General features: G+C 41.7%; 3 protein-coding genes, 1 long non-coding RNA gene and 2 pseudogenes across 5 annotated transcripts; 3 read left to right on the top strand and 3 right to left on the bottom strand.

The window, feature by feature from the left end:
* Window positions 1-2,183, top strand: part of LOC135562800 (aerolysin-like protein) — a 9,086-nt pseudogene extending 6,903 nt beyond the window's left edge.
* Window positions 2,184-7,737: 5,554 nt separating this feature from the next.
* Window positions 7,738-12,932, top strand: LOC115125337 (aerolysin-like protein). Its single transcript, XM_029654844.2, has 4 exons — window positions 7,738-9,618; window positions 9,937-9,967; window positions 11,283-11,794; window positions 12,067-12,932. Exons 3-4 carry the CDS (start codon window positions 11,312-11,314, stop codon window positions 12,514-12,516), a joined length of 933 nt encoding a protein of 310 aa, XP_029510704.1. The 5' UTR covers window positions 7,738-9,618; window positions 9,937-9,967; window positions 11,283-11,311; the 3' UTR covers window positions 12,517-12,932.
* A 9,131-nt stretch (window positions 12,933-22,063) lies between these two features.
* Window positions 22,064-24,483, top strand: LOC135562762 (aerolysin-like protein; annotated as a pseudogene).
* Window positions 24,484-32,277: 7,794 nt separating this feature from the next.
* Window positions 32,278-33,964, bottom strand: LOC135563141 (uncharacterized). The gene is made up of 2 exons (XR_010460298.1): window positions 33,878-33,964; window positions 32,278-32,429 (listed from the first exon to the last, which is right to left on the bottom strand). It is a non-coding gene; the product is annotated as an uncharacterized LOC135563141 (long non-coding RNA).
* An 18,748-nt stretch (window positions 33,965-52,712) lies between these two features.
* On the bottom strand, window positions 52,713-54,687 carry LOC135562799 (aerolysin-like protein). Of its 2 annotated transcripts, none has more exons than XM_065005169.1 (4): window positions 54,622-54,687; window positions 54,299-54,329; window positions 53,518-54,020; window positions 52,713-53,207 (listed from the first exon to the last, which is right to left on the bottom strand). In XM_065005169.1, exons 3-4 carry the CDS (start codon window positions 53,998-54,000, stop codon window positions 52,758-52,760), a joined length of 933 nt encoding a protein of 310 aa, XP_064861241.1. In that variant the 5' UTR covers window positions 54,001-54,020; window positions 54,299-54,329; window positions 54,622-54,687; the 3' UTR covers window positions 52,713-52,757. The 2 variants fall into 2 exon arrangements, with proteins under 2 accessions (XP_064861241.1, XP_064861240.1); XM_065005168.1 differs by lacking the exon at window positions 54,622-54,687 and adding an exon at window positions 54,523-54,570.
* Window positions 54,688-62,444: 7,757 nt separating this feature from the next.
* Window positions 62,445-64,404, bottom strand: LOC135563140 (aerolysin-like protein). The gene is made up of 4 exons (XM_065006123.1): window positions 64,353-64,404; window positions 64,029-64,059; window positions 63,248-63,750; window positions 62,445-62,939 (listed from the first exon to the last, which is right to left on the bottom strand). Exons 3-4 carry the CDS (start codon window positions 63,728-63,730, stop codon window positions 62,490-62,492), a joined length of 933 nt encoding a protein of 310 aa, XP_064862195.1. The 5' UTR covers window positions 63,731-63,750; window positions 64,029-64,059; window positions 64,353-64,404; the 3' UTR covers window positions 62,445-62,489.
* Window positions 64,405-72,089: the final 7,685 nt, after the last annotated feature.

The raw sequence follows: 72,089 nt of genomic DNA, 5'->3' as shown, positions 1-72,089 counted from the left end.
ATTTGAATTCCACGGCATGGACAACGGTGCCACCCTCAAGAAGATTGGAGTCGCAGTGGAAGGCTCGCTGGTCAAAGCTGTGCGAGCTGACCAACGGGAAAGTAGCGACTTTTGGAGATGCGAACACTTTCAATGAGTTTGAGTTCAACCTCGGCGAGCGCATCACCAAGCTGTCGCTGTGGGATAACGGTTCACGACGAGTTCACGACGAGTGACAACAGGCAGTTCTTTGAAAAAATGACCAGCTGGCCATTGATTACTGAGTACACCATAGATGTGGGGTCTGGAATCTGCCTGGGGCTGGAGGGCAGGTTTTACTTGGCCGTTGACCGTATGGGCTGCCTCTTCATCAACCCCATCAAGTCGTCCGTGCTGGCCAACATGAAGTATCCCAACCTGTCCCTCTTCAAACCCCATGTGAGCTCTTTTATAGATGTGTGTAGACGGCTCAGGAAAACTCTACCGATGCTCCAACATTAACCAGACCCAGAGAGCTGGAGGTAGAGAGAGACATATCTGCACGCTGGCCAGTGGGGAGACAACTTCAACAATATAAAAAGCAAGAGCAGGAGAAGAACAGAGCACTAGAGGAGAGGACCAGACTGCTGGAGGAGAGGGTTAGGGGGATGTTGTGTGACAGAGATCAACTCACTGGAGAGGTATCCACCCTCGCAGAGAAGCCAGCAGAACAGTCCACCTCAGCTCCCGACAAAAGTCTCAACACCACAGCAGAACAGTCCACACCAGACCCTGACTATAGCGTCGACATCACAGCAAAACAGACAAATGAAGAACCCCAAGCCCAGGGGATCTCATCCCCTCTGAGCACCCCCCATGCCAGCCACCCTGCTAGCCCCCCTGACCCCCCCCTCCCCCCACACCCACTGAGGACATACACAAGACACAGATTGGACTCCTTATAGACTCAAATGGGAAATATATAAAAGAAAAAAACTTTTTCCCAAACATAGTGTGTCTAAACTCTGGTGTCCAAATACCCAGCGCGCCCTAGACCTTCTGTTTGAGGACCAACTAGGATCACCTAGCCACATAATAATACACACAGGCACAAACGACCTGAGAGCACAGCAGGAAAGGGTGGACACAGCACTGAAGGGAGTGATTGAAAATGCTTCTTCTTCTTTCCCCAATGCACAAGTGGTTATCTCCATCCTGCTACACGAAAAGACAGCGGGTAACCGCAAGTATTTCCCGTGACTGTATCTCCTGACCCACCACTCCACCCTGGACTTGAACAGGCAGCAGTGCCCACCTTCGCAAGGACTCTAAAAACATGGCTCTCAAACGCAGCCCCAACACACAGGAGCAACAGATTAATTGACACCCTGCCCAGACCAGCGAGACACTCTCCCAGACCTGCGGGATCCCCCCCTGGACCTACACATAGAGGACCCAAGCCGAGAGGACCTACATCCAGACCACCACACCACCAGCCACATACACACCCCACCCCAACCAATCAACACACCCCCAAGTCAATCATGCCCACACCCCATTTAGGCCCCCTCAGATCAGACCTATGCCACTCCTGCCCGCCCCATGGACCCCACCCCCCCAAAGAGGGCCTCAACATGGAAGTCACACATACGCCCAGGCCGTGAGTAGGAAAACAGGCACAACACCCACTCTTACACTAGCCCAAGCCAATGGCCTGTACCAGATGCACAGCAGGCTCTGCTCACACTTACTGGCCTGAGGACAAAACACATGACCAACAACATTGGACACTTTGTGGAACACAAAGCCTTAGCTATCTCATCCTGGAATATCCAAGGCCGGAAGTCATCTGCCTTTGGCAGGAACCTGTACTTCATCAAAGAAATCAGAAATACAGACATTGTCATCCTACAAGAAACCTGCTATAGTGGAGATGGACCCACTAGTTGCCTTCTAGATTACAGAGAGCTGGTAGTCCCATCCATCAAACTACCAGGTGTGAAATAGGGAATTGGCTCAGGGGGTATGCTAATTTGGTGTGGAGCAGACCTAACTCACTCCATTAAATTAATCAAAACAGGAACATTTTACATTTGGCTAGAAATTCAAAAGGAAATTATCTGAACAGAGACAAATTTCCTCCTGTTTGCTATCTATATCCCTCCACTAGAATCCCCATACTTTAATGAAGACAGCTTCTCCATCCTGGAGGGGGAAATCAATCATTTCCAGGCCCAGGGACATGTACAAGTCTGTGGCGACATAAATGCCAGAACCGGACAAGAACCTGACACCCTCAGCACACAGGGGGACAAACACCTGCCTGGAGGTGACAGCATTCACCCCCCCATATTCCCCCCTAGGCACAACTATGACAACATAACCAACAAAAACGGGTCACAATCCTGCAGCTCTGTCGCACGCTGGGTATGTACATAGTCAATGGTAGGCTTCGTGGGGCTCCTTATGGTAGGTACACCTATATCTCATCTATTGGCAGTAGTACTGTAGACTACTTTCTCACTGACCTCAACCCAGAGTCTCTCAGAGCGTTCACAGTCAGCCCACTGACACCCCTATCAGACCACAGCAAAATCACACTCTACTTGAACAGAGCAATACTCAATCATTAGGCATCAAAGCCTAATAAACTGAGTAATATTAAGAAATGCTATAAATGCCAAAAACAATTGGGCAACAACAAATTCAACCCTTTCTAGAACATTTCCTGGACAAAATGTTTCACTGTAATAGTGAAAGTGTAAACCTGGCAGTAGAAAATCTAAACATTATATTTGGCCTCTCAGCTTCCTTATCAAATATAAAAAAGCTCAAATAGAAAACCCAAGAAAATTAACAACAATGACAAATGGTTTGATGAAGAATGCAAAATCCTAAGAAATAAATGGAGAAACCTGTCCAACCAAAAACATAGATACCCAGAAAGGACTAAGTCTAAGAGTCTAAGCCTTCACTATGGTGAATCACTAAAACAATACAGAAATACACTACGGAAAAAGAAGGCACAGCATGTCAGAAATCAGCTCAACGTAATTGAAGAAACTATAGACTCAAACCACTTCTGGGAAAATTGGAAAACACTAAACAAACAACAACATTAAGAATTATCTATCCAGAATTGAGATGCATGGTTAAACCACTTCTCCAATCTTTTTGGGTCTATAACAAAAAGCAAACAGCAAAAACATATATATGATCAAATACAGATCTTAGAATTAACTATTAAAGACTACCAGAACCCACTGGATTCTCCAATTACCTTGAATGAACTACCGGATAAAATAAAAATCCTTCAACCCAAAAAGGCCTGTGGTCTTGATGGTATCCTCAATGATATCATAAAATATACAGACAACAAATTCCAATTGGCTGTACTAAAACTCTTTAACTTCATCCTTAGCTCTGGCATCTTCCCCAATATTTGGAACCAAGGACTGATCACCCCAATCCACAAAAGTGGAGACAAATGTGACTTCAATAACTACCGTGGGATATGCGTCAACAGCAACCTTGGGAAAATACTCTGCATTATCATTAACAACAGTGAAAACAATGTACTGAGTAAATGTCAAATTAGCTTTTTACCAAATTATCATATGGCAGACCACATTCACCCTGCACACCCTAATTGACAAACAAACAAACAGACAAAGGCAAAGGCAAAGCTGTCGCATGCATTGTTGATTTCAAAAAAGCCTTCGACCCAATTTGGCATGAGGGTCTGCTATACAAACTGATGGAAAGTGGTTTTGGGGGAAGAACATATGACATGATAAAATCCATGTACACAAACAACAAGTGCATGGTTAAAATAGGCAAAAAACACACACATTTCTTACCACAGGGCCGTTTGATGAGACAGGGATGCAGCTTAAGCTCCACCCTCTTCAACATATATATCAACGAATTGGCGAGGGCACTAGAACAGTCTGCAGCACCCAGCCTCACCCTACTAGAATCTGAAGTCAAATGTCTACTGTTTGCTGATGATCTGGTGATTCTGTCACCAACCAAGGAGGACCTACAGCAGCACCTAGATTTTCTGCACAGATTCTGCCAGACCTGAGTCCTGACAGTAAATCTCAGTAAGACAAAAATAATGGTATTCCAAAAATGGTTCAAGCGCCAGGAACACAAATACACATTCCTTCTAGACACCATTGCTCTAGAACACATAAAAAAGTATACATACCTTGGCCTAAACATCAGCGCCAAAGGTAACTTCCACAAAGCTGTGAACGATCTGAGAGACAAGGCAAGAAGGGAATTCTATGAAATCAAAAGGAACATAAAAATTGACATACTAATTAGGATCTGGCAAAAAACACTTGAATCAGTTATAGAACTCATTGCCCTTTAAGGTTGTGAGGTCTGGGGTCCGCTCACCCAGTTATAGAACACATTGCCCTTTAAGGTTGTGAGGTCTGGGGTCCGCTCACCCAGTTATAGAACACATTGCCCTTTAAGGTTGTGAGGTCTGGGGTCCGCTCACCCAGTTATAGAACACATTGCCCTTTAAGGTTGTGAGGTCTGGGGTCCGCTCACCCAGTTATAGAACCCATTGCCCTTTATGGTTGTGAGGTCTGGGGTCCGCTCATTATCCAAGAATTCACAAATTGGGACAAACACCAAAATGAGACTCTGTATTCACAATTCTGCAAAAATATCCTCTGTGTACAACGTAAAACATCAAATAATGCACGCAGAGCAGAATTAGGCCGATAGCCGCTAATGATCAAAATCCAGAGAACAGCTGTTAAGTTCTACAACCACCTAAAAGGAAGCGATTCCCAAACCTTCCATAACAAAGCCATCACCTACAGAGAGATGAACCTGGAGAAGAGTCCCCTACGCAAGCTGGTCCTGGGGCTCTGTTCACAAACAAAAAGATAATTACTTGACACATTGGAAAGAATTAACAAAAAAAAAAACAGAGCAAACTAGAGTGCTATTGGGCCCTAAACAGAGAGTACACAGTGGCAGAATACCTCACCACTGTGGCTGACCCAAACTTAAGGAAAGCTTTGACTATCTACAGACTCAGTGAGCATAGCCTTGCTATTGAGAAAGGCCGCTGTAGACAGACCTGGCTCTCAAGAGAAGACAGGCTATTGGAAACGCTGCCCACACGCTGCACTTCCTAACCTCCTGCCAAATGTATGACCATATTAGAGACACATATTTCCTTCAGAGAGAGAGAGAGAGAGAGATAGATAGATAGATAGATAGATAGATAGATAGATAGATAGATAGATAGATAGATAGATAGATAGATAGATAGATAGATAGATGGTGGTAGGAGAGAGAGAGTGAGAGGAAGAGAGAGAGGGAGAGTGGAGAGAGAGGGGGAGAGAGAGAGAGAGAGAGAGACAGAATCAGCAAAAATGGGAGACTGGGGCGTTGGCAAAATAACTCCTAGCTAGTTCCTCAGTGCATGTTCTAACTCGTCAAGCTGAGGCTACAGTCAGAGTAGAGGGTCACTGGGTAATTTAACATAACGTGGCATAGGAAGAATTACAACAGATTGGATGGTTGTAAATGCAAATGGTTGGGGCTGGTGATGACAGGCTAGATCTTATTTTCAGAGCCATCTGTTTCATGTAATGTCTCATCTCTGTCAATATTAGTTAGCTTACCACCGAGATGGAGGGAAGAGAGAGAGAGCAATGGAGAAGTTTAGCTACCTACCCACAGTTTTCGGCTGTTTACACTTCTCATACAAAGGTTTTCCTCTAGGATTTTGCCTGTGCTTACAGCTGTATTCCGTTTATTTTTATCCTAAAAAAACTCCCTAGTCCTTGCCCATGACAAGCATACACATAACATGACGCAGCAACCACCGTAATTGAAAATACGTAGAGGGATACTCAGTGATGTGTTGTGTTGGATTTGACCCAAACATAAGACTTTGTATTCAGGACAAAAAGTTCACTTCATTGCCACAATTGTTGCAGTATCACTTTAGTTTCTTGTTGCAAACATGATGCGTGTTTTGGAATCTTTGTATTCTGTACAGACTTCCTTCTTTTCACTCTTTCATTTATTTTGGTATTGTGGAGTAAATACAATGCTGTTGATCCATCCTCAGTTTTCACATATCACAACTATAAACTCTGTAACTATTTTAAAGTCATGATTGGCCTCATGGTGAAATCCCTGAGCAGTTTCCTTCCTCTCCAGAAAGTAAGTTAGGAAGGTCACCTGTTACTTTGTTGTGACTGGGTTTATTGATACACCATCCAACGCTTAATTAATAACTTCACCATGCTCAAAAGGATATTCAGCTTCTGCTTCTTTTGTATTTTTACACATCTACCAAACAATGCCATTCTTTGAGAGGCATTGGAAAACGTCCCTGGTCTTTATGGTTGAATCTGTGCTTGAAATTCACTACTCAACAGATAATTGTATGTGTGGGATACAGAGATGGGGTAGTAATTCAAAAATCATGTTAACCAGCATTGTTTAACACAGAATGAGTCAATGCAGCTTATTATGGTATTTCGTTCAGCACATTTTTGCTTTTAATTTTCTGTTCAATTCTGAAATGTTCTACAAACAAAATTCCACTTTGATATGATGGGGTATTGTGTGTAGATCAGTAACAAACATCTCAATTTTATCTATTTTAAATTCAGGCAATAACATAACCAAATGTGGAAAAAGTAATGGGGGTGTATATTGGCGCTGTACATCCTGTCAAGATGTTCTCTACAAGTTTAAAGCTGGGTGTTCACTAGACATTTTTTGGACCCGATTTAGCTGTTTTTGAGATTGTAGACAAAATCCCCATGTCGTTTCCTACTCGGGGCGTCAACTATCACCGACTCTCGTTAAATGTGAGCGGGTCAAAGACTGCAACGACAAGTTTTGAGAACTTGATCAGCAGTAGCCAATGAGAGCTCACCAGAAAAGAAGCAAGTGAGATGAGGAAGTTGTTCCGAAAATGTGTAGACTAGAGCAGCAGTGATTACTACGGGGGGGGGGCACTCAAGATGGTGGCATGAGAGGTTGTTAAATTTCTAGCTGAGGAACAATTTAAGGTTTTCTCACAAAGTTTATCATTTTAGGCTGCAGTTGCAACAAAAAAAAGATATTTAGCCACACAATGTAGCTATTTTGATGAATAAGGTAGCCATTTAATTATTTTTTCAGCATGTTTAGCTAACATTAGCTAGCTAATGTAACAGTATAACTTTAGACCGTCCCCTCGCCCATTCCCTGGCGCGAACCAGGGACCCTCTGCACACATCCACAACAGTCACCCACGAAGCATCGTTACCCATCGCTCCACAAAAGCCATGGCCCTTGCAGAGCAAGGGGAACTACTACTTCAAGGTCTCAGAGCAAGTGACGTTACCGATTGAAACGCTATTTAGCGTGCACCACCGCTAACTAAGCTAGCTGTTTCACATCCGTTACACTCACCCCCTTTTGACCTCCTCCTTTTCCGCAGCAACCAGTGATCCGGGTCAACAGCATCAATGTAACAGTATAACTTTAGACCGTCCCCTCGCCCATACCCGGGCGCCAACCAGGAACCCTCTGCACACATCAACAACAGTCACTAAGCTAGCTGTTTCACATCCGTTACACTAACATCTTCCTAAATAGCAGCATGGAGTCAGGACATATCCAAACTGTTGCTGAGATAATGGATGTTAAGACCACCAAGGAGAAAAGAGGCATTGCTGAAACTAGTTCATATGCTTTCAGTGTAGAAAAGGGGGGTGAATGTGGTGGGGGGGGGGCTAAAATCAAAGAGAGTGCAGATGACATCATGGACTTGGTGTAAAAGAACACTGTCTGCATCGTTAACCTGAAGAAAGCGATTGATTTCAATGCTGAAGAAGTAAATACACTGAAGGAGCAGAACGCAACATTGAATACTCAGGTTGCAAAGAGGAGAAGAAACTCACTGAAAATGGAGTCAAAGGTTAAAACGAGACTGACCGATACAGTTGAAGATGGACTCTTCGAATTGACGGAATCGCAGAAGGATTTGACGAGATCACAAAGCAAAAGTGAAGGACATTTGCAGGGCAATAGTCCCGGAGGACGAGCAGAATATTGTTGTAGGTTCTCTGGATGTGGTGCACCGCCTGGGTAGGCTGAGAGATGGGGAGAACAACCAAATCAAATCAAAGTTTATTTGTCACGTGCGCCAAATACAACAGGTGTAGATAGACCTTACAGTGCGAAAAAAAAATGGTTCCGTTTTTCTGTGCTCCGTTTTATTACTTAACAAATAAGGAATACTCAAAATGTGCACTTATAAATCATAACCATTTTAATCAAAATACAGCTGTAGACAGAAGTCAAAGATCAAACATCACACAAACAACTGATGTCTCTCCTGAGTTCTGCCCCATAGGAAAATAACTAGTTGCTTTTATCATGCTTGTAGTCAACCTCCTGTGATGCCATTACCTGCTACTCCTCAGACCAAGCACATGCATGCACAGCTATACAAACTTGCAAGAAATACAATAGTTCCAGTGTTTTCTAAGGCCTCAGGAGTAAAAGCCACTCCCCCAAGTTGACTTATAGAGGTATGTCTGACTAGCCTCTTATCTCTTCTACTCCCTGCAGGGCTCTTTGTTTATCTTTGAAATGCTTTTCCCACCATTTATTTATAAGAGGCACAGACTTAAAAAGACTGTGAAACAATTATAAATCTTTAGAATGAATATATATATATATATATATATTGTTAATCTGTAATCTAGGACCCTATAAATGTAGAGGAGGAGGGGTCCCATAGCCCCTCCCCTTCTATTAATACAACATATTATAATCAATTATTATAATACATCAGACATTTGGTGCAGCCCCTAACGTGACCCCAATTTGACCCCATCACTATATACAGACACGGGTTAGTCAGGCTTATTGAGGTAGTATGTGCATGCAGGTATGGTTAAAGTGACTATGCATATATGATGAACAGAGAGTAGCAGAAGCATAAAAAGAGGGGTTTGCGGGTGGTGGGACACAATGCAGATAGCCCGGTTAGCCAACTTTTAAATATTTATTTATTTATTTTTTATTTCACCTTTATTTAACCAGGTAGGCTAGTTGAGAACAAGTTCTCATTTGCAACTGCGACCTGGCCAAGATTAAGCGTAGCAATTCGACACATACAACAACACAGATTTACACTATGAACCATGCCCATGTCGATTCTTTAGTTTTTTTTGTATAGCAGTATATAAGAGAACTAAAGGGACCTCCCTGGCGGAGCTTGTGGCAGACTTGTACTTTGTACATGTTTGTTTTAACCTCTCCAGTTAAGTGACAATATAGAATGAATCATTTAATATGGACTTCAGGTGTCCCTGGTGTTGAATGTCCACCAAACACATCTGTCATGATGAGCACAATACAATGTTTATTCAGGGTGAAAGGTTCTGTGGAAATTCTGATATACATAATTTTATGGGCGTGGGAGGAGTTTGGCTGCTATATGAAAGAGTGCTTCTCCACTCCAGAGACACATATTCCGCTGTTGCATCTTTGAACTTCACTCAGAGTCTTGACTCTTAAACTCTTATTGCATATTGAATCAGACCAATCAGTTTTCTTTCATCAAGATCTTCTATAGTCATCTTTAACACTGAGGCCTGCTAATCATTCTATGTAAGTACACAATGTCTCTAAATAACTCATCTTGCTATATGAGGAAATATTTGAAAGCTATGTTTTTATTTTGACCAACAAATGAACAAATGCTTACTATATTCTGAAACCGTTGCTTAATCTAGTTAAACAAATATGGTAAGGGTTTGTTGTCCCCTACGATGAAATTGGGGAGGGGACTACAGATCAGTCTGTCCGTTCGTTCGTAAGTTTGTTTGTAAGTTATATTATAATATATTATTGAATACCTGTGAACAGTGCAGCCTGTTTTAAAGAATATTGTTAAATGTTAATTCAATTAAATCTTTACTCTTTCAGATATTTAAAAGAAGAAACTTTGTTTGGAGAGGTGAGTTTCAGCACCAAAAACACCTCATATTCCGACGTGGTATCTATTACATTACATTCATACTCATCATCATAGGGCAGGTTATCATATTCTGATGTAGTATCTATTACATTCATACTCAACATTATAGGGCAGGTTATCATATTCTGATGTAGCATCTATTACATTCATACTCATCATTATTCATGATAATTTGTAATTATAGCAACATCAGAATGAATTTTAAAATGCATAGAGACGTGCTCACTTACACAACAATATGTTTCCTTACACAAGTCACCAAGTTGATCAGGAAGAAACAGCAGGAGGTAGAGTGGGAGGTGCTGGGAGTAGGAGAGGGACTCCATGGTGTTGATCAGGAAGAAACAGCAGGAGGTAGAGTGGGGAGGTGCTGGGAGTAGGAGAGGGACTCCATGGTGTTGATCAGGAGAAACAGCAGGAGGTAGAGTGGGGAGGTGCTGGGAGTAGGAGGGGGACTCCATGGTGTTGATCAGGAAGAAACAGCAGGAGGTAGAGTGGGAGATGCTGGGAGTAGGAGAGGGACTCCATGGTGACTCTGAGGTTCCAAGCTGAGGAGGAAGGAATGGGTGTGATAGAATTCATACAAATAGAGATGTCAAAACCAGAGGAGGGTGGAGGACAAGGAGGAGTTAGGAGCAATTTAAGAATGTGTAATTCTCAGTGACCTGAGGATTGTGCAGCAATTTACTCACCCTAGACCAGAGCTACCGTCCTGTATTTTTTTATTCCAATCTCAATCTAGTCCACCTGATTCTAATAATGAACTGTTTGACAAGATGAATCAGGTTAGTTAATCCTGGGGTGTTAGTGAACCTACAGGAGGGTAGCTTTCCATGATCAGGGATGGAGAGCCTTGGTGTGAACCTACAGGAGGGTAGCTTTCCATGATCAGGGATGGAGAGCCCTGGTGTGAACCTACAGGAGGGTAGCTTTCCATGATCAGGGATGGAGAGCCTTGGTGTGAACCTACAGGAGGGTAGCTTTCCATGATCAGGGATGGAGAGCCCTGGTGTGAACCTACAGGAGGGTAGCTTTCCATGATCAGGGATGGAGAGCCTTGGTGTGAACCTACACGAGGGTAGCTCTCCAGGAACAAGGTTGATGAGCCCTGTATTAGACTGATACAGTATGTTGCTTGACCTCTAATTCCAACAATGAGTCATTATAAACCTTGGTTATCGTTTGATCCTAATATCTTGTTCTTTAATTTCCTTTTGGTGCTTTGAATGTCTGAATCAGATCTCCTTTGAGTTGGAGCTTAGAGTTACAGTGTGTACAAATGTGTATTTTTTAGGTTACTTGACGCACGCACACACACTCAACATGGCAACCACACTGGAACTAATAGGTGGTCAAGGAGGCAGTCCATTTGAATTCCACGGCATGAACAACGGTGCCACCCTCAAGAAGATTGGAGTGGCGGTGGGAGGCTGGCAGGTGAAAGCTGTGCGGGTGGAGCTGACCGACGGGAAAGTAGCGACTTTTGGAGATGCTAACACTTTCAATGAGTTTGAGTTCAAACTCGGCGAGCGCATCACCAAGCTGTCGCTGTGGGGTAACGGTGCCGGCACACGTCTGGGTGCCATCAAGTTCACGACGAGTGAGAACCGGGAGTTCTTTGAAAAAATGACCAGCTGGGGACTGAAGACTGAGTACACCATAAATGTGGGTTCTGGAATCTGCCTGGGGCTGCAGGGCAGGTATGGCTCAGACATCGACTGCATGGGCTTCCTCTTCATCAACACCATCAAGTCGTCCGTGCTGACAGACATGGAGTATCCCACCCTGTCCCTCTTCAAACCCCAGGTGTGTGTAGACGGCTCAGGAAAACTCTACCGATGCTCTAACATTAAGGGGCTGTCCACTTTAAAACATGTAATCCAATATGGGGGTCGACCTTCATCAGGGATCTCATTTCTAGGACAGTCAGACACACATACAGACACATTAGTTATTATTGTTGGCTTTCTAAAAATCAATGGATAAGTTCCTCAATGATGATTAGCTCTTAAATTTTCTTTGTCTTGTCTGAACAATTTGTATCTTTGTGTGTGTGTCTGTGTGTGTGTTGATTTTAGGTGACCCCAGAATATGTGAAATCCCTGTCTCACCACAACGACACCTCATTGGTTCAAGAAGAGTCCATTACATACAGCAAGACCCTGACCAAGACTTCCTCCTGGTCCGTCAGCAACAAGATAGAATCCACCTTGAATGTGTCGGTCAAAGCAGGGATCCCGGATCTGGTCGAGGTGACATCAGGGTTCAGCTTGACCGTAGGAGTGGAGCATTCCACCAGCCTGCAGAAGACAGAGACCATAACAGAATCAGATACCATCAACGTGAAGATCCCTCCAGGGAAGACCATGGATGTTGAGATCACAGTGGGGAAAGCAAATATCGACCTCGACTACAGAGCCACAGTGAAAGTCACCTGCATGAATGGCAGTCAGCTGGTCTTCCCATCCAATGGCGTCTACACTGGTGTGACTTACACTTCAGCTAGGGTATCCACAAAGGAGAGATAATAAGTACAGTGATAGAATGAACTAATTCTTTGTGTGCCTTTTCTGTTACTGTCACGCCTTGGTCTTAGTATTTTGTGTTTTCTTTAGTTATTTGGTCAGGCCAGGGTGTGACATGGGTTTATTGTGTTGTCGTATTGGGGTTTTAGTAGGCATTGGGATTGTGGCTGAGTAGGGGTGTATAGCATAGGCTTGGCTGCCTGAGGCGGTTCTCAATCAGAGTCAGGTGAATCTCGTTGTCTCTGATTGGGAACCATATTTAGGTAGCCTGGGTTTCACTGTGTGTTTGTGGGTGATTGTTCCTGTCTCAGTGTGTTTGTATTTCACCAGATAGGCCGTATAGGTTTTCACGTTCCGTTTCTTGTTTTTGTATTATTCGTGTTTTTTCTTATTAAAGATGTATCGAACTAACCACGCTGCATTTTGGTCCGACTCTCCTTCGACGGAAGAAAGCCGTTACAGTTACTATGATCATCTTTGAGTGATTCTAATTGAACCCAGTTGACTCAGCTCTTTCTGTTATTATGATAAACATTGAGTAATTCTAATTCAACCCAGTTGACTCAGCTCTTTCTTTCTGTCTCAGCAGAGGGTATAACAACAGGTGGGTCATTCCTACAATACGGTGCCTTTGTGTTCCATGACATGATAACACACACTACCGGTCAAAAGTTTTAGAACACCTACTCATTCAAGGGTTTTTCTTTATTTTGACTATTTTCTACATTGCAGAATAATAGTGAAGACATCAAAACTCTGAACTAACACATATGGAATCATGTAGAAACCCAAAAGGTGCTAAACAAATCAAAATAGATTTTAGATTCTTCAAATAGCCACCCTTTGCCTTGATGACAGCTGTGCACACTCTTGGCAATCTCTCAACCAGTTCCATGAGGTAGTCACCTGGAATGCATTTCAATTAACAGGTGTGCCTTTTTAAAAGTTAATTTGTGGAATTGATTTCCTTCTTAATGCGTTTGAGCCAATCAGTTGTGTTGTGACAAGGTAGAGGTGGTATACAGATGACAGCCCTATTTGGTAAAAGACCAAGTCCATTTTATGGAAAGAACAGCTAAAATAAGAAAAGAGAAACCAAAGTCCATCATTACTTTAAGACATGAAGGTCAGTCAATCTGGAAAATTTCAAGAACTTTGAAAGTTTCTTCAAGTGCAGTTGCATAAACCATCAAGCGCTATGATGATACTGGCTCTCATGAGGACCGCCACAGGAATGGAAGACCCATAGTTACCTTTGCTGCATGTCTAAGTTTATTAGAGTTACCAGCCTCAGAAATTGCAGCCCAAATAAATGCTTCACATAGTTCAAGTAAAAGACATATCTCAACATCAACTTTTCATAGGAGACTATGTGAATCAGGCCTTCAGGGTCGAAATAAACCCCTACTAAAAGAGACCAATAAGAAGAAAGAGACTTGCTTGGGCCAAGAAATCTGAGCAATGGACATTAGACTGGTGGAAATGTGTCATTTGGGCTGGAGTCCAAATTTGAGTTTTTGGATCCAAACCGCTGTGTCCAACCGCCGCATTGTGGACAAACGGATGAGCTCTGCATGTGTATTTCCCACCGTGAAGCATGGAGGAGGAGGCGTTTTGGTATGGGGGTGCTTTGCTGGTGACACTGTCTGTGATTTATTTACAATTAACCAGCATGGCTACCACAACATTCTGCAGCAATACACCATCCCTTCTGGTTTGAGCTTAGTGGGACTATCATTTGTTTTTCAACAAGACAATGACCCAACACACCTCCAGGCTGTGTAAGGGCTATTTCACCAAGAAGAAGAGTCCACCTCAACCATATGATTCCATATGTGTTACTTCATAGTGTTGGTGTCTTCACTATTATTCTACAATGTAGAAAATAGTCCAAATAAAGAAAAACCCTTGAATGAGTACTTATTGAACCACATTCTTTGCGAAATGTTTTAATATATGATTAGACCCAAATTTACCATAAAAACTTTACCATATCAAACTTCCATTTGATATAATATTAATGCAATTCACAAATATTCACAAATATTTTTCACAAATATTTTAATTATCATTTCGTTGAGTTCTCTTTCTAATCAAATTGTTTATCATGACAAATGTATTATTTAATATCAGAATCTTCCAATGTGTTTGTCAGCACACACACACACACACACACACACACACACACACACACACACACACACACACACACACACACACACACACACACACACACACACACACACACACACACACACACACACTCTCATGAACATCACAACTGCTGCTAACAGAATATTATGATTGCTAAATACTGCACAATTTAAACACTTGCCCCAATCCCCCCTTACCCCAAATAAGTTTAAATATTGGACTGTAAATTGTGCATCATCTCAGCTGCATATCAGTTTCAATTTAAGAGCATATTCTAGTAACTATCTGGCGGCAGGTAGCCTTGTGGTTAAAGCGTTGGGCCAGGAACCGAAAGGTTGCTAGATTGAATCCCCGAGCTGACAAGGTAAAAATCTGTCGATCTGCCCGTCAGTTCCTAGGCTGTCATTGTAAATAAGAATTTGTTCTCAGCTGACAACTTGCCTAGTTAAACAAAGGTTAAAACCATTTAAAAAAGAGAGAAAACATTTGACCTCTGTCATTGCCAACAAAGAGTATATTACAAAGTATTCAGATAAACTTTTGTTATTGACCAAATACTCATTTTCCACCAAGATTTTCAAATAAATTCATAAAAAAATCCTACAATGTGATTTTCTGGATTTTTTTTCTCATTTTGTCTGTCATAGTTGAAGTGTACCTATGATGAAAATTACAGGCCTCTCTCATCTTTTTAAGTGGGAGAACTTGCACAATTGGTGGCTGACTAAATACTTGTTTTCTCCACTGTAGATCAACATGTAAAGTGTTGGACCCATGTTTCATGACCTGAAATAGAAGATCCCATAAATATTCCACACACACAAAAAATGTAATTCTCTCAAACTATTTTCACAAAATGTGTTTACATCGCTGTAAGTGAGCATTTTTCCTTTGCCAATGTAATCCATCCACCTGACAAGTGTGACATATCTGTGGTGGTAGTTTCTGTATTATCAAATGATGAGAGACAAACTCAGTCAAAGTTATAGTTCATCAAAAATCTTTATTCACTTATTACTAAAGGAGCAAGCTCACGACATGCACACAGAGTGAACAGAGTGAAAGCTCTGCAACAACGAGGCTCGTCAACACAACACTCTTCACTGTTGGGTTGAGAGCCCAGACAGAAAGAGTACCAACATATTTTATACGGCAAAGATACACACCCCCCTTAGTCTACAGGACAAACAACAGATGTGTGGAATGGGTCACACGGTGAGACTTGATAAATGAGATAGGAGTATCCCCCAGCCAGATATAATTTGTTATGGAGACTGTTCTTATTGTACAGAGTTTGGCCCCTAAGACAAGGCTCTGATCTCATCCCTGGTACCTCACAGTACAGAACCACCAACTCATTCTATGGTATAAATCAATGGTCAGCTCCATATACCCCTATCTCAAGTAAAACCCATGTCTTGAGCACACGCCTAGACAAGCTCATTGAGGAGAGTGAGCCTCTGGGTCATACACTATCCCAGGATAGGTGCAACATCAGAGATAACGTACAATGGTTCCAGACACTAACCCCACACATCCTGTATCAGACCGTATCTCCCCCAAGGCTGAAGGAGAGAGTAACTGGAGCACAGACATTGTGGAGACAAGTAATTGGTTCCCCAATAATCACGCCATCCCTTCACATGTTTTGTAATAGGTAAAGACAAGTATTAACATACAGTATGAAGACAATGTTCCCTCCTGTCCTCTTCTCTTTCTGGTATTCTGCATAGCAACAGGGACATGTGCTAGACAAGCCTGACTTCTCGCCTCTCTGGGCCCCAGGTGAATGAGGCCCAAATGAGTCCAAAGGGATACATTCTAATAACAAGAGTTCAATCATTTAAGCATAATATGTAGATAAGACATCTTAATTATCTATGTTACCGAGCTTATTCTGATTCTTCAGCCACATATCAATAATCTGATTAAACAACATTACACGGTGAACCTTGTGCTGGGGACAATAAAATGTCACTCTAAAATGTGCAGTTTTGTCACAGAACACAATGCCACAAATGTCTCAAGTTGAGGGAGAGTGCAATTGGCATGCTTAATGCCGGAAATGTCCACGAGAGCTGTAGCCAGGGAATGTAATGTTCATGTTTCTACCATAAGCCGCGTCCAATGTCAATTTAGAGAATTTTTCACGATGTCCAACCAGCCTCACAACTGCAGACCACGTGTGGGAAATTCAATTGATTTGACATGATGTGGAAAGGCATACACCTGTCTATATAAGGTCCCACAGTTGACAGTGCATGTGTCACACCCTGACCTTAGAGATCCTTTTTATGTCTCTAGTTTGGTTTGGTCAGGGCGTGAGTTGGGGTGGGTATTCTATGTTCTGCATGTCTATGTTTTGGCCGGGTAGGGTTCTCAATCAGGGACACCTGTCTATCGTTGTCTCTGATTGAGAACCATACTTAGGCTGCCTTTTCCCACCTGTGTTTGTGGGAAGTTGACTTTGTTTAGGGCACATAGCCTTTAGCTTCACGGTTTGTTTTTGTAGTGTTCATTGTTTTGTTCGGCGTCATTTTTATTAATAATAGACAATGTACGCTTACCACGTTGCACCTTGGTCCTCTTCTTTTAATGGCCGTGACAGCATGTCAGAGCAAAAACAAGCCATGAGTTTCAAAAAAAAAATCTGACACAGCGGTTGCATTATGGAGAAGTCTCTTTAATTCCGTGAATAACACTTGTATCTTTTATAGATGTTTATTATGAGTATTTCTGGGATTTCTGTTGCTATCTGCAAGATCATCGGATGTTTTGGAATCAAAACATTACTGCACGTAACGCGCCAATGTAAACTGAGATTTTTGGATGTAAATATGCACATTATCGAACAAAACATACATGTATTGTGTAACATGATGTCCTATGAGTGTCATCTGATGAAGATCATCAAAGGTTAGTGATTCATTTTATGTATAATTCTGCTTTTTGTGACTCCTATCTTTGGCCGGAAAATTGCATTTTTTTTTATACTTGGCTCTGAAATAACTCTGAACTAACAAAATTATATGTTGTGCTTTCGCTGTAAAGCCTTTTTGAAATCGGACACGATGGGTAGATTAACAAGATGTTTATCTTTCATTTTCTGTATTGGACTTGTTAATGTGTGAAAGTCACATTTCTAAAAAATCTTTTGTAATTTCCCGTGCTGCCTCTTCAGCGGAATGTTGTTGAGGGGTTACGCTAGCGGAACGCCTGCGCTAGAAAGGTTAAAGAGCAGTAGTAGAACAACAACAGCAAGACTATATACAGGGGGGTACTGGTACAGTCAATGAGCGGGGACACCGGTTAGTCAAGGTAATTGAGGTAATATGTACATGTAGGAAGAGCTACCTTTTCCACCAAATATTTGGGATGTCTGGTGAGCTAATTTCACAGACCTAGTTCAACCACTACATAAAGTTTGGGCTGCATTTTTTAAAGTCACCAAACCCTAAAAATGTATTGCATTGAACAGAATTTCATGTTCTACTGTGTCAAAAGCTTTATAAAAATCAACAAACATAAAACTATCATCGAGAATGAGCTCATTATTTTCAATCACATCATTTTCAATGACATTAAGTGTCAGTGCGGCTTTCCCTGCCATAAAAAAAACAAACAAGAAAAACTTGGCCCACACAAATAATGCTCTTTCCTCACAAAATATTATTTTTACCCGTTAAATAAAAATCAGTCCTGCAACACTGACTTGGTAAATCCAGTAACCATGAAGCTAGTCGCCAGCGCGAATTTCCCTTCCATTAACAAAAGCCTTGACTTCTGCCAAATATGCACTTTCCCCTTCATTCCTTGCTCTTTCAATCATGGGACACAGACGATTCTAAGTGTCTTTATCAAACGCTGTCAGGGCCTCCTTGAACCACAGGTTGTTCTTTAAATAGTTAGGCGAGTTGAGGGTTTTATTTTAGACACGTAGGTGTCGCCCTTGATCCGCTCGGCCTCATACTTATCTGTCATGGTTTGCAGGGAGAGGTCTCGAGTGTGGAGCGAGAGATCCAGTGGTGAGATGTTCTCCTTTTGTTCAGAGGTTTTTCCACTTTCTCACCTGGTCTTTCTCAGCCTTAACAGTGTGTTCGCGGATGTGCCAAATTTACTGCGTACCTTGACGATGTGGTGATTCATTTGTCTACTTGGTCTGATCATCTCGCCACCTTAACCTCTCTTGGGTACGTGCGTCCCACCTCTTCAACAGCCAGTGAAATTGCTGGGCGCCAAATTCAAATACAAAAATACTCTTTATAAAAATTCAGAAAACAAAACATATTTTACATAGGTTAAAATATTAACTTCTTGTGAATCCAACCAGGGTGTCATATTTCAAAAAATGCTTTACGGCGAAAGCATACCATACGATTATTTGAGAACATAGCCTACTAGACAAATCATTAAAAACAGTAACCAGCCAAGTAGAAAAGTTAGAAAGTCAGAAATAAAGAAACTTAATCCCTTACCTTATCCCTGATCTTCATATGGTTGCACTTAGCAACCAGCAACATTTACTCAAAAAATATTATTTTTGTTCGATAAAGTCTTTATATCCAAAAACCTCCGCTTTGTTCGCACATTTTCTTCAGTAATCCACAGGCTCAAAAGCAGTCAAAACAGGCAGACAAAAAAATCAAAATTCTATCCGTAATGTTAATAGAAACATGTCAAACTATGTATAATTTAAATCATCAGGTTGTTTTTAGCCTAAATAATCGATAATGTTTCAACAGGACAATAACGTCATCAATATAAAAGGTAAACAAGAAAGGGACTCTCTCGGTCGCCGCATGAAAAAGCTCTATGACACTTTAGCGTCCATTCATTCAGACTGCTCTTTCTTCCTCATTTTTCAGAATACAAGCCTGAAACAATTTCTAAAGACTGTTGACATCTAGTGGAAGGCATAGGAACTGCAATTTGAGTCCTAAGTCAATGGATACTGTAATGGAATTGAATAGAAAACTACAACAACAAAAAATAATACTTCCCGAATCAGTTCTGTTATACTCACAGACACAGTTTTGGAAACTTTAGAGTGTTTTCTATCCAAATGTACCAGTTATATGCATATCATATCTTCTGGGCCCGAGAAGCAGGAAGTTTAATTTGGGCATGCTTTTCATCCAAAATTCCGAATGCTGCCCCAACTCTAGAGAAGTTAAAGTGTGTTTCAGAGGTTGGAGAAAGCATCTTTAACCCTCAATTTGGCCAAGTGAGTTTGGGAAGGCTACTGTGACTTACTTAGGGAAACAGGTAGGACGAGGCCCAGTAACTGGCAAAGTGGCAGCAATTGTTGCTTTTCCTGCTCCAACAACTCACCGCCAGTTGCGCAGATTCCTGGGGATGGTAGGGTACTATCGTACATTCTGTAAGAATTTTTCAACAGTAGGAGCTCCCCTTACATCTCTGCTCAGTCACAAAGTACCATTTAAGTGGTCCCAGGAATGTAACTATGCTTTTGAGTTTAGCCCTGCGGGCATACATATACCCGTAGTATGTACTATGTCTATGCACACTAGGTAAGACCTAGGCGGACCATCCCCTGTATTTTGGTGAGTGCGCCAGTTGGTACAAGGTAGGTAAGGTAGGAGAGGGGGCTTTAACTTTTACTTTCTTTGCTTTGGCTCTGTCCAGACCATTTTCCCCAATTTACAGTGTGAATGAAATAAATTCCCTGTTAACTCTAAATTCTCTGCCTCTGTCATCCTTGCCCGAACCTGCAATCCCATACCTCTTTTCTGTCATCCTTGCCTGCACCTGCAATCCCATACATTTTTTCACTCAACGGGGAGTTGCGTGTTGCTCAACTCTCTCACACACTCTGGTTTGCTTTCTGTGCCTTCTGCCTGCAGACATAACTGGTAATAAATCCCAAATAATGAAGTTGATATAGTTCATCACGGTAGTCATAGAAGCTGGATCTTCTCTCAAAACAATGTTAAATACTGATAGCTGACAGTGTGTAATGACAATTTCACCAAATCGTTAAGTCTTACCTAATGCATCTTTAACATGGAAGCTTACTTAAATTAGAGAATGTATATCCATCTTTGAAACTAAGGCCTGCATAAGTGTTTTCACATGGTGGACGTTGGCCTGCCCTGCTGATCCTGCTGCTGAGTCATGTGTTCAGGTGAGTGGCTAAACACAGGTTTCTCTAGCTAGCTCTGCTGATCCTGTGTAATATGTGTTCAGGTTAGTGACTAAACACAGGTTTCTCTAGCTAGCTCTGCTGATCCTGAGTCATGTGTTCAGGTGAGTGACTAAACACAGGTTTCTCTAGCTAGCTCTGCTGATCCTGAGTCATGTGTTCAGGTGAGTGGCTAAACACAGGTTTCTCTAGCTAGCTCTGCTGATCCTGTGTAATATATGTTCAGGTGAGTGGCTAAACACAGGTTTCTCTAGCTAGCTCTGCTGATCCTGTGTAATATGTGTTCAGGTGAGTGGCTAAACACAGGTTTCTCTAGCTAGCTCTGCTGATCCTGTGTAATGTGTTCAGGTGAGTGACTAAACACAGGTTTCTCTAGCTAGCTCTGCTGATCCTGTGTAATATGTGTTCAGGTTAGTGACTAAACACAGGTTTCTCTAGCTAGCTCTAATGATCCTGTGTAATGTGTTCAGGTGAGTGGCTAAACACAGGTTTCTCTAGCTAGCTCTGCTGATACTGTGTAATATATGTTCAGGTCAGTTTTAATTGGACAGGTACTTTAAAAGCTTGACAGACCCTGTTCTATATTAGACAGTGTCATAATATATTAATGCATACCTGTGAATACTGCAGACTGTGTTAATGAATATTGTTTTATATTAATACAATTCAGTCTTTATTCTTTCAGATATTTCAGAGGCAACTTTGTTTGGAGAGATTAGTTCCAGCACCATAAACAACTCATATTCTGATGTAGAATCTGTAAGATTTGTTCTCATCATTATTCATGAGAATTTGTAATTATAACAACATCAGAATTCATTTTAGAATTCATTTCACAATATATTAATGCATACCTCTTAATACTGCAGCCTGTGTTAATGAATATTGTTATATATTGTTATATACATATTAATGGATATTGACGTGCTCACTTACACAACAATATGTTGCATTACACATAATTCACCAAGTTGATCAGGAAGAAACAGCAAGAGGTAGAGTGGGAGGTGCTGGTAGTAGGAGAGGGACTCCATGGTGTTGATCAGGAAGAAACAGCAGGAGGTAGAGTGGGAGGTGCTGGGAGTAGGAGAGGGACTCCATGGTGTTGATCAGGAGAAACACCAGGAGGTAGAGTGGGGAGGTGCTGGGAGTAGGAGAGGGACTCCATGGTGTTGATCAGGAGAAACAGCAGGAGGTAGAGTGGGGAGGTGCTGGGAGTATGAGAGGGACTCCATGGTGTTGATCAGGAAGAAACAGCAGGAGGTGGAGTGGGAGGTGCTGGGAGTAGGAGAGGGACTCTATGGATTTGATCAGGAGAAACAGCAGGAGGTAGAGTGGGGAGGTGCTGGGAGTAGGAGAGTTACTCCATGGTGTTGATCAGGAAGAAACAGCAGGAGGTAGAGTGGGAGGTGCTGGGAGTAGGAGAGGGACTCCATGGTGTTGATCAGGAAGAAACAGCAGGAGGTAGAGTGGGAGGTGCTGGGAGTAGGAGAGGGACTCCATGGTGTTGATCAAGAAGAAACAGCAGGATGTAGAGTGGGAGGTGCTGGGAGAAGGAGAGGGGCTCTATGGTGTTGAAGAGGGGAGAGGTGCTGGGAGTAGGAGAGGGGCTCCATGGTGTTGAAGAGGGGAGAGGTGCTGGGAATAGGTGAGGGACTCCATGGCTTTGAATGTCTGAATCAGAGCTCCTTTGATTTGGAGGCTTCATAAATTGATCCGTACAAATTTGTACTTCAGGTTACGTGACGCAACCAGACTGCAGTTGATCGGTGGTAGAGGAGGCAGTTCATTTGAATTCCACGGCATGGACAACGGTGCCACCCTCAAGAAGATGGGAGTGGCGGTGGAAGGCTGGCGGGTCAAAGCTGTGTGGGAGGAGCTAGTGGACAGGCGCGTTGCGACCTTTGGAGATGCGAACACTTTCAATGAGTTTGAGTTGTACCTCGGCGAGCGCATCACCAAGCTGTCTCTGTGGGGTAACGGCGCCGGCACATGTCTGGGTACCATCAAGTTCACGCCGAGTAAGAATCGGCAGTTCTTTGAAAAAATTATCAGCTGGCCACTGAAGTACTGAGGAGTACACCGTAGATGTGGGGTCCGGATTCTACCTGGGGCTGCAGGGCAGGTCTGGCTCGGACATTGAATGCATGGGCTTACTCTTCATCAACACCATCAAGTCGTCCGTGCTGACCGACATGGAGTAGGGAGGAGGTAGTGGTGAAGAGAGGGAGGGAGGGAGGGGAGGAGGTAGAGGTGGAGAGAGGGAGGGCTGATGCTCTAACATTAAGGGGGCTGTCCACTTTAAAACATGTAATCCAATATGGGGGTTGACCTTCATCAGGGATCTCATTTCTAGGACAGTCATGCCTTATGTTTAATTGGTTTAATTGGCCTTGGTCAGTAAAATAGCAACAGCACCTTTTTATTTTTATTTTTTAAAACCTTTACACATAAGCATCAGGCCAAGATAGCACACGTTATTATTGTTGGCTTTCTAAAAATGTATTTATCAGTTCCTCACTGATGATTAGTTCTTACATTGTCTTTGTCTTGTTTGAACAACTTGTATCTTTGTGTGTTGATTTTAGGTGACCCCAGAATATGTGACATCTGTGTCTCACCAGAACGACACCTCATTGGTTCAAGAAGAGTCCATTACATACAGCAAGACCCTGACCAAGACTTCCTCCTGGTCTGTCAGCAACAAGATAGAATCCACCTTGAATGTGTCGGTCAAAGCAGGGATCCCGGATCTGGTCGAGGTGACATCAGGGTTCTGCTTGACCGTGGGAGTGGAGCAATCCACCAGCCTGCAGAAGACAGAGACCATAACAGAATCAGATACCATCAACCTGAAGATCCCTCCAGGGAAGACCATGGATGTTGAGATCACAGTGGGGAAAGCAAATATCGACCTCGACTACAGGGCCAAAGTGAAAGTCACCTGCATGAATGGCAGTCAGCTGGTCTTCCCATCCAAAGGCATCTACACTGGTGTGGCTTACACTTCATTGACGTTATCCACAAAGGAGAGATGAGTCAAGTGTGACTTTATGACTAAAAAGTGCAGTGATAGAAATTGACACCATGACTGATTCTTTGTGCCTTTCTGTTGTCTTTGAGTGCTTCTAATTGGACCCAGTTTTCTTCATCAGCAGAGGGTATAACAATAGGTGGATCTTTCCTACAATCCGGTGCCTTTTGTGTCCAATGATATTTTAATAACACAACATTCATTTCAAAATGTTTTATGGTTAGACCCCCATTTACCATAAACACAATGTTATCTAACAATAACTTAATTTCAGAAAGAATTTGTCTTGTGTGTTTGCCATATCTTGTTATGGGATTTTTATCGATAATGACTAAACGAGGTATACTGCACTATAACAAGAACTATAACAAGAACAAGAATTCTACCCTGTCTTTCTTGTAGTATTAAATAATGTTTGTCCATTAGGAACGGGTTATATGGCATGTACCTAGGAAGAAAGGAATGTATGTGGAGATAAGAGAGGACAGGGAGAGCTCCTCCAGAGTTATGGTGTCTGGGGGAGCCTGGAACGGTCAGCTGAGGGGTTATAAACTGTGGTTAGACTCATGGATTTTCACATGTTTGTGTGTATGTATGTGCGTAGTTTAGAAATTATATAAGAAGGACTGTAATTGTGAAAACTTTGGAGCTCTCGCAAATAAATTGGGACCTGATCAATTGTGAGCTGGGAATTCTGTCTGTTTCATTGAAGACCAGAACTTTATAACCTCAGGGTATCAGACAGATACAGATCATTGGAGTTTATGAACACTGAATAAATAATTACTTGACATATCTCCAGTTAAATTTCAATTTCCATTGGATATACTATTCACAAATATTGTCGTTACGTTGATCTCTTTCTAACAAATGGTTTATTATGATTAACACACGCAGTCCCTCAAACACGCGTACATTCACATCTGTTAACAGACTCGTATTGTGACTGCTAAATACTGCACAATTTAAACACTTGCCTCAATCCCCCTAACCCAAAAGACGTGTAAATATTGGACTATATATTGTCTAGAATACCAGCAGCATCTCAGCTGCAACTAACAGCATTTCTGTTGCAAATCCTGTCACTATGGGGCAGCAGGTAGCCTAGTGGTTAGAGCATTGGGTCTTTAACTGAAAAGTTGCTATATCAAATCCCTGAGATGACAAGGTATAACTCTGTTCTGCCCCTGAACAAGGCAGTTAACACACTGTTCCTAGGCAGTCATTGTCGATAACAATTCGTTCTTAACTGACTTGCCTAGTTAAATGAAGGTCAAATATTTTTTTAAATTTGGAACTCAAAATAAAGTCAAACAAGTTGAGCTGAGTTTGTGTCTACAGATGATCTACTCCACATTCAACTATGTATCAACTGATGAGCATGTTCAGTTCAATTACTAACACTAGTAACTCTGTAGTTATTCAGTGGGACTATCTAAATGATTAACTAGGCAAGTCAGTTAAGAAAACATTTCTTACAATGACGGCCTACCAAAAGGGATGGTGCTTAAAAATGGCGATTAAAAATATAAAATATAGAACCAAATAGACTTCACAAAGCAGCCAAAACTGTCAGTAAGAGTGTCCATGATTGAGTTTTTGAATCGATTAAGATAGATAACGTGAAAGACTTTAAATTAATATTTAATTACTCAACACATCCAAATGTGCAAATCCTGGAATTAATTAAATTACCTTTTGACACTGCAGCACCTGTGGGAATACTCTGAACAATAATATATATCACCATGTAAAGTGTTGGTCCCACTGCATCACCTGGGGGAATATACTGAACAGTAATATATATCACCATGTAAAGTGTTGGTCCCACTGCAGCACCTGGGGGGAATATCACCATGTAAAACATCGCCTGGGGAATACACTGAACAATAATATATATCACCATGTAAAGTGTTGGTCCCACTGCATCACCTGGGGGAATATACTGAACAATAATATATATCACCATGTAAAGTGTTGGTCCCACTGCATCACCTGGGGAATACACTGAACAATAATATATATCACCATGTAAAGTGTTGGTCCCACTGCATCACCTGGGGGAATATACTGAACAATAATATATATCACCATGTAAAGTGTTGGTCCCACTGCATCACCTGGGGGAATACACTGAACAATAATATATATCACCATGTAAAGTGTTGGTCCCACTGCATCACCTGGGGGAATATACTGAACAATAATATATATCACCATGTAAAGTGTTGGTCCCACTGCATCACCTGGGGGAATACACTGAACAATAATATATATCACCATGTAAAGTGTTGGTCCCATCACCTGGGGCTGAACAATAATATATATCACCATGGGGTCCCACTGCATCACCTGGGGAATACACTGAACAATAATATATATCACCATGTAAAGTGTTGGTCCCTTGCAGCACCTGGGGGAATATACTGAACAATAATATATATCACCATGTAAAGTGTTGGTCCCACTGCATCACCTGGGGGAATATACTGAACACTGTCGCTGTTATGCATTTTCCCTTTGCCAAGATAATCCATCCACCTGACAGGTGTGACATATCAAGAAGCTCATTAAACAGTATGATCATTACACAGGTGAACCTTGTGCTGGGGACAATAAATGGCCACTCTAAAATGTGCAGTTTTGTCACAGAATACAATGCCACAGATATATGATGTTGAGGAAGAGTGCCATTGGCATGCTGAATGCAGGTATTTTCACGAGAGCTGTTGCCAGGGAATTTTTCTACCATGTCATTGTAGAGAATTTGTCACTATGTCCAACCAGCCTCACAACTGCAAACCATGTCTATGGTGTCATGTGGGCACGGGGTTTGTTGATGTCAATATTGTGAACAGAGTTCCCCATGGTGGCGGTGTGATTATGTCATGGGCAGGCATGAACTAGGGACAACAAGTACAATTGCACTTCATTGATGGCAATTTGAATGCACAGGGATAAAGTGATGAGATCCTGAGGCCCATTAAAGTGTTGGTCGTGCCATTTATCCGCCTGCATCAACTCACGTTTCAGCATTCGGGCTCCCAAGTGGAGCAGCTTTCTAGGGCACTGCAGCTCAGTGCAAGAGGTGTCACTACAGTCCCTGGTTCGAATCCAGGCTGTATCACATCCAGCCCTGATTGGGAGTCCTATAGGGTGGCGCACAATTAGCCCAGCATCGTCCGGGTTAGGCCATCATTGTAAATAAGAATTTAACTGTTCTTAACTTCCTAGTAACATAAAGGTTAAATAAAAAATAAATACAAATATGATCATCCATGGCCTCATGTCGCAATGATCCGTACACAACTCCTGGCATCTGAAAATGTCCCTGTTCTTCCATGGCCTTACATACCCACCAGACATGTCACCCATTGTGCATGCTTGGGGTGCTCTGGATTGACATGTACGATAGCGTGTTCCAGCCAATATCCATTAACTTCGCATAGCCGTTGAAGAGTGGGAAAACATTCCACAGGTCACAATCAACAGCCTGATCAACTCTATGTGAAGGAGATACGTCACACTACATAAGGCAAATGGTGGTCACACCAGATACTGACTGGTTGTCTGATCCACTCCCCTACCTTTTTCATTATGTGTCTTTGACCAACAGATGCATATCTGTATTCCCAGTCAAGTGAAATCTATAGATTTGCCTTTTCCTACATTTGTAATGTTGCAGCTGTAATGAATACTCAGGGAGAAAAAGGTGTAGATTCACGTGTAGAGCGTGGCAGGTGTTTATTTCGCCTTTGCAGAGGGCAGGAATCGTGGTCGCAGGCCATGGTCATATACAGGTAGGCAAACAGGCAGATGAATCAAAACTAGGTTTGAAGGCTATAACAAGTTCTGACAAACGAGCTAGGAAAAGGCTTAGTAGAGTCAAAATGAACATTTCCTCACAAAGGCACAAACAGAATGAACTGAACTAAATAAGGAGCTGATGAGACCAGGTCAGTAACGAACACAGGTGAAATCAATGAACAAAAATGAAAGACAGGGATACGTTCAAGGATACAAAGAAACAGGGCTATGTTCAAGAACACAGTGGCTTCTTAAATGGAAGAAGTTTGGAACCACCAAGACTCTACCAAGAGCTGGCCTCTTAAATGGAAGGCCAAACTGAGCAATCAGGAGAGAAGGGCCTTGGTCAGAGAGGTGACAAGATTCTCTGGTCTCATGAAACCAAGATTGAACTCTTTGGCCTGAATGTCAAGCATCACGTCTGGAGCAAACCTGGCACCATCCGTACGGTGAAGCATGGTGGTGACAGCATCATGCTGTGGGAATATTTTTCAGCGGCAAGGACTCGGAGACTAGTCAGGATCGAGGGAAAGATGAACATAGCAAAGTACAGAGAGATCCTTGTTGAAAACCCGCTTGAGGACGCTCAGGAACTCAGACTTGGTCAAAGGTTCACATTCCAAAAGTACAACAACCCTAAGCACACAGCCAAGACAACGATTGAGTACCTTTGGGACAAGGCTCTGAATGTCCTTGAGTTGCCCAGCCAGAGCCTGGTCTTGAATCTGATCGAACATCTCTGAAGAGACCTGAAAATAGTTGTGTAGCAACTCTCCACATCCAACCTGACAGAGCTTGAGAAGAATGGGAGAAACTCCACAAATGCATGAGTGTTAAGCTTGTAACAAGAAGATTCGAGGCTGTAATCGCCGCCGAAGGTGCTTCAACAAAGTACTGAGTAAAGGGTCTGGATACTTATGTAAATGTCATATTTCAGTTTTTTATAACATTTGCCAAAATTTCTAAAAAGCCGTTTTTGCTTTGTCATTATGTGGTATTGTTTGTAAAAAAAAAAGATTTAATCCATTTTAGAATAATTTAGATTAAGGCTGTAACGTAACGTGAAAAAGTCAATGGGTCTGAATACTTTCCGAATGCACGGTATCTTATCTATTGTGTGTGTGAAATGTAACACATACACTGAGTGCACAAAACATTAAGAACACCTGCTTTTTCCGTGACACAGACTTACCAGGTGAATCAAGGTGAAAGCTATGATCCCTTATTGATGTCAATTGTTAAATCCACTTCAATCAGTGTAGATGAAGGGGAGACAGGCTAAAGAATGATTTTTCAGCCCTGAAACAGTTAAGACATGGGTTTTGTATGTGTGCCATTCAGAGGGTGAATGGGCAAGACAAAATATTTAAGTGCATTTGATCAGGGTATGGTAGTAGGTGCCAAGCACACCGGTATGTGTCAAGAATTGCAACACAGCTGGGTTTTTCATGCTCAACAGTTTCCTGTGTGTGTCAAGAATGGTCCACCAACCAAATGACATTGAACCATCTTGACACAACTGTGGTAACATTAGTCAACATTAGCCAGCAACCCTATGGAACGCTTATGACACCTTGTAGACACCCTGTGTTCTGATTTACAACTGCGACCTGGCCAAGATAAAACAAATCAGTGCGACAAAAACAACAACATAGAGTTACACATGGGATAAACACATGTACAGTCAATAACACAATACAAAAATCTATGGAGAGTGTGTGCAAACGTAGTAAGGTTAATAGGCCATAGTGGCGACATTTTGGAAATTAAACGTTGGGAGTTAAAGATGTGTAGATGATGATGTGCAAGAAACCAGATAGCATAGCGGAGAAGGTATGGTGGGATTCGAAATGGTCAGTGATCTGTTTGTTAACTTGGCTTTCGAAGACCTTAGAAAGGCAGGGTAGGATATATATAGGAGTGTAACAGTTTGGGTCTAGAGTGTCACACCCTTTGAAGAGGGGGATGACCGCAGCAGCTTTCCAATCTTTGGGGATCTCAGACGATACAAAAGAGAGGTTGAAGAGGCTAGTAATAGGTGTTGCAACAATTGTGGCGGATAATTTTAGAAAGAGAGGGTCCACATTGTCTAGCCCGGCTGATTTGTAGGGGACTTTTCATTTGTACTTGTTTTGTGAGTTTCTATTTATTAAAACCTCTTAGGGATAAGTGAGACATCTGCATCCCCCCTAGCCAACAGGAAATGGAAATGCGCAACGCCAAATGCTAATAGTACTCGCTAAAACTCAAACTTTCATTAAAACACACATGCAAGGTACTGAATTAAAGCTACACTCGTTGTGAATCTAGCCAACAAGTCAGATTTTTAAAATGCTTTTCGGCGAAAGCATGAGAAGCTATTATCTGATAGCATGCAACACCCCGAAATACCTGAAGGGGATGTAAACAAAAGAATTAGCATAGCCGGCGCTACACAAAATGCATAAATAAAATATAAAACATTCATTACCTTTGACGTGCTTCTTTGTTGGCACTCCTATATGTCCCATAAACATCACTATTGGGTCTTTTTTTTTCGATTAAATCGGTCCCTATATACCCAAAATATCCATCTATGAAATGTGTGTGATCCAGAAAAAAAACACTGTTTTAAAACGCAACGTCATTTCTTAAAATTTAAAAAGTTGCCTATAAACTTTCACAAAACACTTCAAAATGCTTTTGTAATCCAACTTTAGGTATTAGTAAACGTTAATAATCTATCAAATTGATCACGGGGCGATGTGTATTCAATAGCTCCACGTCTTCAAATCATGGTCGGAAATCTCTCTTCCAAAACATCCTGTCGGAGACCGGAAGGAATGGGGTCTCTCTTCTTCGTTTGACCAAGAAACAATCCCCAGGCAATTGACAAGACAGGCGACATCGTGTGGAAGCTGTAGGACTTGTAATCTCGGAGCCATGTATTTTCCTGTGCCATAGACAATACATGCAAGTGGCGCATTGATATTTTTTCCACTTTTTGGTGATCAGTTTTCCTTGGGCTTTTCGATGAAACACACGTTCTGTTATAGTCACAGCCGTGATTCAACCAGTTTTAGAAACGTCAGAGTGTTTTCTATCCACACATACTAATCATATGCATATACTATATTCCTGGCATGAGTAGCAGGACGCTGAAATGTTGCGCGATTTTTAACAGAATGTTTGAAAAAGTAAGCCATAGCCCTAAGAGGTAATATGTGGAACTCTACTCACGCTGCACCTTGGTCCATTCCTTATGACGAACGTGAAAACAGTGTCCCAGAACTTTTTGGAGTTTGTGCTGCAGGATGCATCATTTCTGTTTGAAAAAGCTAGCCTTTGCTTTCCTAACTGCCTGTGTATATTGGTTCCTAACTTCCCTGAAAAGTTTCACATCGCGGGGGCTATTTGATGCTAATGCAGTACACCACAGGATGTTTTTGTGCTGGTCAAGGGCAGTCAGGTCTGGAGTACCTGTTCCTGGTTCTACATTTTTTGAATGGGGAATGCTTATTTAAGATGGTGAGGAAAGCTCTTTTAAAGAGCAACCAGGCATCCTCTACTGACAGAATGAGGTCAATATCCTTCCAGGATACCCGAGCCAGGTCGATTAGAAAGGCCTGCTCGCTGAAGTGTTTTAGGGAGCGTTTGACAGTGATGATGGGTGATCATTTGACCGCAGACCCATTATGGACACAGACAATGATCGCTGAGATCCCTGTTGAAGACAGCAGAGGTGTATTTGCATGGTAGGTTGGTTAGGATGATAGCTTTGAGATTGCCCGTGTTTCCAGATTTGTGGTTGTACCTGGTAGGTTCATTGATAATTTGTGTGAGATTGACGGCATCTAGCTTAGATTGTAGGATGGCCAGAGTGTTAAGGACAAATTTTTATTTTCAATGGGCAGAACAACAGATTTATACCTTGTCAGCTTGGGGATTCAAATTTGCAACCTTCCGGTTACTAGTCCATCGCTCTAACCACTAGGCTACCCTGCCTAACTGTGCCTTAATATCAAAATATATCACTGACAGTGACAACAACAAAGAACCTGTCACGAATCCCGCCGAAGGTGGTTCCTCTTCCTGTTCGGGCGGCGCTCGGCGTCGCCGGCCTACTAGCTGCCACCGATCCCCCTTTCTGTTTCAGTTTGTTTTGTCTGATTAGTCTCACCTGTTTCTTTTTTGGGTTTTTGATTTGGGCTATTTATTAAATCAGGTATGTCCGCCTGCTTTTGTGCGGGCTTGTTTTTCTGTTCATGTGTGTGTGGATTCTCGTGGACCCTTTCCTCCGGACTGTTTGGTCCTGCTGTTGGGCTGGATTAAGTGATGCACCTTAGTGTTTGGCGTTACCGTTATTTGTTGTCCTGGAATAAACTACCACGATTGAACTACCTCTGCTCTCTGTGCCTGACTCCTCCACCCACTACTCCTAGAAACCATGACAGAACCCCCATACCATCACACCTCCTCCTCCATGCTTCACGGTGGGATCCATACATGCAGAGATCAATTTGAGTCAATTGGAGGTGTACCTGTGGATGTATTTCAAGGCCTATCTTCTAACTAAGTGCCTCTTTGCTTGACATCATGGGAAAATCAAAAGAAATCAGGCAAGACCTCAGATGTACAATTTATTAGTTCTCACATTTTAAAATGATTTCCTTGCAATATAATTTTTATTGTTGCTCTCAATACTCCAGGACATACTCCAGCCTGGCCATTCATTCACAGCCTCGATGCATAAATCCCAGTCCGTAAGCTGCTAAGGTGCTGGAACACAGAGAATAAAAATGTTAGACCTCGACAAGTCTGGTTCATCCTTGGGAGCAATTTCCAAACGCACCACATTCAGCTCTACAAACAATAGTATGCAAGTATAAACACCATGGGACCATGCAGCCATCATACCACTCAGGAAGGAGAAGCGTTCTGTCTCCTAGAGATGAATGTACTTTGGTGTGAAAAGTGCAAATCAATCCCAGAACAACAGCAAAGGACCTTGTGAAGTTGCTGGAGGAACAGGTACAAAAGTATCTGTGTTCACAGTAAAACGAGTCCTATATCAACATAACCTGAAAGGCCGATAAGCAAGGAAGATGCCACTGCTCCAAAATCGTTACAGAAAACCCAGTCTACGGTTTGCAACTGCACATTCTAGAAAAGTCCTCTTGTCTGATGAAACAAAAATAGAACTGTTTGGCCATAATGACCATCGTTATGTTTGGAGGAAAAAGGGGGAGGCTTGCAAACTGAAGAACACCATCCCAACCGTGAAGCACAGGGGTGGCATCATCATGTTGTGGGGGTGCTTTGCTGCAGGAGGGACTGGTGCACATAACAAAATAGATGGCTTCATGAGGAAAGAAATGATGTGGATATATTGAAGCAACGTCTCAAGACATCAGTCAGGAAGTTAAAGCTTGCTCGCAAATGGGTCGTCCAAATGGCCGATGACCCCAAGCATACTTCTAAAGTTGTCGCAAAATGGATTAAGTACAACAAAGTCAAGGTATTGGAGTGGCCATCACAAAGCTATGACCTAAATCCCATAGAGAATTTGTGGGCAGAACTGAAAAAAAGTGTGTGCGAGCAAGGAGGCCTACAAACCTGACTCAGTTACACCAGTTCTGTCAGGAGGAATAGGCCAAAATTCACCCAAATTTTGTGGGAAGCTTTTGGATGGCTGCCCGAAACGTTTGACCAAAGTTCAACAATTTAAAGGCAACGCTACCAAATACTAACTGAGTGTATGTAAACTTCTGACCCACTGGGAATGTGATGAAGGAAATTAAAGCTGAAAGAAATAATTATTTCAACTATTTTTCTGACATTTCACATTCTTAAAATAAAGTGATGATCCTAACTGACCTAAGACGGGGCATTTTTTACTAGGATTAAATGTCAGGAATGATGAAAAACTGCATTTAAATGTGGCTAAGGTGTATGTAAACTTCCGACTTCAACTGTATATATATATATATATATATACATATATATATATATATATATATATATATATGTTTTTTTATGTATAGTAAGTATTCAGACCCCATAACTTTTTGTTACAGCCTTATTCCAAAATAGATTGAAATTGTTTTCCCCCTCATCAGTCTACACACAATAACCTATAATGACAAAGCAAAAACAGGTTTTAGAAATGTTTGCAAAAATATTACAAATGTAAAACTGAAATATAACATTTACATAAGTATTCAGACCTTTTACAGCCTCAAGTCTTCTTGGGTATGGCTCTACAAGTTTGGCACTCCTGTATCTGGGGAGTGTCTCCCATTCTTTACTGTAGATCCTCTCAAGCTCATCTGATTTGTTTTGAAAAGAAGGCGAGGCGAGAGGATGCGAGGATTACGCAATTGACATTCTCCACGTCACAGCAAAAGTTCTCCTTTTGAGTGAGGTAGCTAACAAGTGCCAGCATGGTTAGCCTCTCCATTCAAGCCCTGGTAGCCCGCCGTGACCGTATAGTGGTTAGTACTGTGCGTTGTGGCTGCAGAAACCACGGTTGACAGCCTGTCATGGTAAAAAGGCTCTTTTTCAATGTTTAAAATGTACTACTGTAACTGTGTAATTAAATATGTGGCATTAGCTGAACTGGCTGAAAAAAAACGATGTACAACTTTTAGAATAGCTGTTGTGGTGGTAATCAACAAATGCATGACTGGAAAGAGTAGAGCTGTAAACAAAAGGTTTGCCACAAAACTAAACTAAATGAATCGACATGCCTCATACATTTATTTTCCTTTTCACGGTTGAACAACAATAGAAATAGCAGAGAACTTTGCTACAATTTTCAAATGTCTTCCACTGTGGACGGTTTTAATCAGTGATCAGAGATTAGAGATCAGCTCTGTGACCATGACTTTCAATGAAACATAGATGAAAGGAAAAGCATGAGTAAAATGTCATTTAAATGCAGCTACATGAGGATATAACCTACAGACAAATAGGCTACACATAATATGGGCTACGAAAGGCCTATGAAGTGTGACACCACCATCTAGTGGTCATCTGGCTACATCCACTAAGTAGAAACACCAAGAGTGAATAATTGTTGTAAAACCAAAGCAACGATGCAACATATTCTAAATGAAAGGGTTCTTTGTGCATTATGGGTAAAATGTATTTTATCCCTTCATTTCCAGTTTGGGTCAGACAGAAAGTTTGGGCAAAACTTGTTGCTGTTCAAGCAAATCCCTATCAGGCATTATTGAGGCCTGGGTTAAGCCTGACCAGTTGCTTCATGTCCTGTTTGTTTATTATTTTGTAAATATTACTTTTGGCGCCTATTTCAATCTTCACTTTTGATAATAATAGTCCTCACCAGAAAAATGTACCATTCTTGTCTGACTTCTCACTGCAACATCCACCACAAAAGCATATCTCAAAGTTGTACGTCGTTTTTTTCCCCAGCCAGATCAGCTAATGCCACAGATTTAATTACACAGTTACAGTAGTATGTTTTAAGCATTGAAAATGAGCCTTTTTACCATGACATGCTGTGAACCGTGGTTTTTGCAGCCTCAATGCACAGTAGTAACCACTATACAGTCACGGGGGTCTACCGGGGCTTGAATGGAGAGGCTAACCATGCTTGCACTTGTTAGCTACCTCACTCAAAATGAGAACTTTTGCTGTGACATGTGGAGAATATCAATTGCGTAATGCTCGCATCCTCTCGCCTCGCCTTTTTCTCAAAACAAATTAGATGAGATTGAGAGGATCTACGGAAAATAATGGGAGACACTCCCCAGATACAGGAGTGCCAAACTTGTAGAGCCATACCCAAGAGGACTTGAGGCTGTAATCACTGCCAAAGGTGCTTAAACAAAGTACAGAGTAAAGGGTCTGAATACTTATGTAAATGTTATATTTCAGTTTTACATTTGTAATATTTTTGCAAACATTTCTAAAACCTGTTTTTGCTTTGTCATTATAGGTTATTGTGTGTAGACTTATGAGGGGGAAAACAATTTCAATCTATTTTGGAATAAGGTTGTAACAAAAAGTCAAGGGGTCTGAATACTTTCCGAAGACCCTATATACACACATATATATATATATAGATAGTGGGGCAAAAAAGGATTTAGTCAGCCACCAATTGTGCAAGTTCTCCCACTTAAAAAGATGAGAGGCCTGTACTTTTCATCATAGGTACACCTCAACTATGACAGACAAAATTAAAAGAAAAAAATCCAGAAAATCACATTGGAGGATTTTTAATGAATTTATTTGCAAATTAGGGTGGAAAATAATTATTTGGTCACCTACAAACAAGCAAGATTTCTGGCTCTCACAGACCTGTAACTTCTTCTTTAAGAGGCTCCTCTGTCCTCCACTTGTTACCTGTATTAATGGCACCTGTTTGAACTTGTTATCAGTATAAAATACACCTGTCCACAACCTCAAACAGTCACACTCCAAACTCCACTATGGCCAAGACCAAAGAGCTGTCAAAGGACACCAGAAACAAAATTGTAGACCTGCACCAGGCTGGGAAGACTGAATCTGCAATAGGTAAGCAGCTTGGTTTGAAGAAATAAACTGTGGGAGCAATTATTAGGAAATGGAAGACATACAAGACCACTGATAAACTCCCTCGATCTGGGGCTCCACGCAAGATCTCACGCCGTGGGGTCAAAATGATTACAAGGCGGTGAGCAAAAATCCCAGAACCACACGGGGGGACATAGTGACTGACCTGCAGAGAGCTAGGACCAAAGTAACAAAGCCTACCATCAGTAACACACTACGCCGCCAGGGACTCAAATCCTGCAGTGCCAGACGTGTCCCCCTGCTTCAGCCAGTACATGTCCAGGCCCGTCTGAAGTTTGCTAGAGAGCATTTGGATGATCCAGAATCAAATCAAATCAAATCAAATGTATTTATATAGCCCTTCGTACATCAGCTGATATCTCAAAGTGCTGTACAGAAACCCAGCCTAAAACCCCAAACAGCAAGCAATGCAGGTGTAGAAGCACGGTGGCTAGGAAAAAAGAAGATTGGGAGAATGTCATATGGTCAGATGACACCAAAATAGAACTTCTTGGTAAAAACTCAACTCGTCGTGTTTGGAGGACAAAGAATGCTGAGTTGCATCCAAAGAACACCATACCTACTGTGAAAAATGGGGGTGGAAAAATCATGCTTTGGGGCTGTTTTTCTGCAAAGGGACCAGGTCGACTGATCCGTGTAAAGGAATGAATGAATCGGGCCATGTGTCGTGAGATTTTGAGTGAAAACCTCCTTCCTCTGAGAAAAAGCACACAGATTAACAATTCTATGCAATAAGATTAATGTCCTACCAAATTACTTCCGTAGGTGAACTGTCAATGTACGAAAAAACATATTTGCTCTGTAATTTGTAGGAAGTATGTGAAATATAGCGTATTACCTTTACCCTCTTATAATGATCATCTATTTTCTCTACTGTCAGGCCGAAGATAGTTTTTAGTCAATATTCTTATTAGCTGTCTATTTACCACCACAAACCGATGCTGGAACTAACACCGCACTCAATGAGCTGTATAAGGCCATAAGCAAACAGGAAAACGCTCATCCAGAGGCGGCGCTCCTAGTGGCCGGGGACTTCAATGCAGGAAAACTTAAATCCATTTTACTTAATTTCAACCAGCATGTTAAATATGCAGCCAGAGAAAAAAACTATGTGCGTGTGAGAGTGATTGCATGTGTACTAACAAACATATTAGATGATTCTTATATTAAATAATAAATTAATCATGATTAAAAATGTGTTAGAAAGAGAAACAACTCAATGTAATGATAATTACAATATTTGTGAGTTTTATGAATAGTATACCTAATGGAAGATGAATAAACTTAACTGGGGATATGGCGAAAGGTTACTGACACACAAGACAAATTCTTTATAATAAATGAAATGTATTACAGTTACATAACATTGTTTTTTTATGGTAAATGGGGTTTAAGCATGTAAGAAAACATTTCGTAGTGAATGTTGCTCAATAATTCACACAAAAGGCACCGGATTGTAGGAATGACCCAGCTGTTGTTATAACCCTCTGCTGAGACAGAAATAAAGAGCTGAGTCAACATGGTTCAATTAGAATCGCTCAAAAGAAGATCATAATAACAGAAAAGGCACACATAGATTTAGTAATGGTGTCACATTCTATCACTGTGCTTATTATTCAGGATGTCATACACTTGTCTCATCTCTCCTTTGTGGATACCCTCGCTGAAGTGTAAGTCACACCAGTGTAGACGCCTTTGGATGGGAAGACCAGCTGACTGCCATTCATGCAGGTGACTTTTACTTTGGCCTCGTAGTCGAGGTTGATATTTGCTTTCCCCACTGTGATCTCAACATCCATGGTCTTCCCTGGAGGGATCTTCAGGTTGATGGTATCCGATTCTGTTATGGTCTCTGTCTTCTGCAGGCTGGAGGAATGCTCCCCTCCCACGGTCAAGCTGAACCCTGATGTCACCTCGACCAGATCCGGGATCCCCGCATTGACAGTCACTGCCAAGGTGGACTCGAGCTTGTTGCTGACGGACCAGGAGGAAGTCTTGGTCACGGTTTTGCTGTATGTAACAGATTATTCTTGAACCAAGGAGGTGTCGTTGTGGTGAGAAACGGATTTCACATATTCTGGGGTCACCTAAAATCAACACACACACAGACACAAGATTTTAAAAATTCAGACAAGACAAAGACAATTTAAGAACTAATCAATAATGAGGAACTGATCAATTGATTTTTAGACAGCCAACAATAAAAACTGATGTGTCTGCATGTGTGTGTATGTGTGTGTGACTGTCCTAGAAATGAGATGCCTGATGCCTCATTGCCTGCATCCGTAATGGGTCAGCGGTCAAACGACCTCCACTCATCACTGTAAAACGCTCCCTGAAACACTTCAGCGAGAAGGCCTTTCTAATCGACCTGGCCGGGGTGTCCTGGAAGGATATTGATCTCATCCCGTCAGTAGAGGATGCCTGGATATTTTGTTTAAATGCCTTCCTAACCATCTTAAATAAACATGCCCCATTCAAGAAATTTAGAACCAGGAACAGATATAGACCTTGGTTCTCCCCAGACCTGACTGCCCTTAACCAACACAAAAACATCCTATGGCGTTCTGCATTAGCATTGAACAGCCCCCGTGATATGCAGCTGTTCAGGGAAGCTAGAAACCATTATACACAGTCAGTTAGAAAAGCCAAGACTAGCTTTTTCAAGCAGAAATTTGCTTCCTGCAACACTAACTCAAAAAAGTTCCGGGACACTGTAAAGTCCATGGAGAATAAGAACACCTCCTCCCAGCTGCCCACTGCACTGAAGATAGGAAACACTGTCACCACTGATAAATCCACCATAATTGAGAATTTCAACAAGCATTTTTCTACGGCTGGCCATGCTTTCCACCTGGCTACTCCTACCCCGGTCAACAGCACTGCACCCCCCACAGCAACTCGCCCAATCCTTCCCCATTTCTCCTTCTCCCAAATCCGTTCAGCTGATGTTCTGAAAGAGCTGCAAAATCTGGACCCCTACAAATCAGCCAGGCTAGACAATCTGGACCCTGTCTTTCTAAAATTATCTGCCGAAATTGTTGCCACCCCTATTACGAGCCTGTTCAACCTCTCTTTCGTGTCGTCTGAGATTCCCAAAGATTGGAAAGCAGCTGCGGTCATCCCCCACTTCAAAGGGGGGGACACTCTTGACCCAAACTGCTACAGACCTATATCTATTCTACCGTGCCTTTCTAAGGTCTTCGAAAGCCAAGTCAACAAACAGATTACTGACCATTTCGAATCTCACCATACCTTCTCTGCTATGCAATCTGGTTTCAGAGCTGGTCAAGGGTGCACCTCAGCCACGCTCAAGGTCCTAAACAATATCTTAACAGCCATCGATAAGAAACATTACTGTGCAGCCGTATATATTGATCTAGCCAAGGCTTTCGACTATGTCAATCACCACATCCTCATCGGCAGACTCGACAGCCTTGGTTTCTCAAATGATTGCCTCGCCTGGTTCACCAACTACTTCTCTGATAGAGTTCAGTTTGTCAAATCGGAGGGTCTGCTGTCCGGACCTCTGGCAGTCTCTATGGGGGTGCCACAGGGTTCAATTCTTGGACCAACTCTCTTCTCTGTATACATCAATGATGTCGTTCTTGCTGCTGGTGAGTCTCTGATCCACCTCTACGCAGACGACACCATTCTGTATACTTCTGGCCCTTCTTTGGACACTGTGTTAATTAGCCTCCAACTGCTCTTAAATGCAAGCCAAACTAAATGCATGCTCTTCAACTGATCGCTCCTGCACCTGCCTGCCCTTCCTGCATTACTACTCTTGACGGTTCTGACTTAGAATATGTGGACAACTACAAATACCTAGTTGTCTGGTTAGACTGTAAACTCTCCTACCAGACTCATTAAGCATATCCAATCCCAAATGAAATCTAGAATTGGCTTCCTTTTTTGCAACACTCATGCTGCCAAACATACCCTCGTAAAACTGCATATCCTGCCGATCCTTGACTTCGGCAATGTAATTTACAAAATAGCCTCCAACGCTCTACTCAGCCAATTGGATGCAGTCTATCACGGTGCCATCCGTTTTGTCACCAATTACCCACCACTGCGACCTGTATGCTCTCGTTGGCTGGCCCTCGATTCATATTTAAATTAGAGTTTATTTGCCACATGCGCTGAATACAACAGGTGTAGACCTTACAGTGACATGCTTACTTACAGGCTCTAACCAATAGTGCAAAAATGGTATTAGGTGAACAATAGGTAAGTAAAGAAATAAAAACAACAGTAAAAAGTCAGTGAAAAACAGTAGCGAGGCTATGTACAGTAGCGAGGCTATAAAAGTAGCGAGGGTACATACTGACACCGGTAAGTCAGGCTGATTGAGGTAGTATGGACATGAAGATATTGTTAAAGTGACGATACATATATGATGAACAGAGATTAGCAGTAGCGTAAAGAGGGGTTGGGGGTACACAATGCAAATAGTCTGGGTAGCCATTAGATTACCTGTTCAGGAGTCTTATGGCTTGGGGGTAAAAACTGTTGAGCAGCCTTTTTGTCCTAGTCCTGGCACTCTGGTACCGCTTGCCATGCGGTAGTAGAGAGAACAGTCTATGACTGGGGTGGCTGGGGTCATTAAATTTTTAGGGCCTTCCTCTGACACCGCCTGGTGTAGAGGTCCTGGATGGCAGGCTGCTTAGCCCCAGTGATGTACTGGGCCGTGCGCACTCCCCTCTGTAGTGCCTTGTGTTCGGAGGCCGAGTAATTGCCGTACCAGGCAGTGATGCAACCAGTCAGCATGCTCTCAATATTGCAGCTGTAGAACCTTTTGAGGATCTCAGGACCCATGCCAAATCTTTTTAATTTCCTAAAGGGGGAATAGGCTTTGTCGTGCCCTCTTCACGACTGTCTTGGTGTTTTTGGACCATTCGAGTTTGTTGGTGATGTGGACACCAAGGAACTTGAAGCTCTCAAGCTGCTCCACAACAGCCCCTTCATCGCCAAACCCACTGGCTCCAGGTCATCTATAACTCCTTGCTAGGTAAAGCCGCACCTTATCTCAGCTCACTGGTCACCATAGCAGCACCCACTCACAGCACATGCTCCAGCAGGTATATTTCATTGGTCACCCCCAAAGCCAATCCTCATTTGGCCGCCTTTCCTTCCAGTTCTCTGCTTCCAATGACTGGACCAAATTGCAGAAATCACTGAAGCTGGAGACCCATATCTCCCTCACTAACTGTCAAAGCAGCTCACAGATCACTGCACATGTACATAGCTCATCTGTAAATAGTCCATCCAACTACATCATCCCCAAACTGCACATCTATCACTCCAGTGTTTAATTGCTAAATTGTAATTATAACGCCACAATGACCTATTTATTACCTTATCTCCCTAATCTTACCTCATTTGTGCACACAGTTCATAGACTTTTTTTCTCTATTGATCTATTGACTGTATGTTTGTTTATTCCATGTGTAACTCTGATGTTGTTGTTTGTGTCGCACTGCTTTGCTTCATCTTGGCCAGGTCGCATTTGTAAATGAGAACTTGTTCTCAACTAGCCTACCTGGTTAAATAAATGTGAAATAATAAAAAAATAAAAAATACCATCTATTTTGTGAAGTGCACCAGACCCTCCTGCAGCAAAGCACCCCCAAAACATGATGCTGCCAACCCAGTGCATCACGGTTGGGATGGTGTTCTTCGTCTTGCAAGCCTCCCCCTTTTTCCTCCAAACATAACGATGGTCATTATGGCAAAAAAGTTATATTTGTGTTTAATCAAAACAGAGGACATTTCTCCAAAAAGTACAATCTTTGTCCCCATGTCCAGCTGCAAACCGTAGTCTGGCTTTTTTATGACGGTTTTGGGGCAGTGGGTTCTTCCTTGCTGAGCGGCTTTCAGGTTATGTCGATATTGGACTCGTTTTACTGTGGATATAGATACTTCTGTACCTGTTCCCTCCATAATCTTCACAAGGTCTTTTGCTGTTGTTCTGGGATTGATATGCACATTTCGCACCAGAGTCGTTCATCTAGAGGAGACAGAATGGGTCTCCTTCCTGAGCGGTATGACAGCTGCGTGGTCCCATGTTTGTACAGATGAGCGTGGAACCTTCAGGCTTTTGTAAATTGCTCCCAAGGATGAACCAGACTTGTGGAGGTCGACAATTTCTTTTCAGACGTCTTGGCTAATTTCTTCTTATTTTCCCATGATGTCAAGCAAAGACGCACTGATTTTGAAGGTAGGTCTTGAAATACATCCACAGGTACACCTCCAATTGACTCAAATGATTTCAATTAGCCTATCAGATGCTTCTAAAGCCATGACATTATTTTCTGGAATTTTCCAAGCTGTTAAAAGGCACAGTCAACTTAATGTATGCAAACTTCTCACCCACTGGGATTGTGTTACAGTGAATTATAAGTGAAATAATCTGTCTGTAAACAATTGTTGGAGAAATTACTTGTGTCATGCAGAAAGTAGATGTTCTAACCGACTTCCCAAAACTATAGTTTGTTAACAAGAAATTTGTGGAGTGGTTGAACAATGAGTTTTTATGACTCATAGTGTATCTAAGCTTCCGACTTCAACTGTATATTCCAATAGTAGCTATTGGCATGAGTGTGGTTTCCTTTTCACCCAGTTACTGGTAGGGAGAGATCCACCCTTTGGTATATCTGATGAAAGTCAGTGTGTGTGGGGTAATGTGAAGAGTTTAAGGGTTGAACGTGAGACGTCACCTAGTAAGCCTGTTCCCTTGTTGGAGGGAACTTTCCTTGTGCATTGAAGTGGAAATCCAGCGCAAGGGAAGCGAAGCATCGCGCCAGTTGCTAAGCTAACAAAGGGATGCTAAGCTAACAAAGGGATGCTAAGCTAACAAAGGGATGCTAAGCTAACAAAAGGGATGCTAAGCTAACAAAGGGATGCTAAGCTAACAAAAGGGAGCAGCCATTTTTGATTTCCCTTTTATTCAAAGTGAATTTCCGTGCAGGGCGGGAATCCCATGAGGTTTCAGCTTACGCTATCAGTAACCTCTGAAGAATCGCCAGTAATTGTTGTTAAATTATTTAGGTTACACTGTATGATATCCAACAAATCTCAACTGATTGGATATCATTGTCTCATTCAATTTAATGCAGAAGTTAAATTGACATACTACCTTTTCAGGTTGTTAATTGGGATAATACACAGACGGATATGTTCCGACAAGTGAGACATTGTTACGTGTTTCCACCCTTAACCTATATAAAGCAACTATTTCAGGTTAATTAAAGTTAATTCCTTTCGCCTATACAGGGGCGACTAATCATTCAAATTAATTAATCGATTAAATCTGTTTTTACCAGCTCAATCGTATTTAGGGAAACAGCATATTTGAAATTCCACCTTCACTGGAACCTTGTCGATTTTAGCTTGTGTAAACAGTGACCTCTGCTGGTGAAGAATCGCCAGAAATTATTTTAAAATAATACGGCTTGCTTGGATTGTACAGTGCCTTGCGAAAGTATTCGGCCCCCTTGAACTTTGCGACCTTTAGCCACATTTCAGGCTTCAAACATAAAGATATAAAACTGTATTTTTTTGTGAAGAATCAACAACAAGTGGGACACAATCATGAAGGGGAACGACATTTATTGGATATTTCAAACTTTTTTAACAAATCAAAAACTGAAAAATTGGGCGTGCAAAATTAGCCCATTTCTTCCGGTCTCCGACAGGATGTTTTGGTTGGGAAATATCCGGACATGATTTCAAGACGTGGAGCTATTGAATATACAACGCCCCGTGATCAATTTGATAGATTATTAACGTTTACTAATACCTAAAGTTGCATTATAAAAGTATTTCGAAGTGTTTTGTGAAAGTTTATCGTCAACTTTTTTAATAAAAAAAAATGACGTTGCGTTATAAAACGCTGTTTTTTCCTTGATCACACAGTCTTCATAGATCGATATCTAGGCTATATATGGACCGATTTAATCGAAAAAAAGACCCAATAGTGATGTTTATGGGACATCTAGGAGTGCCAAAAAAGAAGCTAGTCAAAGGTAATGAATGTTTTATATTTTATTTCTGCGTTTTGGGTAGCGCCGGTTTCCTCAAAATCTGTTGTTTAGGTGACGTTGCGCTATTTAGGGGGGTGCATGCTATCAGATAATAGCAACTCATGCTTTAACCAAAAAGCATTTTACAAATCTGACTTGGTGGCTAGATTCACAACGAGTGTAGCTTTAATTTAGTACCTTGCATGTGTGTTTTAATGAAACTTCGAGTTTCATCAAAAACTATAGGTGGCGCTCTTGAAATTTTCGCTGATTTGATCCCGACAGCGGAACCAACTCCCTAACAAGTTTAATACATCAATTAAATTGCCATACTACCTGTCCATCTCGTTTATTGGGATAATACACAAACTAATGTGTCTCAACCAATGAGACATCGTTAAACTTTTCCATGTTAACTTCAATACAACAACTCTTTCAGGTTAATTAAAGTTTAAATTCCTAAATAGCCTATACAGGTTCGATTTAAAATTGATAAACTCGCCATAGCAGATTTAAATGATTTCATTTAATAACCAACTTTCCCATTACTGACCCAGTCTTGATGATTTATGGACGTTTACAAACTGAGTTAAATCGTGTTTGCAGCTTCCAACTCAAAACACAAACTTTACATGAATTGAAATAACTGATAACAATCAGCAAGCCATCAGATGACCCATTTCCCCTCTAATCAGTGGACCTTCACCCACGGAAAGATTGATCGCTGACCTCAGCAATGATGCAAATCCTAACTATGCCGAGGGGCTGAAAATGTTAGATTTCGATGCCATAAGCGAGAAAAATGCAGACATTGCGACAGACGCTCTCCAAAATAGACCATCAGGGAGGCCTTGTGAAGATTCTTTCCAGTTTAGCCCTCAACTATTCACACCAGACAGTGCACCAATACCTCAGTGCCCAGCAGAGGCACAAGCAGGAAGCTGGAGAGTTCAAGGCACAGGTGGAGAGAACCAGGGAGTTGACGTCAAAAGCAGAAAAAGACAAGTTACTGCTAGCCAAGGAACTGTCTGTCAGAACAGATAAATTGGAAGATCTGGCTAACACTTATAACAAAGAACGTGAAAAAACTCTTGACCAAGTCCGTATTCTAAAGGAACAACTCATTTTAGTCAAAACGAAATACGATGAAATCCACGCAAAACTAGATGAATCTGATGAGCTAGCTAGTAACAGGGGCAAGCAACTTGATTCCCTGCAAATGGTTGTGAATGAAACCACTCAAAGCAATAATGTCCTATTCCAAAAGCTGCAGACCAAAGATGATCAGTTAATGAACACAATGACCAAGTTGGATGACAAAACAGCAGAACTCCTTGAAGTCGCTGATTTAAGCTTTTAAATTATGTATGACACTTACTTGTATGTTCATGAATGTTTAATATTACAATTTTGTCATTTCAATTTGGCGCACTCCAGCTTCACTGGATGTGTCGATTTTGATCCCGAGTTGGGTAAGAACATGGTCCATCTTGTTGAGGTGATGTGAACAAGTCCCACTTCTCATGAGAACGTCGTCCACATAGATTATCATCCCCCTGGAGGCTGCGTCTGGCATTGCCTTGTGCAGGAAGATGTTGAACTCTGAGGGGGAGTTCGCATACACAAACGGGCAACAATTGAATGTGAAGAGCTTGTTTGAGAACGAGAAAGCCAACTTGTGATGGTCACGAGGGTCGACTGTAATGGTCCAGAAACCGTTCGCCACGTCAACGGTGGAGAAGTACTTGACATTTGCCACCTTTGGCAATTCTTGGTCGTGCTGTGTCATTGGCATACAAGACAATGGAACCAGGTTGTTGAGTTGTCAACGGTAAGACGACATTTACCCGTTGGTTTCAGAACAGGCCACACGGGAGCATTGTACGTACTGTTACATTCCTTGATTATCCGTTTAGCTAATAGGGAGTAGATAATCTCTTGCACCGCTGCGTATGCTGCGAGCGGAATTTTGTATTGTCTCACAAACGTAGGAGCTGCTCTGGGTGGCGTAGGAATACACACCACATGAATTCCCATAACACAGCAATCCAGTGAGTCTGTTGACCAGATCTCAGCGAGTCTGTTGACCAGATCTGATGTCTTTCCATGTCATTGACAAGAGCGTCAGCCTCCAACAGTAGTTGTACTACCTGTGCACGGAAACCAGGATATGGTTCGGCGACATTGTACAGGTCTTCATCGGGTGGTGACGGCATGACTTTCCTACCAATCCTTGACTTCGGCGATGTCATTTACAAAATAGCCTCCAACACTCTACTCAGCAAATTGGATGCAGTCTATCACAGTGCCATCCGTTTTGTCACCAAAGCCCGATATACTGCCCACCACTGCGACCTGTATGCTCTCGTTGGCTGGCACTCGCTTCATATTCGCTGCCAAACCCACTGGCTCCAGGTCATCTATAAGTCTTTGCTAGGTAAAGCCCCGCCTTTATCTCAGCTCACTGGTCACCATAGCAGCACCCACCCGCAGCACGTGCTCCAGCAGGTAAATTTCATTGGTCACCCCCAAAGCGAATTCCTACTTTGGCCGCCTTTCCTTAAAGTTCTCTGCTGCCAATGTCTGGAATGAACTGCAAAAATCATTGAGGCTGGAGACTTATATCTGCCTCACTAACTTTAAGCATCAGCTGTCAGAGCAGCTTACCAATCACTGTGCCTGTACACAGCCCATCTGTAAATAGCACACCCAACTACCTCATCCCCATACTGTCATTTTTTTATGCTCTTTTGCACCCCAGTATCTCTGCTTGCACATCATCATCTACACATCTTTAACTCCCAACGTTTAATTTCCAAAATGTCGCCACTATGGCCTATTTAACCTTACTACGTTTGCACACACTCTCCATAGATTTTTCTATTGTGTTATTGACTGTACATGTGTTTATCCCATGTGTAACTCTATGTTGTTGTTTTTGTTGCACTGCTTTGCTTTATCTTGGCCAGGTCGCAGTTGTAAATGAGAACACAATGTGTCTACAAGATGTCAAAAGCGTTCCGTAGGGTTGCTGGCTAATGTTGACTCCAATGCTTCCCACAGTTGTATCAAGATGGCTCAATGTCGTTTGGATGGTGGACAATTCTTGACACACACGGGAAACTGTTGGCCATGAAAAACCCAGCAGTATTGCAATTCCCTGTTCAAAGGCACTTAAAAATGTTGTCTTGCCCATTCACCCTCTGAATGGCACACATACAAAATCCATGTCTTAATTGTCTCAAGGCTTAAAAATCCTTATTTAGCCAGTCTCCCCTTCATCTACACTGATTGAAGTGGATTTTACAATTGACATCAATAAGGGATCATAGCTTTCACCTTGATTCACCTGGTAAGTCTGTGTCACGGAAAGAGCAGGTTTTCTTAATGTTTTGTGCACTCAGTGTATGTGTTACTTTTCACACACACAATAGATAAGATACAGTGTATTCTGAAAGTATTCAGCCTTATTCTAAAATAGATTTTTTTAAATGTACAAACAATACCCCATAATGACAAAGCAAAAACTGTATTTTTAGAAATTTTGGTAAACGTTATAAAAAACTGAAATATCACATTTACATAAATATCCAGACCCTTTACTCAGTACTTTGTTGAAGCACCTTTGGCGGCGATTACAGCCTCAAATCTTCTTGCTACAAGCTTGGCACTCATGCATTTGGGGAGTTTCTCCCATTCTTCTCAAGCTCTGTCAGGTTGGATGTGGAGAGTCGCTACACAACTATTTTCAGGTCTCTTCAGAGATGTTCGATCAGATTCAAGACCAGGCTCTGGCTTGGCCACACTAGGACATTCAGAGCCTCATCCCAAAGCCACTCCAGCGTTGTCTTGGCTGTGTGCTTAGGTATGAGGTACGTTGGAATGTGAACCTTTGCCCCCGTCTGAGGTCCTGAGCGTCCTCAAGCAGGTTTTCATCAAGGATCTCTCTGTACTTTGCTCTGTTCATCTTTCCCTCGATCCTGACTAGTCTCCTATTCCTTGCCACTGAAAAATATTCCCACAGCATGATGCTGTCAACACCATGCTTCACCGTTGGGATGGTGCCAGGTTTGCTCCAGACGTGACGCTTGACATTCAGGCCAAAGAGTTCAATCTTGGTTTCATCAGACCAGAGAGTCTTGTCACCTCTCTGACCAAGGCCCTTCTCTCCTGATTGCTCAGTTTGGCCTTCCATTTAAGAGGCCACTGTGTTCTTGGGGACCTTCAATGCTGCAGAAATATTTTGGTACCCTTCTCCAGATCTGTGCCTCAACACAATCCTGTCTCGGAGGTCTACGGACAATTCCTTTGACCTCATGGCTTGGTTTTTGCTCTGACATGTACTGTCAACTGTGTGCCTTTCCACATCATGTCCAATCAGTTGAATTACCCACATGGTGAATCCAAGTTGTAGAAACATCTCAAGGATGATCGATTGAAACAGGACGCAACTGAGCTCAATTTCGACACTCATAGCAAAGGGTCTGAATACTTACGTAAATGAGCTATTTCTGTTTTTTATTTTTTATTTGCAAACATTTCAAAAAACCTGTTTCCGCTTTGTCATTATGGGGTATTGTGGGGTATTATGGGGTATTGTTCTCCGCCAGCCTATCCCTTCTCCTCCGATGCCAAGTATCGTAAGCCATAGCCCTCCTGATGAGAAAAAAAATAATTGAATACATTTTAGAACAAGGCTGCTGTAAGGTTCTGTATTAATTTTCTTAGTCAACATTGTGTTCTGTTTCTTTGTATTCTTGAACGTAGCCCTGTCTTTCATTTTTTTGTTCATTGATTTCACCTGTGTTCGTTACTGACCTGGTCTCATCAGCTCCTTATTTAGTTCAGTTCATTCTGTTTGTGCCTTTGTGAGGTATTGTTCGTTTTGACTCTACTAAGCCTTTTCCTAGCTCTTTTGTCAGAACTTGTTATAGCCTTCAATCCTAAATCAAATCAAATCAAATGTTATTTGTCACATACACATGGTTAGCAGATGTTAATGCGAGTGTAGCGAAATGCTTGTGCTTCTAGTTCCGACAATGCAGTGATAACCAACAAGTAATCTAACTAACAATTCCAAAACTACTGTCTTATACACAGTGTAAGGGGATAAGGAATATGTACATAAGGATATATGAATGAGTGATGGTACAGAGCAGCATACAGTAGATGGTATCGAGTACAGTATATACATATGAGATGAGTATAGACAAAGTAAACAAAGTGGCATAGTTAAAGTGGCTAGTGACATAAGAATGCAGTCGATGATCTAGAGTACAGTATATACATATGCATATGAGATGAATAGTGTAGGGTAAGTAACATTATATAAGGTAGCATTGTTTAAAGTGGCTAGTGATATATTTACATCATTTCCCATCAATTCCCATTATTAAAGTGGCTGGAGTTGGGTCAGTGTCAATGACAGTGTGTTGGCAGCAGCCACTCAATGTTAGTGATTGCTGTTTAACAGTCTGATGGCCTTGAGATAGAAGCTGTTTTTCAGCTCGGTCCCAGCTTTGATGCACCTGTACTGACCTCGCCTTCTGGATGATAGCGGGGTGAACAGGCAGTGGTTCGGGTGGTTGATGTCCTTGATGATCTTTATGGCCTTCCTGTAACATCGGGTGGTGTAGGTGTCCTGGAGGGCAGGTAGTTTGCCCCGGTGATGCGTTGTGCAGACCTCACTACCCTCTGGAGAGCCTTACGGTTGAGGGCGGAGCAGTTGCCGTACCAGGCGGTGATACAGCCCCCAGGATGCTCTCGATTGTGCATCTGTAGAAGTTTGTGAGTGCTTTTGGTGACAAGCCGAATCCTAGTTTTGATTCATCTGCCTGTTTACCTACCTGTGTATGACCATTGCCTGCGACCACGATTCCTGCCTTCTACAAAGGCGAAATAAACAACTGCCACGATCTACACCTTTTTCTCCCTGAGTATTCATTACAGCTATAACATAACACACGTGGGAAAGGCAAATATATAGATTTCATTTGACTGGATCATATAGATCTGTTGCAACACTTGTGACATGGAGCCGTGCATTATCATATTTTTATATATTTTTTATTTGACCTTTATGTTACTAGGCAAGTCAGTTAAGAGACGTTAAATTCTTATTTAAGATGACGGACTAACCCTGACGATGCTGGAAATTGTGCGCCAATTGTGATACAGCCTTGGGATGAATGGCACGACAATGGGCCTCAGGATCTAGTCACTTTATTTCTGTACATTCAAATTGCCATCGATAAAGTGTAATTGTACTTGTTGTCCCTAGTTTATGCCTGCCCATGACATAATCACACCGCCCCCATGGGGAACTCTGTTCATAACATTGACATCAACAAACCGCGTGCCCACATGACTCCATAGACATAGTCTGCGGATGTGAGGCTAGCTGGACGTAGTGACAAATTCTCTTTAACGACATGGTAGAAAATGTACATTAAAACCTCTTGCCGCACAGATCCCTTTAGCGGGATCATTTTCGTCTACATCCGGTGAATTGCAGAGCGCCAAATTATAATTAAATTACTAAAAATATTGAATTTTCATGAAATCACAAGTGCAATACACCAAAACACAGCTTGACTTGTTGTTAATCCAGCCGGCATGTCAGATTTCAAAAATACTTTACGGTGAAAGCAAACCATGCGATTATGTGAGGACAGCTCTCAGGCTACCATAGGTAGCATTACAAACAGCTAGCAGCAAAGTAGATTGGTCACGAAAGTCAGAAAAGCAATCAAATTAATCACTTACCTTTGATGATCTTCCTATTTTTGCACTCACGAGACTCCCATTTACACAATAAATGTTTGTTTTGTTCGATAAAGATTCTCTTTATGTCCAAAAACCTCCATTTGGTTGGCGCATTTTGTTGAGTAATCCACAGGCTCGTGCGGTCACGACGGGCAGACGAAAATTCCAAATAGCATCCATAAAGTTCGTAGAAACGTGTCAAACGTTTTTTATAATCAATCGTCAGGTTGTTTTTACAATAAATAATCGATAATATTTCAACCGACGGTAGCCATTTCAATAGAAGAGAGAAAGAAAAGGTCTCGCTCCCGGCACGCGCGCATGCACAAATCTGACATCTGACTATCCACTGACGCGATGTGATCATTCTCGCTCATTTTTCAGAATAAAAGCCTGAAACCTTGTCTAAAGACTGTTCACATCTTGTGGAAGTCATAGGGAAAGGAATCTGGTTGATATCCCTTTAAATGGATAGGCTTGCAATGGAAAAGAGTTTCAGAATAACAACACTTCCTGGATGGATTTTCCTCAGGTTTTGCCTGCCATATCAGTTCTGTTATACTCACAGACAATATTTTGACAGTTCTGGAAACTTAAGAGTGTTTTCTATCATAACCTGCCAATTATATGCATATTCTAGCTTCTGGGGCTGAGAAATAGGCAGTTTACTTTGGGCACGTTTTTCATCCAAACATCAAAATACTAGCCTAGCCTAAAGAGGTTAAATTCCTCGGCAACAGCTCTCGTGAACATTCCTGCATTCAGCATGTGAAATGGCACTCTTCCTCAACTTCATATATCTGTGGTATTGTATTCTGCACATTTTAGAGTGGCCATTTATTGTCCCCAGCACAATGTTCTCCTGTGTAATGATCATGCTGTTTAATCAGCTTCTTGATATGCCACACCTGTCAGGTGGATGGATTATCTTGGCAAAGGGAAAATGCAAAACTGCGACTTGAGAGAAATACTTTTTTTAAATGTTTTATTTCAGGTCATGAAACATGGAACCAACACTTTACATGGTGATATATTATTGTTCAGTGTATTCCCCCAGGTGCTCCAGCATCAAAAGGTAATTTAATTAATTCCAGGATTTGCATATTTAGTAACTTTTCGGTTAAAGACCCAATGCTCTAACCACTGAGCTACCTGCTGCCCCATAGGGACTAGGATTACAACAGAAATGCTGTTCGTTGCAGCTGAGATGCTGCTTGTATTCTACACAAGAGGTAGTCCAATAGTTACATGTCTTTTGAGTTATGGGGAATGTATTTAAATTGTTCTTTATACGTGTCTGTTAACAGATGTGATGTGTGTAGTGTGAATGTGCGCGAGAGAGTGACTGCATGTGTTATTCATTAAGAATTTGTTAGAAAGAGAGCTCGATGTAATGATAATTACAATATTTGTAAATTTTATGAAAACTATACTGGAGTTAAGGCAAATACACAAGACAAATCTTTTACGAAATCAAATTATCGTTAGATAACATTGTGTTTATGGTAAATGGGGGTCTAACCATAAAACATTGAAATGAATGTTGTGTTATTAAAATGTCATTGGACACAAAAGGCACCGGATTGTAGGAAAGATCCACCTATTGTTATACCCTCTGCTGATGAAGAAAACTGGGTCCAATTAGGAGCACTCAAAGACAACAGAAAGGCACAAAGAATCAGTCATGGTGTCAATTTCTATCACTGCACTTTTTAATCATAAAGTCACACTTGACTCATCTCTCCTTTCTGGATAACCTCAATGAAGTGTAAGCCACACCAGTGTAGATGCCTTTGGATGGGAAGACCAGCTGACTGCCATTCATGCAGGTGACTTTCACTTTGGCCCTGTAGTCGAGGTCGATATTTGCTTTCCACATTGTGATCTCAACATCCATGGTCTTCCCTGGTGGGATCTTCACGTTGATGGTACCTGATTCTGTTATGGTCTCGGTCTTCTGCAGGCTGGTGGATTGCTCCACTCCCACGGTCAAGCTGAACCCTGATGACACCTCAACCAGATCTGGGATCCCTGCTTTGACCGACACATTCAAGGTGAATTCTATTTTGTTGCTGACGGACCAGGAGGAAGTCTTGGTCAGCGTCTTGATGTATGTAATGGACTTTTCTAGAACCAAGGAGGTGTAGTTCTGGTGAGACACAGATGTCACATATTCTTGGGTCACCTAAAATGAACACAAGATACAAGTTGTTCAAACAAGACAAAGACAATTTATTAACTGATAATACATTTTTAAAAGCCAACAATAACGTGTGCGTCTGCCATCTTGGACTGATGCGTAAATAAAAAAATGTTGTTGCTATTTTACTGACCAAGGCCAATTAAACATAAGGCATGAGAAATGAGAAATGAGATCCCTGATGAAGGTCAACCCCCATATTGGATTACATGTTTTAAAGTGGACAGCCCCCTTAATGTTGGTGCATCGGTAGAGTTTTCCTGAGCTGTCTACACACGTCTTTGGAAGAGCTCACCTGGGGTTTATAGAGGGACAGGGTGGGATACTCCATGTCAGTCATTACGGACGACTTGATGGTGTTGATGAAGAGGAAGCCCATGCAGTCGATGTCTGAGCCAGACCTGCCCTGCAGCCCCAGGCAGATTCCAGACCCCACATCTATGGTGTACTCAGTCTTCAGTGGCCAGCTGGTCATTTTTTCAAAGAACTCCCGGTTCTCACTCGTCGTGAACTTGATGGCACCCAGACGTGTGCCGGCGTCGTTACCCCACAGAGACAGCTTGGTGATGCGCTCGCCGAGGTTGAACTCAAACTTATTGAAAGTGTCCGCATCTCCAAAAGTCGCTACTTTCCCGTCGGTCAGCTCCACCCGCACAGCTTTCACCTGCGAGCCTCCCACCGCCACTCCGATCTTCTTGATGGTGGCACCGTTGTCCATTCCATGGAATTCAAAGTAAGTGCCTCCTCCACCACCGATCAAATGCAGTGTGGTTGCCATGTGTGTGCGCGTCACGTAACCTCAGATACAAATTTGTACATATCAATTTAAGAAGCCTCCAACTCAAGGAACTGATTCAGAAATTCAAAGCCAGAGAGTCCCTCTCCTACTCCCAGCACCTCCCACTCTACCTCCTGCGGTTTCTTCCTGATCAACTTGGTGACTTGTGTAATGAAACATGGTGTAAGTGAGCACGTCTAAAATTATATCTGATGTTGCTATAATGACAAAGAATCATGAATATGAATGTTGCAGATGCCACTTCAGAATGTGAGTTGGTTATGGCGCTGGAACTCACCTTTCCAAACAAAGTTTCCGCTTTGAAAAACCTGAAATAGAAGATTGTAATACATTAATCAAATTCAATATTCATTAACACAGGCTACATTGTTCACAGGTATGCATTAATATATTATGACACGGTCTAATATAGAACAGGGTCTGTCAACCTTTTAAAGCATCTGTCCAATGATTTAGTCAAGTAACACCTAAAACATGACTGAATAATAAATTCAAGTTTACATTTTCAAAGATCAAAAACAGTCCTTTTGGCATACGTCTGCAGGACAAGCAACAAAATACTTCACAATAAACAACCCAACAACAAAACACAGGCCATACCAAGACACTCTCCCTGAGCAACACAGGACATCAAAGAAGCTCTCTCTTCCTAACAAAGGAACACTGGCTTATAAAGCTGCAGAAGGAGTTTGTAATTGCCGACAGCTGTATCCCTTAATGAGAGGGCGGGATCAGAGCTCCAATCTGCACTGGGGCCGACCAATCAGCTGCTTGGGGGAATTCAGGAAGCCATTTCCTGAAATATACATATACACAAACCCACAACACAAAAACTGGGGAACGTAAACAGTATTCAAGGTTAAGAGACAGGTTGATGTAAAGCACTACACTCAACAGTCTACTCACCTCACATTTAACATCACACTAACATCATACTTTTGAATTCAAAACAGAACAATAGGAGGCTAAAGTCAACCATGTAAAAACAAGGCAACAGTAAACATGTCGTCCCCCATGAATGATGCACTACCGCCTCCTGGGCAAATTGACTTATTGTGTGTTACTAACAAATTGCAGTTAAATACCATAACTCCCACCTTGGGCCAATCAGTGTAATTTTGTAAATGTTGGATCTCTATGGCAAGATGAATCATTCACCCAAGTTTTGTCAAAATCAGCCCAGTGCTCTCAGAGATATCTTGTTTTACTAAAGTACAAACAAACATACCAACAGACGGACAGAGACAGATCCGTAGTCCCTCACCAATATCATGGTGGGGAACAACAAACCCATACCATGCTTGTTCAGCTAGACTTTATAACTGATTAAGAAGCGGTTTCAGAGTATAGGAAACAAAACAATATATATATGTTTTGTTCATTATTTGGTCAAAATAAAATGTTGCTCTCAAATATTTCCTCATATAGCAAGATTAGTTATTTAGGGACATTGTGTAATTACATACAACGATATGCAGGCCTCAGTGTTAAGGATGACTATAGAAGATAGTAATTGAAGTAAACTGATAGGTCTGATTCAATATGCAATAAACCTGTTTAAGAGTCAAGACTCAGAGTGAAGTTCAATTGTTTAACACCAAAGACGCAACAGTGGAATATGTGTCTCTGGAGTGGAGAAGCACTCTTTCATAAATCAGCAAAACTCCCCCACGCTCATACAAAGATATGCATCAGTAGTTTTCTATTGAAATTGACACAAATCCTTTGACCCTGATTAAGACATTGTATTGTGCTAATTATGACAAATATGTATCAACAGTTTCAACAACTCTTGGTGCCACTTCCTCTTCTTGATATTTGAGCCAGAGAGCATATCGGTGGTTTCCAGTCACTAACCAAAACATGTTCACTAATATGCAACAGCACCTTTCTCTATTCATACTATACACTGTCGTGACGTTGTATTAGTTAATGTGGCGACTGTTGCTCATCGAATGATTATAAGTTTCTAATTACGTGATTAACTGAATCAAGCAATTAATAACTCATTAACTTGTGGCACCATAGGAAAACTAGTGTTTATTGAGTTTCCATTCCCCAAAATAACTCAAAGAATATCAATAGCCCTTGAAACTGTACGGACCCGGGTCCCACTAATTAATTCGCACCACACGAATCTTAGTTGAATATTTATTTTCTAAAAAGCTAAAATGCTGATAAAAGATACACATAGACAAAACACATTATAGGCTATTGATTAGAACTTAGTATAACGGGCCAACCCACTATGGCGCGTGTTACCCACAATGGGAATTTCAAAAGAGAGAGAACAGAAAGAAGTACACAAGAGAAATATACATTTGGGTGAATTTGTCAGCTATGCTATTCTAATCCTAGACTTGCCTCAAACTGCCGCTCTTATGGGTCAGAATATAATGATGTAATTACGTGGGGGTGATCTCCGGGGATTCTCTACGTGGACCGTTCCGTTGTTTGATGGCGCACTTCTCCTGAGCACCTCGTTGCTCGTCCTCCCGGTGTCCGTGTCCTTTTTGGCTTAGGAGTCTGTTCCCTCCCCTTTTCTCTGGAAGGGGTCTTCTGAGGACAGACAGCTCTATAGCTCAGAGCTCACAGCATAGGAATGAAACCCTTTAGATACCACGATTCGAAGGGAGATGGAGGCTAGGTGGTTTAATTTGAATTCACCCGCTTAGACACAGCTACTCATCCGTAGCTTGGGTAGAAAAGGATTGGTTGACTTTTTCAGACCCTGCTGCAGCTGGGGGTACATAGTCCTGTTGTAAATTCTATACTCACAGGTTTTATACCCTTGGGTCAGAAGTGGGCGTAGTCGCCTTTAGGGCAATTCTCTGGGCGTACCAAGTTTATTTATTTATTTATTTCACCTTTATTTAACGATGTAGGCAAGTTGAGAACAAGTTCTCATTTACAATTGCGACCTGGCCAAGATAAAGCAAAGCAGTTCGACAGATACAACGACACAGAGTTACACATGGAGTAAAACAAACATACAGTCAATAATACAGTATAAACAAGTCTATATGCAATGTGAGCAAATGAGGTGAGAAGGGAGGTAAAGGCAAAAAAAAGGCCATGGTGGCAAAGTAAATAAAATATAGCAAGTAAATCACTGGAATGGTAGTTTTGCAATGGAAAAATGTGCAAAGTAGAAAGAAAAATATTGGGGTGCAAAGGAGCAAAATAAATAAATTAATTAAATACAGTTGGGAAAGAGGTAGTTGTTTGGGATAAATTATAGGTGGGCTATGTACAGGTGCAGTAATCTGTGAGCTGCTCTGACAGTTGGTGCTTAAAGCTAATGAGGGAGATAAGTGTTTCCAGTTTCAGAGATTTTTTAGTTTGTTCCAGTCATTGGCAGCAGAGAACTGGAAGGAGAGGCGGCCAAAGAAAGAATTGGTTTTGGGGTGACTAGAGAGATATACCTGCTGGAGCGTTTGCTACAGGTGGGAGATGCTATGGTGACCAGCGAGCTGAGATAAGGGGGACTTTACCTAGCAGGGTCTGTCGTGGAAATTTCTTCTATTTACCAAATCATGGGAGCAAACCACACACACACGTCAGAGTTAGTTATAAAAGTCCATCTTTAATTATATGAGCTCTTATCACAATCCTGTGACTCTCAGATAATTCAGTGTCTCCCAGTGAATCCTCTGAGAGTCCCCTTACAATGCAACTGAGTTCCTTTAATAGCAAAGACACACATAGTCAGACAGCATAGACATCAGCTTTGTCTCCTTTCATAAACCAAATCCTCCATATCAACAGGCATATATCAAATTGTCATTTATATACAACCCACTCTAAACACAAACTCCTGGACAAACTCACGGAGAGGAGAGTGACCCTACAGGTCAACAAAGAGGGAGCATAGAATGATTCCACCCTCCTTTCCCCCCCATGAGAAAAGTAGGGAGTAAAAGATATGTTTACACATGATGACACTTTGACCTCTCCCCTCTCTCAGCGGCCCATACAACTTAGTTTTGACATAGAACAGATAACTACAACCTCACCACAGAATTACACAAAAATACCATTCTGATGAGAAGTAACTTACACACATTTGATGAATATTAAACATCTTACAAATGTTACCAACAAATTCTGATAATTCCACGACAGGTCTTGTAGATGACATGGAGCTAGTGGGTTTGGCGACGCGTATGAAGCGAGGGCCAGCCATTGAGAGCGTACAGGTCGCAATGGTGGGTAGTATATGGGGCTTTGGTGACAAAACGGATTGCACTGTGATAGACTGCATCCAATTTGTTGAATAGGGTATTGGAGGCTATTTTGTAAATGATATCGTCAAAGTCGAGGATTGGTAGGATGGTCAGGGTATGTTTGGCAGCATGAGTGAAGGATGCTTTGTTGTGAAATAGGAAGCCAATTCTAGATTTAACTTTGGATTGGAGATGTTTGATATGGGTCTGGAAGGAGAGTTTACAGTCTAACCAGACACCTAAGTATTTGTAGTTGTCCACGTATTCTAAGTCAGTGCCGTCCAGAGTAGTGATGTTGGACAGGCGGGTAGGTGCAGGTAGCGATCGGTTGAAGAGCATGCATTTAGTTTTACTTGTATTTAAGAGCAATTGGAGGCCACGTAAGGAGAGTTGTATGGCATTGAAGCTTGCCTGGAGGGTTGTTAACACAGTGTCCAAAGAAGGGCCAGAAGTATACAGAATGGTGTCGTCTGCGTAGAGGTGGATCAGAGACTCACCAGCAGCAAGAGCGACCTCATTGATGTATACAGAGAAGAGAGTCGGTCCAAGAATTGAACCCTGCTGTGTGACCCCCATAGAGACTGCCAGAGGTCCGGACAGCAGACCCTCCGATTTGACACACTGAACTCTATCAGAGAAGTAGTTGGTGAACCAGGCGAGGCAATCATTTGAGAAACCAAGGCTGTCGAGTCTGCCGATGAGGATGTGGTGATTGACAGAGTCGAAAGCCTTGGCCAGATCAATGAATACGGCTGCACAGTAATGTTTCTTATCGATGGCGGTTAAGATATCGTTTAGGACCTTGAGCGTGGCTGAGGTGCACCCATGACCAGCTCTGAAACCAGATTGCATAGCAGAGAAGGTATGGTGAGATTCAAAATGGTCGGTAATCTGTTTGTTGACTTGGCTTTCGAAGACCTTAGAAAAGCATGGTAGGATGGATATAGGTCTGTAGCAGTTTCCTTCCAGTTCTCTGCTTCCAATGACTGGACCAAATTGCAGAAATCACTGAAGCTGGAGACCCATATCTCCCTCACTAACTGTCAAAGCAGCTCACAGATCACTGCACATGTACATAGCTCATCTGTAAATAGTCCATCCAACTACATCATCCCCAAACTGCACATCTATCACTCCAGTGTTTAATTGCTAAATTGTAATTATAACGCCACAATGACCTATTTATTACCTTATCTCCCTAATCTTACCTCATTTGTGCACACAGTTCATAGACTTTTTTTCTCTATTGATCTATTGACTGTATGTTTGTTTATTCCATGTGTAACTCTGATGTTGTTGTTTGTGTCGCACTGCTTTGCTTCATCTTGGCCAGGTCGCATTTGTAAATGAGAACTTGTTCTCAACTAGCCTACCTGGTTAAATAAAGGTGAAATAATAAAAAAATAAAAATACCATCTATTTTGTGAAGTGCACCAGACCCTCCTGCAGCAAAGCACCCCCAAAACATGATGCTGCCAACCCAGTGCATCACGGTTGGGATGGTGTTCTTCGTCTTGCAAGCCTCCCCTTTTTCCTCCAAACATAACGATGGTCATTATGGCAAAAAGTTATATTTGTGTTTAATCAAAACAGAGGACATTTCTCCAAAAAGTACAATCTTTGTCCCCATGTCCAGCTGCAAACCGTAGTCTGGCTTTTTATGACGGTTTTTGGGGCAGTGGGTTCTTCCTTGCTGAGCGGCTTTCAGGTTATGTCGATATTGGACTCGTTTTACTGTGGATATAGATACTTCTGTACCTGTTCCCTCCATAATCTTCACAAGGTCTTTTGCTGTTGTTCTGGGATTGATATGCACATTTCGCACCAGAGTCGTTCATCTAGAGGAGACAGAATGGGTCTCCTTCCTGAGCGGTATGACAGCTGCGTGGTCCCATGTTTGTACAGATGAGCGTGGAACCTTCAGGCTTTTGTAAATTGCTCCCAAGGATGAACCAGACTTGTGGAGGTCGACAATTTATTTTCAGACGTCTTGGCTAATTTCTTCTTATTTTCCCATGATGTCAAGCAAAGACGCACTGATTTTGAAGGTAGGTCTTGAAATACATCCACAGGTACACCTCCAATTGACTCAAATGATTTCAATTAGCCTATCAGATGCTTCTAAAGCCATGACATTATTTTCTGGAATTTTCCAAGCTGTTAAAAGGCACAGTCAACTTAATGTATGCAAACTTCTCACCCACTGGGATTGTGTTACAGTGAATTATAAGTGAAATAATCTGTCTGTAAACAATTGTTGGAGAAATTACTTGTGTCATGCAGAAAGTAGATGTTCTAACCGACTTCCCAAAACTATAGTTTGTTAACAAGAAATTTGTGGAGTGGTTGAACAATGAGTTTTTATGACTCATAGTGTATCTAAGCTTCCGACTTCAACTGTATATTCCAATAGTAGCTATTGGCATGAGTGTGGTTTCCTTTTCACCCAGTTACTGGTAGGGAGAGATCCACCCTTTGGTATATCTGATGAAAGTCAGTGTGTGTGGGGTAATGTGAAGAGTTTAAGGGTTGAACGTGAGACGTCACCTAGTAAGCCTGTTCCCTTGTTGGAGGGAACTTTCCTTGTGCATTGAAGTGGAAATCCAGCGCAAGGGAAGCGAAGCATCGCGCCAGTTGCTAAGCTAACAAAGGGATGCTAAGCTAACAAAGGGATGCTAAGCTAACAAAGGGATGCTAAGCTAACAAAAGGGATGCTAAGCTAACAAAGGGATGCTAAGCTAACAAAGGGAGCAGCCATTTTTGATTTCCCTTTTATTCAAAGTGAATTTCCGTGCAGGGCGGGAATCCCATGAGGTTTCAGCTTACGCTATCAGTAACCTCTGAAGAATCGCCAGTAATTGTTGTTAAATTATTTAGGTTACACTGTATGATATCCAACAAATCTCAACTGATTGGATATCATTGTCTCATTCAATTTAATGCAGAAGTTAAATTGACATACTACCTTTTCAGGTTGTTAATTGGGATAATACACAGACGGATATGTTCCGACAAGTGAGACATTGTTACGTGTTTCCACCCTTAACCTATATAAAGCAACTATTTCAGGTTAATTAAAGTTAATTCCTTTCGCCTATACAGGGCGACTAATCATTCAAATTAATTAATCGATTAAATCTGTTTTTACCAGCTCAATCGTATTTAGGGAAACAGCATATTTGAAATTCCACCTTCACTGGAACCTTGTCGATTTTAGCTTGTGTAAACAGTGACCTCTGCTGGTGAAGAATCGCCAGAAATTATTTTAAAATAATACGGCTTGCTTGGATTGTACAGTGCCTTGCGAAAGTATTCGGCCCCCTTGAACTTTGCGACCTTTAGCCACATTTCAGGCTTCAAACATAAAGATATAAAACTGTATTTTTTTGTGAAGAATCAACAACAAGTGGGACACAATCATGAAGGGGAACGACATTTATTGCAAAGGAGGCTTTGCAAATTGAGAGAAATATTTATTTTAATGTTTTATTTCAGGTCATGAAACCAACACTTTACATGGTGATATATTATTGTTCAGTGTATTCCCCAGGTGCTCCAGCATCAAAAGGTAATTTAATTAATTCCAGGATTTGCATATTTAGTAACTTTTCGGTTAAAGACCCAATGCTCTAACCACTGAGCTACCTGCTGCCCCATAGGGACTAGGATTACAACAGAAATGCTGTTCGTTGCAGCTGAGATGCTGCTTGTATTCTACACAAGAGGTAGTCCAATATTTACATGTCTTAGAAGATATGGGGAATGTATTTAAATTGTTCTTTATACGTGTCTGTTAACAGATGTGATGTGTGTAGTGTGAATGTGCGCGAGAGAGTGACTGCATGTGTTATTCATTAAGAATTTGTTAGAAAGAGAGCTCGATGTAATGATAATTACAATATTTGTGAATTTTATGAAAAGTGTGTGAAAGTCAAAACTATACTGGAGTTAAGGTAAACACACAAGACAAATCTTTTACGAAATCAAATTGTTAGATAACATTGTGTTTATGGTAAATGGGGGTCTAACCATAAAACATTGAAATGAATGTTGTGTTATTAAAATGTCATTGGACACAAAAGGCACCGGATTGTAGGAAAGATCCACCTATTGTTATACCCTCTGCTGATAAAGAAAACTGGGTCCAATTAGAAGCACTCAAAGACAACAGAAAGGCACAAAGAATCAGTCATGGTGTCAATTTCTATCACTGCACTTTTTAATCATAAAGTCACACTTGACTCATCTCTCCTTTCTGGATAACCTCAATGAAGTGTAAGCCACACCAGTGTAGATGCCTTTGGATGGGAAGACCAGCTGACTGCCATTCATGCAGGTGACTTTCACTTTGGCCCTGTAGTCGAGGTCGATATTTGCTTTCCACATTGTGATCTCAACATCCATGATCTTCCCTGGTGGGATCTTCACGTTGATGGTACCTGATTCTGTTATGGTCTCGGTCTTCTGCAGGCTGGTGGATTGCTCCACTCCCACGGTCAAGCTGAACCCTGATGACACCTCGAACAGATCTGGGATCCCTGCTTTGACCGACACATTCAAGGTGAATTCTATTTTGTTGCTGACGGACCAGGAGGAAGTCTTGGTCAGCGTCTTGCTGTATGTAATGGACTTTTCTACAACCAAGGAGGTGTCGTTCTGGTGAGAGACAGATGTCACATATTCTTGGGTCACCTAAAATGAACAAAGATACAAGTTGTTCAAACAAGACAAAGTCAATTTATTAACTGATAATACATTTTAAAAGCCAACAATAATAACGTGTGTGTCTGCCATCTTGGACTGATGCGTAATAAAAAAATGTTGCTATTTTACTGACCAAGGCCAATTAAACATAAGGCATGACTGTCCTAGAAATGAGATCCCTGATGAAGGTCGACCCCCATATTGGATTACATGTTTTAAAGTGGACAGCCCCCTTAATGTTGGTGCATCGGTAGAGTTTTCCTGAGCTGTCTACACACGTCTTTGGAAGAGCTCACCTGGGGTTTATAGAGGGACAGGGTGGGATACTCCATGTCAGTCATTACGGACGACTTGATGGTGTTGATGAAGAGGAAGCCCATGCAGTCGATGTCTGAGCCAGATCTGCCCTGCAGCCCCAGGCAGATTCCAGACCCCACATCTATGGTGTACTCAGTCTTCAGTGGCCAGCTGGTCATTTTTTCAAAGAACTCCCGGTTCTGACTCGTCACGAATTTGATGGCACCCAGGCGTGTGCCGGCGCCGTTACTCCACAGAGACAGCTTGGTGATGCACTCGCCGAGGTTGAACTCAAACTCATTGAAAGTGTCCGCATCTCCAAAAGTCGCTCCTTTCCCGTCGGTCAGCTCCACCCGCACAGCTTTCACCTGCGAGCCTCCCACCGCCACTCCGATCTTCTTGATGGTGGCACCGTTGTCCATTCCATGGAATTCAAAGTAAGTGCCTCCTCCACCACCGATCAAATGCAGTGTGGTTGCCATGTGTGTGCGCGTCACGTAACCTCAGATACAAATTTGTACATATCAATTTAAGAAGCCTCCAACTCAAGGAACTGATTCAGAAATTCAAAGCCAGAGAGTCCCTCTCCTACTCCCAGCACCTCCCACTCTACCTCCTGCGGTTTCTTCCTGATCAACTTGGTGACTTGTGTAATGAAACATGGTGTAAGTGAGCACGTCTAAAATTATATCTGATGTTGCTATAATGACAAAGAATCATGAATATGAATGTTGCAGATGCCACTTCAGAATGTGAGTTGGTTATGGCACTGGAACTCACCTTTCCAAACAAAGTTTTAACTTTGAATAACCTGAAATAATAAGATTGAATTTGATTAATGTATTACAATATTCATTAACACAGGCTACATTATGCACAGGTATGCATTAATATATTATGACACGGTCTAATATAGAACAGGGTCTGTCAACATTTTAAAGAATCTGTCCAATGATTTAGTCAAGTAACACCTACAACATGACTGAAGAATAAATTCAAGTTTACAATTTCAAAGATCAAAAACAGTCCTTTTGACATACGTCTGCAGGACAACCAACAAAATACTTTACAATATACAACCCAACAACAAAACACAGGACATACCAAGAAGCTCTCCCTGAGCAACACAGGACATCAAAGAAGCTCTCATTTCCTAACAAAGGAACACTGGCTTATAAAGCTGCAGAAGGAGTTTGTAATTGCCGACAGCTGTATCCCTTAATGAGAGGCGGGATCAGAGCTCCAATCTGCACTGGGGCCGACCAATCAGCTGCTTGGGGAATCCAGGAAGCCATTTCCTGAAATATACATATACACAAACCCACAACACAAAAACTGGGGAACGTAACAGTATTCAAAGGTTAAGAGACAGCTTGATGTAAAGCACTACACTCAACAGTCTACTCACCTCACATTTAATATCATACTAACATCATACTTTTGAATTCAAAACAGAACAATAGGAGGCCAAAGTCAACCGTATAAAAACAAGGCAACAGTAAACATGTCGTCCCCATGAATGATGCACTACCGCCTCCTGGGCAAATTGACTTATTGTGTGTTACTAACAAATTGCAGTTAAATACCATAACTCCCACCTTGGGCCAATCAGTGTAATTTTGTAAATGTTGGATCTCTATGGCAAGATGAATCATTCACCCAAGTTTTGTCAAAATCAGCCCAGTGCTCTCAGAGATATCTTGTTTTACTAAAGTACAAACAAACATACCAACAGACGGACAGAGACAGATCCGTAGTCCCTCACCAATATCATGGTGGGGAACAACAAACCCATACCATGCTTGTTCAGCTAGACTTTATAACTGATTAAGAAGCGGTTTCAGAGTATAGGAAACAAAACAATATATATATGTTTTGTTCATTATTTGGTCAAAATAAAATGTTGCTCTCAAATATTTCCTCATATAGCAAGATTAGTTATTTAGGGACATTGTGTAATTACATACAACGATATGCAGGCCTCAGTGTTAAGGATGACTATAGAAGATAGTAATTGAAGTAAACTGATAGGTCTGATTCAATATGCAATAAACCTGTTTAAGAGTCAAGACTCAGAGTGAAGTTCAATTGTTTAACACCAAAGACGCAACAGTGGAATATGTGTCTCTGGAGTGGAGAAGCACTCTTTCATAAATCAGCAAAACTCCCCCCCACGCTCATACAAAGATATGCATCAGTAGTTTTCTATTGAAATTGACACAAATCCTTTGACCCTGATTAAGACATTGTATTGTGCTAATTATGACAAATATGTATCAACAGTTTCAACAACTCTTGGTGCCACTTCCTCTTCTTGATATTTGAGCCAGAGAGCATATCGGTGGTTTCCAGTCACTAACCAAAACATGTTCACTAATATGCAACAGCACCTTTCTCTATTCATACTATACACTGTCGTGACGTTGTATTAGTTAATGTGGCGACTGTTGCTCATCGAATGATTATAAGTTTCTAATTACGTGATTAACTGAATCAAGCAATTAATAACTCATTAACTTGTGGCACCATAGGAAAACTAGTGTTTATTGAGTTTCCATTCCCCAAAATAACTCAAAGAATATCAATAGCCCTTGAAACTGTACGGACCGGGTCCCACTAATTAATTCGCACCACCACGAATCTTAGTTGAATATTTATTTTCTAAAAAGCTAAAATGCTGATAAAAGATACACATAGACAAAACACATTATAGGCTATTGATTAGAACTTAGTATAACGGGCCAACCCACTATGGCGCGTGTTACCCACAATGGGAATTTCAAAAGAGAGAGAACAGAAAGAAGTACACAAGAGAAATATACATTTGGGTGAATTTGTCAGCTATGCTATTCTAATCCTAGACTTGCCTCAAACTGCCGCTCTTATGGGTCAGAATATAATGATGTAATTACGTGGGGTGATCTCCGGGGATTCTCTACGTGGACCGTTCCGTTGTTTGATGGCGCACTTCTCCTGAGCACCTCGTTGCTCGTCCTCCCGGTGTCCGTGTCCTTTTTGGCTTAGGAGTCTGTTCCCTCCCTTTTCTCTGGAAGGGGTCTTCTGAGGACAGACAGCTCTATAGCTCAGAGCTCACAGCATAGGAATGAAACCCTTTAGATACCACGATTCGAAGGGAGATGGAGGCTAGGTGGTTTAATTTGAATTCACCCGCTTAGACACAGCTACTCATCCGTAGCTTGGGTAGAAAAGGATTGGTTGACTTTTTCAGACCCTGCTGCAGCTGGGGGTACATAGTCCTGTTGTAAATTCTATACTCACAGGTTTTATACCCTTGGGTCAGAAGTGGGCGTAGTCGCCTTTAGGGCAATTCTCTGGGCGTACCAAGTTTATTTATTTATTTATTTCACCTTTATTTAACGATGTAGGCAAGTTGAGAACAAGTTCTCATTTACAATTGCGACCTGGCCAAGATAAAGCAAAGCAGTTCGACAGATACAACGACACAGAGTTACACATGGAGTAAAACAAACATACAGTCAATAATACAGTATAAACAAGTCTATATGCAATGTGAGCAAATGAGGTGAGAAGGAGGTAAAGGCAAAAAAGGCCATGGTGGCAAAGTAAATAAAATATAGCAAGTAAATCACTGGAATGGTAGTTTTGCAATGGAAAAATGTGCAAAGTAGAAAGAAAATATTGGGGTGCAAAGGAGCAAAATAAATAAATTAATTAAATACAGTTGGGAAAGAGGTAGTTGTTTGGGATAAATTATAGGTGGGCTATGTACAGGTGCAGTAATCTGTGAGCTGCTCTGACAGTTGGTGCTTAAAGCTAATGAGGGAGATAAGTGTTTCCAGTTTCAGAGATTTTTTTAGTTTGTTCCAGTCATTGGCAGCAGAGAACTGGAAGGAGAGGCGGCCAAAGAAATAATTGGTTTTGGGGGTGACTAGAGAGATATACCTGCTGGAGCGTTTGCTACAGGTGGGAGATGCTATGGTGACCAGCGAGCTGAGATAAGGGGGACTTTACCTAGCAGGGTCTGTCGTGGAAATTTCTTCTATTTACCAAATCATGGGAGCAAACACACACACACGTCAGAGTTAGTTATAAAAGTCCATCTTTAATTATATGAGCTCTTATCACAATCCTGTGACTCTCAGATAATTCAGTGTCTCCCAGTGAATCCTCTGAGAGTCCCCTTACAATGCAACTGAGTTCCTTTAATAGCAAAGACACACATAGTCAGACAGCATAGACATCAGCTTTGTCTCCTTTCATAAACCAAATCCTCCATATCAACAGGCATATATCAAATTGTCATTTATATACAACCCACTCTAAACACAAACTCCTGGACAAACTCACGGAGAGGAGAGTGACCCTACAGGTCAACAAAGAGGGAGCATAGAATGATTCCACCCTCCTTTCCCCCCCATGAGAAAAGTAGGGAGTAAAAGATATGTTTACACATGATGACACTTTGACCTCTCCCCTCTCTCAGCGGCCCATACAACTTAGTTTTGACATAGAACAGATAACTACAACCTCACCACAGAATTACACAAAAATACCATTCTGATGAGAAGTAACTTACACACATTTGATGAATATTAAACATCTTACAAATGTTACCAACAAATTCTGATAATTCCCGACAGGTCTTGTAGATGACATGGAGCTAGTGGGTTTGGCGACGCGTATGAAGCGAGGGCCAGCCATTGAGAGCGTACAGGTCGCAATGGTGGGTAGTATATGGGGCTTTGGTGACAAAACGGATTGCACTGTGATAGACTGCATCCAATTTGTTGAATAGGGTATTGGAGGCTATTTTGTAAATGATATCGTCAAAGTCGAGGATTGGTAGGATGGTCAGGGTATGTTTGGCAGCATGAGTGAAGGATGCTTTGTTGTGAAATAGGAAGCCAATTCTAGATTTAACTTTGGATTGGAGATGTTTGATATGGGTCTGGAAGGAGAGTTTACAGTCTAACCAGACACCTAAGTATTTGTAGTTGTCCACGTATTCTAAGTCAGTGCCGTCCAGAGTAGTGATGTTGGACAGGCGGGCAGGTGCAGGTAGCGATCGGTTGAAGAGCATGCATTTAGTTTTACTTGTATTTAAGAGCAATTGGAGGCCACGTAAGGAGAGTTGTATGGCATTGAAGCTTGCCTGGAGGGTTGTTAACACAGTGTCCAAAGAAGGGCCAGAAGTATACAGAATGGTGTCGTCTGCGTAGAGGTGGATCAGAGACTCACCAGCAGCAAGAGCGACCTCATTGATGTATACAGAGAAGAGAGTCGGTCCAAGAATTGAACCCTGCTGTGTGACCCCATAGAGACTGCCAGAGGTCCGGACAGCAGACCCTCCGATTTGACACACTGAACTCTATCAGAGAAGTAGTTGGTGAACCAGGCGAGGCAATCATTTGAGAAACCAAGGCTGTCGAGTCTGCCGATGAGGATGTGGTGATTGACAGAGTCGAAAGCCTTGGCCAGATCAATGAATACGGCTGCACAGTAATGTTTCTTATCGATGGCGGTTAAGATATCGTTTAGGACCTTGAGCGTGGCTGAGGTGCACCCATGACCAGCTCTGAAACCAGATTGCATAGCAGAGAAGGTATGGTGAGATTCAAAATGGTCGGTAATCTGTTTGTTGACTTGGCTTTCGAAGACCTTAGAAAAGCATGGTAGGATGGATATAGGTCTGTAGCAGTTTCCTTCCAGTTCTCTGCTTCCAATGACTGGACCAAATTGCAGAAATCACTGAAGCTGGAGACCCATATCTCCCTCACTAACTGTCAAAGCAGCTCACAGATCACTGCACATGTACATAGCTCATCTGTAAATAGTCCATCCAACTACATCATCCCCAAACTGCACATCTATCACTCCAGTGTTTAATTGCTAAATTGTAATTATAACGCCACAATGACCTATTTATTACCTTATCTCCCTAATCTTACCTCATTTGTGCACACAGTTCATAGACTTTTTTTCTCTATTGATCTATTGACTGTATGTTTGTTTATTCCATGTGTAACTCTGATGTTGTTGTTTGTGTCGCACTGCTTTGCTTCATCTTGGCCAGGTCGCATTTGTAAATGAGAACTTGTTCTCAACTAGCCTACCTGGTTAAATAAAGGTGAAATAATAAAAAATAAAAATACCATCTATTTTGTGAAGTGCACCAGACCCTCCTGCAGCAAAGCACCCCAAAACATGATGCTGCCAACCCAGTGCATCACGGTTGGGATGGTGTTCTTCGTCTTGCAAGCCTCCCCCTTTTTCCTCCAAACATAACGATGGTCATTATGGCAAAAAAGTTATATTTGTGTTTAATCAAAACAGAGGACATTTCTCCAAAAAGTACAATCTTTGTCCCCATGTCCAGCTGCAAACCGTAGTCTGGCTTTTTTATGACGGTTTTGGGGCAGTGGGTTCTTCCTTGCTGAGCGGCTTTCAGGTTATGTCGATATTGGACTCGTTTTACTGTGGATATAGATACTTCTGTACCTGTTCCCTCCATAATCTTCACAAGGTCTTTTGCTGTTGTTCTGGGATTGATATGCACATTTCGCACCAGAGTCGTTCATCTAGAGGAGACAGAATGGGTCTCCTTCCTGAGCGGTATGACAGCTGCGTGGTCCCATGTTTGTACAGATGAGCGTGGAACCTTCAGGCTTTTGTAAATTGCTCCCAAGGATGAACCAGACTTGTGGAGGTCGACAATTTCTTTTCAGACGTCTTGGCTAATTTCTTCTTATTTTCCCATGATGTCAAGCAAAGACGCACTGATTTTGAAGGTAGGTCTTGAAATACATCCACAGGTACACCTCCAATTGACTCAAATGATTTCAATTAGCCTATCAGATGCTTCTAAAGCCATGACATTATTTTCTGGAATTTTCCAAGCTGTTAAAAGGCACAGTCAACTTAATGTATGCAAACTTCTCACCCACTGGGATTGTGTTACAGTGAATTATAAGTGAAATAATCTGTCTGTAAACAATTGTTGGAGAAATTACTTGTGTCATGCAGAAAGTAGATGTTCTAACCGACTTCCCAAAACTATAGTTTGTTAACAAGAAATTTGTGGAGTGGTTGAACAATGAGTTTTTATGACTCATAGTGTATCTAAGCTTCCGACTTCAACTGTATATTCCAATAGTAGCTATTGGCATGAGTGTGGTTTCCTTTTCACCCAGTTACTGGTAGGGAGAGATCCACCCTTTGGTATATCTGATGAAAGTCAGTGTGTGTGGGGTAATGTGAAGAGTTTAAGGGTTGAACGTGAGACGTCACCTAGTAAGCCTGTTCCCTTGTTGGAGGAACTTTCCTTGTGCATTGAAGTGGAAATCCAGCGCAAGGGAAGCGAAGCATCGCGCCAGTTGCTAAGCTAACAAAGGGATGCTAAGCTAACAAAGGGATGCTAAGCTAACAAAGGGATGCTAAGCTAACAAAGGGATGCTAAGCTAACAAAGGGATGCTAAGCTAACAAAAGGGAGCAGCCATTTTTGATTTCCCTTTTATTCAAAGTGAATTTCCGTGCAGGGCGGGAATCCCATGAGGTTTCAGCTTACGCTATCAGTAACCTCTGAAGAATCGCCAGTAATTGTTGTTAAATTATTTAGGTTACACTGTATGATATCAACAAATCTCAACTGATTGGATATCATTGTCTCATTCAATTTAATGCAGAAGTTAAATTGACATACTACCTTTTCAGGTTGTTAATTGGGATAATACACAGACGGATATGTTCCGACAAGTGAGACATTGTTACGTGTTTCCACCCTTAACCTATATAAAGCAACTATTTCAGGTTAATTAAAGTTAATTCCTTTCGCCTATACAGGGGCGACTAATCATTCAAATTAATTAATCGATTAAATCTGTTTTTACCAGCTCAATCGTATTTAGGGAAACAGCATATTTGAAATTCCACCTTCACTGGAACCTTGTCGATTTTAGCTTGTGTAAACAGTGACCTCTGCTGGTGAAGAATCGCCAGAAATTATTTTAAAATAATACGGCTTGCTTGGATTGTACAGTGCCTTGCGAAAGTATTCGGCCCCCTTGAACTTTGCGACCTTTAGCCACATTTCAGGCTTCAAACATAAAGATATAAAACTGTATTTTTTGTGAAGAATCAACAACAAGTGGGACACAATCATGAAGGGGAGCGACATTTATTGCAAAGGAGGCTTTGCAAATTGAGAGAAATATTTATTTTAATGTTTTATTTCAGGTCATGAAACCAACACTTTACATGGTGATATATTATTGTTCAGTGTATTCCCCAGGTGCTCCAGCATCAAAAGGTAATTTAATTAATTCCAGGATTTGCATATTTAGTAACTTTTCGGTTAAAGACCCAATGCTCTAACCACTGAGCTACCTGCTGCCCCATAGGGACTAGGATTACAACAGAAATGCTGTTCGTTGCAGCTGAGATGCTGCTTGTATTCTACACAAGAGGTAGTCCAATATTTACATGTCTTAGAAGATATGGGGAATGTATTTAAATTGTTCTTTATACGTGTCTGTTAACAGATGTGATGTGTGAATGTGCGCGTGAGAGTGACTGCATGTGTTATTCATTAAGAATTTGTTAGAAAGAGAGCTCGATGTAATGATAATTACAATATTTGTGAATTTTATGAAAAGTGTGTGAAAGTCAAAACTATACTGGAGTTAAGGTAAACACACAAGACAAATCTTTTACGAAATCAAATTGTTAGATAACATTGTGTTTATGGTAAATGGGGTCTAACCATAAAACATTGAAATGAATGTTGTGTTATTAAAATGTCATTGGACACAAAAGGCACCGGATTGTAGGAAAGATCCACCTATTGTTATACCCTCTGCTGA

Source organism: Oncorhynchus nerka, linkage group LG20, assembly GCF_034236695.1.
Source record: "Oncorhynchus nerka isolate Pitt River linkage group LG20, Oner_Uvic_2.0, whole genome shotgun sequence".
In the NCBI taxonomy this organism is placed as follows: domain Eukaryota; kingdom Metazoa; phylum Chordata; class Actinopteri; order Salmoniformes; family Salmonidae; genus Oncorhynchus; species Oncorhynchus nerka.
The sequence above is the reverse complement of the archived record's forward strand: the minus strand, read 5'-3'. Positions and strand labels throughout refer to the sequence as shown.

Bases quoted from the DNA above. Each gene is read 5' to 3' on its own strand.
- LOC115125337 (XM_029654844.2), top strand. From the start codon at position 11,312: ATGGCAACCACACTGGAACTAATAGGTGGTCAAGGAGGCAGTCCATTT. The intron at 11,795-12,066 runs GTGTGTGTAGAC...TGTTGATTTTAG, and splicing joins TGTCCCTCTTCAAACCCCAG to GTGACCCCAGAATATGTGAA.
- LOC135563140 (XM_065006123.1), bottom strand. From the start codon at position 63,730: ATGGCAACCACACTGCATTTGATCGGTGGTGGAGGAGGCACTTACTTT. The intron at 62,940-63,247 runs GTGAGCTCTTCC...TGTTCATTTTAG, and splicing joins TGTCCCTCTATAAACCCCAG to GTGACCCAAGAATATGTGAC.
- LOC135562799 (XM_065005168.1), bottom strand. From the start codon at position 54,555: ATGCCAAAAGGACTGTTTTTGATCTTTGAAAAT. The intron at 54,330-54,522 runs GTAAACTTGAAT...CTTCTATTTCAG, and splicing joins TGTTTTTGATCTTTGAAAAT to GTTTTTCAAAGCGGAAACTT. The intron at 54,021-54,298 runs GTGAGTTCCAGC...TTTGTATCTGAG, and splicing joins CGGAAACTTTGTTTGGAAAG to GTTACGTGACGCGCACACAC.